We start from the raw sequence: 60,948 nt of genomic DNA, 5'->3' as shown, positions 1-60,948 counted from the left end.
TTTTCCTGACAAAAAACAATATGGACTCATATAAACTTATTCCTTTCAATCATCACATGAAATGTGTGGTGACACCTCTGCCTGTATTTCCTTATTTTCTCATTATTTTGACACTTTACTGACCCGAAATGCCAGTGGGAATGAAACTCAATTATCAACCATCTTTCAGGTGCGTTTACAAACTGTTTGGACAAATCCTACTGATTCCATATTTAAAACCCACAATGCAAACAGTTTGTGTGGAAAACACAATTTATTTATACAATGAAGCAGATATATTGAATGGAAGAGCATTTTATGGTACAAGATGACAAATAAGCGACCAGGGTAATTTTCTGAGCCTCATAAATATAATACCGTGAGTCAGAGTCCGTGTGTCTAGGTTTCACAGTCCGAGGATGAAGCGCTCGACCTTCATCATGTACGCTGGTTTAAGGTAGCGCTGCAGTTCGCTTTTCTTCAACCACATAAAAGGGGCATTTGTGGCTGTGGGGGGGCCGCTGTCTGACAGAATGGCTTTGAAGAAGAACACCTTTGTTCCAACCAAGCTGTCCGTCCGGGCAGCTCTGGGCAGTTTGTACTTGTACACTCCGCAGGGGGCGTTGCCGAGGAAAGTTGCCTTGAAACCAGGTGCCGCTGCTGCGGGAAGAGAACAGCTTGTTAGTTAATGCAGCTGGAGACAAAAAGGTGAGCTAAAGTGCGGATGTTCCTAAATTTAATGGAGTCGTACGATCGCATAATTAAGTGCGGCATTAGCTTAATGCTCTGTTTCTCATTCACTGCTGTGACAACAACACACTTTTCTCAATTAAGTTTTAATCCAATCTCATGTCATCTAAATCACATGCTCCCAGTTGGCTCAACATGCAGAGTGAAGCAGCGACACGGCCATGTTAGAGATTCAATTCCCACTGAGTCCAGCTATATTAAAAATGGATCGACTCCTGCTACTGTAAGACACTTTAAATAAAACCCTCCACCGACTGACACACGTTAATGTCAAGTGGAAAGCTGTAATGGGGAGTGATTGATGGAGTTGGCACATTAATAGTTCATGAGCAGTGTTGTGAAACAGTTTAACATAGTCAGTCACTGGAGTTTTATTTAAAGAGTTTAAAGGCTGGATTTCCATCGGATGCAGAGAGAAAAAAAATGAGGGGAAAAGTCAGTTCTACAGCTGATGTTAAATATCTCATGTGAGGGATCATTACAGAGTCAACGGAACATTGGTTCCAAGTTTTGCCAGCTGTGACCCCAAACTTCCTTCCCTTCCTGTCATTAGCTCACTGGTGCTGATCCACGAGCTGAAACCTAATCTGACATCAGTGGATATGAGAGGTACTGCTGGAATACGGCTGCTAAAACGCTGTGTACATATACATGAATCGTTTCTTGGAGGTTTAAGGATGGTTTGACCCTCTTGTTGTAGTTAATATGGATGATTATACTGGAAGCTATTTTAGATAAAAATCACATTAAACTTAAATGATCCTGAGGATAAAACTGGGTCACTGCAGCAGAAGAGATTAAGATGTAGATACAGTAATGATACAGCGACTGGAGCGTGTTGACAATAATACAACCTAGAACAGCACCTTATATCCTGCCATAAGCTGTGGCTTTTAGATGAATTAAAACACATTATAACCACGTTTCTTTCTAACCATTCCCTGAAGATAAGGCAGTAAAGAACAGTTGTTCTTGTAGTAAAGACAGAAATAAAACGTTATCCGTCAAAAAGCTGATATAACTAAATGCGATTTTAATCAGCACTGATAGATAACAGAGATATGTAGCTCTTTTTGCAGCAAGTTAACCAATTTTATCATAATGTACTCACATAAATACAGGAATACAGAAAACGGCAATATCTGTTGTTTGTTTGTTTGTTTGAAGAAGGCTTGACTTTAACGTGTCCTCCCTTCTTGTGAAACCAAACCTACAGCCTTTGACTTATGAGATGTCTTTTTTTTTTTTTTTTACTGTATTTTACAGTTTACATGGAAATCTGTGGACTTCAGAGTGAATTTTGTATGGAGGTACTTCACCAGACTTTGACAGACATTTACAAGCACTTGAATTTCTAGCACTGAATTCTTTTGCAATTAAATTATGTATTTGAATTTTTTGCCTCTAAATTGACCACTGTACTTCATGGTGATAGTCATGGTAGATCTGCTTGCTGATATATACATGCAAAATTGAGCTTTTATTAAAGCCCCTGTGTGTAGAAAACTTCTACATCGGTGACCCCTAGTGGTGGTGTAAAAAATGACACTGTCACAGGAAGCAGCAGAACGCTTAGAGAGATGATGGTATAATCACATTCTGTAAAAACTCTGCAGATGAGAACTTTATATTCCTGATATCAGCCAGTGTTGTCTGCTTGTCTAACATTTTATACAGTAAATTAATGTAAAATCTCACATTTCATCGTTAGTTAATGGTAGGTTTCCATGATTCTACATAATTCAGGGGAAACACTAATTTTGATGACTTTGAAGATTGAATATCAGCAGCTTCATTTAAACAGCCTTGAGAGACTCATGTTCCTGTTACCTGGCAGGGAAGCGAGGGCTCTCTCAGCCGTCTGCCGCAGCGTCTCTCCTTCCTGCCACTGAGCCTGAGGCAGCAGCCACAGCTTCTCGCCGGCGACCTGCTGCTCGGCCAGGAGAATCAGCGGGTCAGCCAGGCAGCGGTCCGCTGAGGTCAGGTCCTTATCTACATCAGCTAAACAAGAGACAGGATCGTCAGCCGCTTCACAACAGCCATTTCTCTCTGCGGCTGTCGAGCAAAATCTACACTAACTTCTGAAAATGTCACGGGGAATAAAATGCAAATTGGGAGAGCTGGAGTGAATAGATTTTCTGAATGTCAGAAAAACATTAGAATTCTGCACTGAAAGTAATTCAAGTCTCTTTCCTCGCTGGTAATTTACTTTAAACCCAGTACTAGACACCCTTAGATTATCTCATTTTCTTTTCCATTCTGTTTTACTTGATTGATGATTAAAGCGACACAAAGGGCGGAATTCTATAATGGATTTCATCAGGAACATTTCTAAAATGAACATATATTTTCACACAATTTTCTGCTTTACTTGTTTTACTTGTTTACCCCAATGGTCAAACATTTTGTCCTTTTTCTATACTGACCTGTGACCCTCTGCCCTGGCTGGAAGGTCTTCAGCTTCTGCTCCCAAGAGTCCTCCAGGTCCTGAGCCAACACAATATCCTGATCCCTGTGGTCGTATTCTTCGTCCGAGTCATAGTCGTGCGCCCGCTTACGGTCCATCCTCTCGGCGTCCTCCAGCAGCCGCAGCTCATGGTCCGACAGCACGCTCTTCTCCAGCTCCATCTGAAACGAAGTGAGAGCAGGTGTCTTTGCAGACTTCTATCTACCGACTTGATCTGGAAATTGCTGTAGGATGCTGTTTGATGATTGTGGTGGAACAATGTACCTGTCATCTACCTCATACCCTTTTGTATCTCAACAAAGCAATATGGACAAAATGTGTATCATGAAAATCCTACATTACTTACATAAGATGAGATAAGATAAGATCAGAGAAAATCACTTGTAGAGCAGCTCAAGGATCAAAAGTTCAGGTAGAAAAAGAGCAATTGATAAACTTAAATACAAATAAAATAAGAATAAATTATCAAAAAATACTAAATAAAAATAAAACATGCATATCATATCTTATACGGATATAAGAATATTAATTAAGATTGTACATCAAACAATTTACATGGCCTGGAAATGGCAGCATTTCTCAGCCACTTATGAAGAATGATTTTCATACTGATTGTTGCACAAATTATCACAAAATATGAATTCATCTTATAAACTGAACACACTGCTTGGTCGTCTTAGGTGATTACTTACAGTATGCTGACTTATAGAGCCTCTCCAAAAAAATACAAAGGGACAATAATGACTATAAAATAACATGGCATAAAAGTTGTTTTAACAGCTACATGACAGTAAAGTAGACACATTTACACACAATTATACCCACATTACTGTTTATGTATCAAAAAATATCTAGAGCTGCAACAATTAAATGATTATTAAATTCATCAGCAACTGGGCAATTTTTAAAGGTTAAAAATTCTCTTACTTAGCTCCTTAACTACGATTATTTTTGGTTTCTTTACTATTCTATGACAGCTTCTTTGATGTAAACCCACCTGGTGCATCATCTCCTTGAACTGCTGCTCTATCGGGGTGCAGTCTGCTGAAATGACCGGGAGCCTTTGGAGACACACCGCTGCCATCAGAGTCCAGGGAGAACTCGCTCTTTCTGTCACAATTTTGGTCTGCAAAGCCGCCCGACAAAGAGAGCCACTGCAAAACGGACGAACCCCCGTGTTCCCGACCGCTGTCCTACTAAAGTAAGACACAAACTGTAAGAGAGACCGACTCGCCATCCTTCTACAGGGGGCAGCCATCTTCTTCTGCTACATTTGATGTATATGCAGAAAAATCGAGGCACTGGGAACTACTCATAAAAACATCATATAACTGCGATTTTAAACCACGTTATTCCCTGTTTGATACCATAATGGACGACAAAAACCTTAACATTAGTACCAAGTTTGAAGTATTTTGTTTTTGTTCCTCTAGACAATAATGAAGATTGATTGATATTTGAGGGCTTTAAGCGAGTGCTCAGCACGAAACTCTGATATTTACGACAATCTGTGCAGTCCACGAAGGCAGCAAGTTTCGACCTCTACCCACAATTCTGTGCAGAAAAAGGAACGGTCTATTCAGACAACAACTGGGGAGGATGATATTAGTATACTTAAAAATAATTAGATATATCCCTTTTACACACTACAAAAATATATTTTATGTCAATTTAAGTTATATTCTTACAATGCATTTAAGTTTAGAAGTCACAATTGCATTTGCGATCGTAATAATTATATTGTTAAGGCCCTGCCACCCCTGAAAAACACAGACAAGATATTACTGGTCCGGTCTGGAGTTGGAGCATCTTCAATGTCACGTTTGTTGTGTGTGAAATAGCGAAGTGTGTGACAGCGAATGTGTTTTTAAATATATTAAACATGTATAAGTTAAATTGTATATTAGTCAGTTCTTTGAGCAACGTATGTCGACAGCTGACTGCCTCACTAAATGCAAATGGAAGCTCTCTGTAAGTGATTTATGGGCCTGGTTTACTAGCGTTAGCATGTTGTTAGCCAACGACTTGTTCTGATACAGTCAGTCAGCGTTACGTATGTCCAAATGACACTGTTGTTGAACGTAACAGAATATATATTGGTTTAAGATGACTGTGCTAATTAAATTTTGTGTGCATAGATGTGGAAGCAGTGTGTTGCAGCGAACATTATGTACCAGTGCTGTCAGACTTCAAGAGACCGCAGCATCGACCACAGAATCTGGGGAAAACTCCAAAGACTTCAGGTCAGTCAACGTCACACATACACCTGCACCTGTCTGGCTACTAACAGAGGAATTATGCAGTATTTAGGGGGCCAAGCCCGCGGGGGCTGGGAAACGCGTGTATGCAAGCATACGCGTTTCCCAGTACCAGCGGTGCTGGGAACCCTATTGTTTTTGTTCAGATTTTTATTATTTTCTATTTTTATTCTTCCGTTGATAAAACTCATGCTGCAGCCTAAACCGTGCAAGTTTGGACGATGAAAATTTGAGGGCTGGCCCAGACCCCCGCAGGGACCTCAGACGCAAAAAACTGCACACATCCACCTGCAGGGGGCGCTATAAGCAAGGACAACGCGTTTTGGCCTATAACTCCCACACCGTATGTCGTACATTCAAAAACCTTATATCCCCACATTCCTTGAATAGAGCTGAGTCACTTTGCAATTGGCCACGCCCACTTCCGCCTGGACGTCTTTTCCCGAAAAATCGCGAAAACTGGAAAACCTGCTTTTTCGAACTCCTCCTAGGGATTTTGTTCAATCTGCACGAAAATTGGCCCAGACACTCTTCTGGTCCTCATGACCTAAAGTTATCAAAAGATTTTTTTTGGGTTGAAAATTCCGCGAATTATTAACGAACAAATTTCCGTAGCTAGCCATAAAAATGGAAAATGTTGCATATCTCGGTCAAAGTAAATGCTATCGACACCAAATCAGAGATCCTTGGTTGGCATGAGACTGGGAGCCTATGAGCTGAATTTGGCGAATGTTGGCCCATAGGGGGCGCTAGAGATATGGGAAGTTTATATCTCTAGAACGACTGCACCGATTTCTACGAAATTTGGTCCGTACGATGTAGGCCCAGTCCTGAGGCCATATCTTCAAGGGGGTCATGACAGGTCAATGTGGGCGGGGCTTATTACAAGATAAACAAAAAAACTTAATTTCTGCCAAAGTATAATACTTAGGGTTTTGAAATTTTATGGCTACATGTAGAATAGGACTCAGATCCCGCCTACCGAAAATCGCGTTCGTGCTCCACTAGGGGGCGCTATAACGCATTTTTGCCTATAACTTCCACATTTTAAATGACACGTTGAAAATTTTTATATTGCCGTATTCCCTGAATAGCGCTGGATTTTCTGACGTAGGCCCCGCCCACTTTCGCCGAAAATTCCCGTCGCTAAGTCGCCACATGTCCGAAACCTACTTTTTCGAACTCCTCCTACAGTTTAAGCGCCATCTGCGCCAAACTTTGCACATACGATGTCTAGATGAGTCTGATCTAAAGTTATCAAAGGAATCGTTGAACGACAAAAAAATCGCTAATTATAACCGAACGATTTTTTGGCTAGCTCAAAAAACACATGTTGTGTCATATTTCGGTCAAACTACAGTCTTTTGACTTCAAACTTAACACGCTCATTCCAGAGGTCATCCACAGACTCGGTGCCAAATTTGGTGCGGATCGGCCAATAGGGGGCGCTACAAACCCAACTAGGTGGCGCTATAACGCATCTTTGCCTATAACTTCCACATTTTAAATGAGACATTGAAAAATCTCATATTGCCATGTTCCCTGAAAAGCGCTGGATTTTCTGACGTAGGCCACGCCCACTTTTGCCGTAAATTGCCGTCGCTAAGTCGCCGCATGTCCGAAACCTACTTTTTCGAACTCCTCCTACAGTTTAAGAGCCATCTGCGCCAAACTTTGCACAGACGATGTCTAGACGTGTCTGACGAAAAGTTATCAAAAGAATTCTTGCACACCAAAAAATGTGCTAATTATAACCGAACGATTTTTTGGCTAGCTCAAAAAACGCATGTTGTGTCATATTTAGGTCAAACTAAAGTCTTTTGACTTCAAACTTTACACGCTCGTTCCAGAGGTCATCCACAGCTGCTGTGCCAAATTTGGTGCAGATCGGTCAATAGGGGGCGCTACAAACCCAAAAACATCAGGTTTCCCAAAAGTTGCTCAGAGTCGTCCTAAATTCGCTGTGCATGATGTGGGTTCCCTCCTGGGGCCGACCGCAAAGTTACCTAATGATTGGTCATGAATACCGCAGCTCGGACGACGGCGCGCGTCCCCGCGATCGCCCCGAGCCCCGCGTCCCTCGGGGCCCGCGGCGGCGGGTTCCGAGGGCCGCGGGGACCGGCTCGCGCGGGTAGGCTTGGCCCCCGTTCATAACTGCTTGCAGTTCTAGTTTTGTTTGTTTTTTCCTCATTAATTTATATTTATTTAAAAAAAACAATACTCACTGCAGTATAATAATGTTGATGGTCTATTAACCGTAGTTTTAATCCCTCAGTCATTTTCCTCCACTGCCTGGTCAGGACAGCTCACTGAGATGGGCTGGAAAGAAGTTTGAGGAGTTACCAATCGTTCACATTAAAGCCACATACAACAAGTAAGTAGTAACTGCTAGTCAGTGTTGCCAGTTTGGTTTTATGTTTTCCATCCCAATAACTGCTCAAAATCCACCCAAATATTATTTCTATCTTTGCCCTCTTCCTTAAAAAGATAAATAAACAAACAGATAGCTCAGTCTACAAAAATAATTAAGTAAAATAAAATAAATAAAATTAATTAAGTTTTATCTGTCTTTGTCAACTGCAACAATCCTTGTCAGCATGCCAAATTAAAGTGTACACCCCCAAACACATGCATAAAGAGGAAGCGAGAGTAGCACATACAATCCCAAAATGTTGCAAGAGGTTTCTGTTAAAATTAAAATACAGACTTGACGGCTGCAGATCCCCTCTCAGCAGAATGAATGTAAACTTTGTCATATCACAGTTGTGCTAAGTGACTGGATGACAAAAGTAGGAAATGCTGCTTGTAAAGCTACATAGTAATACTTATAATAAGTAAGTGCAATTTGTTCCTCACTCAGAATGATCCCTCAATCCTCACTCTATTATAATATTGATAATATTGAAACCCGTTTCCATGAGGTTTACGTTTGTGGGACTGGTGGGAAAATGTGGAGACTATTTTTACAACAGACAGATTGGCCTGTCAGACACAATTGCAACTAATAACATAACTGACTGCTGTATTTAAATAATTTGCTGTAACAACAATCATTGATGTTATTAGACCCATTGATATTTTTGTTCATTCATTTGTTCTGTAAAGAAAACATGCCAAAATTTTTGCAGCTTGCAACATGCAATGCAACAGACTTTTTTTTTTTTTTTGCCACCTTCAAATTTCCGCAAACCAGAAGTTCAGCTTTTCTGAGTGCTTCCTGTACTTTAACACCTTAGTAGAAGTCTTTAGTCCTCATCAGACAATGCATGGAAAAGTGTTTTACATGTTAATTAAGATCTAGGGATTTGTCTGAGAAAGATGTTCCATATGTAGAATTATTCTGACACTTCTAACTCAGTGCTTTTAAAAGAAACACATGAATCCTGCTTGTGGAGAGCTGAAACTTCCATCTGTCACATCAAGTAGAGACAGATGCTAGAGAGCTGCAACAAGTAGTCACATAGTGGATAGAAAGAAAATTACTCTGTAAAAAAAACTCTTTTGATTATCGATCAATCATGTCAGTCATTTTCCAAGCAAAAATGTCCAACAGTTGTTGCTTCCAGCTTCTTAAATATAAGGATTTGCTGCTTTTCTTTGTATTTTTTGACAGCAAATAAAGAGTCTTTTGCTTCTGGACCTTTGGTTGGACAAAAGAAGCAATTACAAGACTAAGACTAAATGATTTATCATGAAAATAATTGGCAGATTAATCGACAAGGAAAATAATCATCAGTCCTAAAAATGGCTGATAATCCAGTGGAGTCTAGTCTGTCTTGAGTAGAAAGTGACTTGTAGGCCAGAAGAAGCAGACAGCTACACAACATTTTCCAGAGGTTTCTGTGCTACATTTGAACTATTATACGATGCAGTCAACCAGTTGTAGGGAACATATAACTTGTCATCAGCGAAATAATGTGTGAAATGCATGTTTCTGACCATTTAAAAATTGAACGTGCCCATCAGTTGTTAGTCAGTGACCCAGTAAACTGTCCCATCCTGTCTCAGCACACACATCCAGCTGACCGACGGCGAAGGGCAGTCGATAGTCAGAACGTCCTGCGGAACAGAAGGCTTCAAGAACATCAAGAAGTCGACGCCCGTCGCCGCTCAGACTGCAGGCATCTCTGCTGCTGCCGTAAGTTCCCACATGTTACTCAGGCACACGTGGCTCACTTTGAGAGATTCAGTGTGTTGCTCAAGGCCACCTTGTTATCCAAGCAAAACAGGCATTTGTTTAAAGTAAATGAATATTAGCGAAGGCCACAGCCTGCTTTTTCACTGTGTGTAACAACATGCAATTTGTGAATGTTAAGTCTTTGCTGTAAATAAACTGCCCCCTCTAAGGACTGTGACACTTGGTGTTAAGTGCTCATTTAGACTTCATATTAGCTTGATTTATGAAGACTGCTGGCTAACAGGGTTAAGGTCATACTGATTTGCAGTAAACACACTGGAGAAATTAAGTGGTTTATTATAGTGTTACCATGGTCCTTTAAAGCATGGGAAGAAATGTGAGATTATTCAGACCTCTGCTGTTTCTAAACCCCCCTAAAGCTGAAAATGAAAACATGCTAACTATGTTTAATAGCTTTATCTCTTGTTTTGTTTGTGAGTGAAAGCCCAGATAGAAACCAATTAATAGCTTCGCCTTGAAAATGTCAGAAAGTGTTGCTAAATGCCAATCACAAATCCCAAGGTGATTTATGTGACTGGGAGTTCAAGATTTTTTTTTTTCACAGCAGCCATTTTGACATGAAATAGTCGAGTGAACACAGATGTGACCAGTGAGACGAGTTAAAGTGCCGTTCCATTCAGGTGAAACAGAATGAGGGTGCTGCTATTGTGCATGTTGGCTCTGCTACAACAAATGGAATGAAACTCTTCATTGGTATCATTGGTAACACCTGTATTTACCCTATTTCATAAGGTTTATTACAAAGCTGTAAGTAGGGCATGTTTGGAATTAATAGACTCATTGTTTTAGCTCTCGAATCAACAGTGGCTGGAGTCCCACTCTATTCTAAACATGTGGGTGGCTGGTAAATTATGGAAATTTCAGAATATGTCAGCTTGTGTAGCCAACAGACACAGACACTTGCCTTGTGTATGAGTTTTGTAACAATATCTTATATAACTTTGATGGCCATGTTGCCATTTTTGGCATTTGTTTGCTGTTTTTGGCTCGTGTAACAGGGCGACAACATGTATCAGCAAGTTGAATGCAGCCTATGGCATTTTAATGCCACTATTTAATTAAATTTATGGCCAATTTTGCAGTAAAACTGTGAATAAAGGAGTCAGTTGCTCTTGTAGACATCAACCTTCTGTGTGTCCTTTCTTCTGCACAGAAAGCCACAGCAAAGGGAGTGACGTTTGTCCGTGTGGTGGTCAGAGGTCTTGGTCCTGGACGTCTGGTGAGTAGAGAAAGATAATGTGACTCCTCCTTCTGAGGACCCCCTAAAAAACGTTTTCACCTGGGGGCAGTGCCTTACGTCCTGTATGACACACAGCGCTGTCTTAGGGTTTTCTTTTCACTTTTTGAATAAACTGGCAAAACCTTAAACATAAAAAGTTGCTTATGAGCTTCATCTTTGCTTTAATTCCAACATTAAACTCACAGGAGACCTCACACCTGATGGTAACTTCAGACAGAGATGATTTTTTTTTTTAGTTTTCATGATCGTCAGTTTTCTAAGATACACTTAGATTTTGGCTCCTTGTACTGCTGGCAGGGCCACAACCGCCACTAACATTAGACTTCCCTGCAGATTTTCAAATGACTTTTACCTGACTGTAGATGAATTCTCAAACTGACCATAGTGTTATACTGTAAAATATACATAAATCTGGGGTGTGGTGGGAAACTGTAGTGCACCCACCTTGTTTCCACAAAGATAAGTGATAAATGAGTTTACCTGAACCAAACAGTGTTGATAAGATGGGCTAAATGATGTCCAACAACTAAAATATAATAAGGTGTGGGGGTCTATACTCTGGTATCAATGTATTATTTTGTCCAAATGGGCTGCCAAGGTTTATAAAGATCAAAAATACTGACCTCATATAGTATGCATACAGTATTCTGTCTAATTTTCCAAGCTTTAGAAATAAAATTAGCCTATACTTTGCCTCTAAGTACTATATTTTTTCCTGTGTGCTCAGAGTACACAGGCTGAGACGGTTACAGAGCCTGCCGAAAAGTCCACTCATACGTTCTGCAAAACCACACCCATCTGAGTGAAATCCCAAGTTTTTGGGGAGTCTCACTCTTACTGTAAATTGTATTCGATTTTTTTTTTTTTTTTTCAATCTTATTAGTCAACCACTGTAAAGCCTGTGTGTTGTTGGTAGACTATTTTCATATCTGATCTGAAGTTTTTTGTTTAATTGATTAAAACAATATCTAAAGCTAGAATAGCTTGTTTTGTCTGACTGATTTTGAGTTAATAATGACATAAAACAGATAAAAGAAGCAAATCCTTACAACCAACCATTTTTGCCAGATGGAAAATCACTATAATGATTATGCAGTTGTCAATATTCAACCAATTTATTAATCAGTTTAGTTAAGTGACTAATTGTTTCAGCTCTACTTTATAGATGTCCATGTATTGTTTACTGTTGGTATCTACTTTTTTAATGGTTATGTTATTAGCAAATCAAAAAACAAGCGAGCATGTGATTGCTCAGAAAGTATAAAGGTGTCCAATAGGATCACAGAATGAAAGTGAGACATGTTTGGCATCTTGTACCACTGACCCTGTTCTGTATTGATGGAACAGTGGGACTAAATAAACCTGTCACTGCATGAAAAAAAAATAAGACCTCTAATTTTTTTTCAGTCTTTTTCTAATGAGGATAAATTTCAGGGCGTTTAAGGAGCCTCACTCATCTTGATCTGTTCCATTAGCTTTGTTAATGAATGAATGCATTTTTCTCTGTTGTGCAGTCTGCCATACAAGGTCTGACCATGGGAGGCCTAGAGGTCGTATCGATCACTGACAACACCCCTGTGCCACACAATGGATGCCGCCCACGCAAAGCCAGAAGGGTGTGACCCGCGCGTATCAGAATGCACTGCAACAGGAGGAAGCTGCTGGGATGTAAAATGCTAATAAAGTGTTATGTTGTAGAACTTTGCTGGCTCTGAGCTGACCTTTCATAATTCATGTGCGGAAATAATTGCAAACGGCGTTATTAACGAGCAGAGAACAGGTGTCTCAGTCCTCTGCTGCGACTGTTGACACATGAATAAATCTTCAGACTCACTGCAGGCTGATGTTCATTAGGAGACTGATGTTTGCAGAAACAGGCTGATGGCTCTGTGTGGGAAGAGGAACAGCACAAGGTTTCATAAATTTAATTATCTACACATCTCTTATTTGGATACACCTGGTAGACACGAGGACCGAACCCTTAAACCTGTCTGTGTTCAAGCCTCACCACACAGACCTGAAGTAAACACATGAAACAAATCAAACACTCCTGTATGAACAAAGTTCTCTTTATATTTTACTTTAAGTACATTAGACAGCCAAATATCTGTTTAACATGATATAAATACATTGTTGTAAAGCTCTGGAGAAAAAGCTGGCATTTCCTCATCAGTCAAGTGCATGTGGTGTTAGAATGGAAATGAGACAAACATGCACCTCAACTGTTAGCCAGTATTGTGGAGTGTCACGGTGTATGAAATAGACATTAACACTTCACTGATAAGTCATCACTACAATAAATATACAGAAGAGTATTAGGCCAGGCATAAGAGAGGGAAAAATTCAAGAATAATTATTATTTCTGAGAATAAAGTTTAACTATTCAGTATTAGTGCCAGAAAGAGTTTTTATTTTGAGAATTAAGTCAAATTGCTGAGAATAAAATTAAAATACCATTTCAGTTTGACATTATTCTCAAAATGCCAAAAACAAAAATTTCTCCTATTATTTTTTTTCCTTATGCCTGGCCTTAATACTCTTCTGTATTTCCAGAACTCCACTGACATTCAATTTTTAGCGCTCTGCACCATGTGTAATAGTGTTTTCAGAGGCCATTTCAAAATTATACACCACCTCAGATTGAAGATTTTTTTTTTTAACTTGTACAAGAAAACAGTTGAATTCCAAATATGTGGAGGGCAAGGTGACCACGTACAGTAAGAAAAAAAAAAAACAGCAGGCTTCTCTTATGTAGTGCAAATGCTCGGGGCAGTTTCCCTTCAACCCTTCACTCACACACTCAACAATGTAGCCGGACAGTTGAAAAGAGGTGTCTTCACAACTGCCAGACTCTTGGATATGAAGTGCATTCGCTTATTCAAGAGACACCATTCATTTAATTACACAGTGCTGATGAGAGAAAGCTGAACAGAATATTTTAGAAATGACAAATCTGAAAAGTTTGTGTTAGATTCTTGCATAAATGAGGTCCCAGAAATTGACAAAAAGCAAAAGCAGAGTGCTTCCGGTCAGGCCACAGCACTGAAGCTGAATGATACACAGACTGATAATGATTCACTGCACTCTCACATGCAAATGCTTCATTTAACATTTAAGCATTTTTACAAACACAAAACACCTAAAGAGAACTTAGCCCTTTATAACCCCGACTGACTCTCTGTTGCAGCTGGTTTCTTTTTTCTTTAAGTTTTATTGTCCTACTTTCGTCCTACTGTTCAAAGTATAGCGTACATCATTTTTGGTAGAAAAAGATGTTGATGTTAGCAAACTAATCAAAAGCAAGTCAAATTAATACAAGTATGAAGACTATAATGCGGCTTGCCCTATTCCTGTTTTTTTGTGCAATTGTAAAAGTGCTTCAGATGGCCCCCACACAAACAAACCTGGTGCTGCTCTCAAGATCAGGATTTTAAGAAAATAGGATGTTAAAATATCGTATTTTTAACCTGAGCAAACACTCAAAGGACTAATCGCACTTCCATACAGGTTTAGACAAAGAGTTGGAGATGCATCATAAATAAGCATTTTGTTACTCAACAGATCATTTTTAAAAAATTGCCGTAGTCAAGATGTTAATCTGTCTATTCAAATCCTGCTAATAACTGGGAGTTTTTGCAGTGGTTCCCTGCTGTGTCCTTTTGTTTCCTCTCCTCAAGCACACTTAATCACACTTTCTAAATGCTGGAAATAAGATTGAGAAAACAATGTGCATTCATGTACTGCAACACTGACTGCAATCAATAATATTATATATAACAAACTCATTTGAATATGACAATATGAGGAAACCCTACTAGATGATGCACCTTCACTCAGTAGTAATATATAGCGATCTTAACGGATGGAGGTAACGTCACATAGACATCTATCTATATTCTTCATCTATTATCTTCATATACATTTTTGTGCACCTCAAAATCTGTAAGGCATTTGTTTAATGTGTGTGACTGCTGCGGCTGCTCCATCATGAAGCCAGTCAAGGTAACTTTAACGTTACGAGCAGGTGAATATGCCTTTTGAAACAAGAAACACACAGTAATACTAAATGACTAACACACTCAAGTGTCAACTGCTTGATCAGTACAATGTGACTGGATCCCATTCTTATCTGAACATCGCTGTTCACAACATCCCAACAGCTGCATGTCTGCTGCTCTGCAGCTTTCCCTGCCTTTTGACCTCTGGCCGGGGCGAGGGACTAAAGAACCAATTACTTGGAAGATGTATACAAAAAAAAAACCAAATCCAAAAAAGCTGGGAAGCTGTAGGCCAACATAAATAAAACAGAATATGATTATCTGCGAATCCTTTTTGACATATACTTAATTGAAAACAGCAGAAAGACAATATATGTAATGTTTTACTTCATCCCTTTCATTGATTTTATAAACATGCTCATTCTGTTTAGTTTGCAAATGACTGCATGCTGTTTTTATGTTTATGTATTTTCCAGTGTCCCAGCTTTTTTAGAATCAAGGTTGTTATGTGTAAGACAACATAAAGCTGCTGCTGACAAATGCCATTTACATGTACCGAAAGTATATGAAATAATGGACAACTGCAAGAATGAAAAAAATGACCAAAGTATGGATAATTCATACAACGGACCGAACTTCAAACTGACTTGAAAAAATGTGCAGTACTGAAAATAGATTTTATACACACTAGCTATACAAATATACACGGCTTTATCAAATCACAGAGAAGTCCTTTCTTTACACAAACACCAGAACTCAAAAATGTAATCACCAATGTAAGATATTGTGGACTGTGGGATTATAGTTTTCCCATCCTACCTTCCCTCATGTATGAGACATTCACTACACATTCAGCAACACATTAACAAAATGTCAGCATCAAAAGACGTGACGCTGCTTCAAAACGACCACAAAACATAAATAACAGGTCGGATTATTTTACCATAAACACATTATAAGCTCAACACACAGCAGGATAACATCAGGACAGCTGTAAATTGATGATGAAGACATTATCAGGGGACAAAAAGGGAATTCTGCTTCACCTTGAGGCTTTTAGAAGAGCCTGGGAAGCCTTTTCAACACGACTGGAAGAGGAATATTGGGCGGCACACAAAACAATAGTTCACTAACGCTTTTTTCCCCTGACTGAGAAAGATATTTAATGAAGGGACATCCCTTCTTTGTTTAAGATAATGTAGTGACCAGCATAAAGTATCTGAATTCGGCCACATCACTCAGATTCTTTACAGCAGCAAATTTATAATTTGTAAAATCACTATAAAGTAACTACAATGACAGTGTAGGCATTTGCACATTAGCACTGAATGATATTTCAGACTCTTCCAGACTGTGTAGTGCCAATATGTTAGAGTGAGTGGAGCACTACAGAGAGAAGATTGTCAGTCAGAATCCCTTCTGGATGGGTTAAAGTGAACAAAGTGAAAGAGTCCTCAACACATGTTGTTGATGTTGCCTTGACAAAGGCACTTGACCGCAGGCTGTCCCAGTAAACCAGCCGTAGAGAGCGTGTGGATGTGTTTGGAGTGTGAGGGCTGAAGGAGACGACGTAGGAGCTCTGTATTTGATACAGCTCAAGCATTTGGTGCTTCTTAAATATTGCACTTTGAAAGAGGGAGGTGCATCTTGGGAGTTAAATATTACAGGGACAAGGAGTGATTGTGCATACACCCCTCGGGTTAGGAGCTAGAAAAGGGACAATGGGTTGGCACTTGCGAGGTAAGTGCAGGAGTGGATTTGGTGAACTGAAGGAGTGTCACAGAAGCCACATCACTTCCCCTGGAGGTTGCTGAGCTCCATGTCCTCCTTGCGGCGTTTCTGTTGAGTGAACAGGGAACTGAAGGGGTAGAGTTTAGCTTTGGCTGGGTAGCGCTGGCCGGCGATGTCCACCTCGTAGTCCCCACGGTTGATGAAGTCTGGGGTGATGGGTGTGGGGAGCCCATCTGGGCCAGGCGGCGGAGATACGAAGCCGAGGCAGACGTGGCGCTCCAGAGTGTAGCTGTAGGCGCTGCTGGTGGTCGTCCCGGCCAGCTGACCGTTACAGTAGATGGGCTCACCCCACCATGGCCACAGGTCCAGCTCAGTGTCATGGTCCTCAAGAACGAGCATGACGAACCGCCGGGATACACCATCCTGACGCTGCTGTAGCAAGGCCTCACGACCAAGGAAATCTGTGTCCTGGTGGAGGAAGACGAGGGATGGGGAGATGGGTGAGGAAAAGCAGAATGTGAGGAAATGAAAAAGATTAAAAAGACGGAAAAGAGAAAAAAAGAGCAGAGGACAAGTAAAAGATGAGAAAAGGAGAAATTAAGCATGAAGGATCATTAGAAGTTATGAGGCTTTGTTGGGAGCAACAGGAAAGAAATCTTCATTTCAAACATTTAATCCATTATTATCGATTACCTTGTCCTATCCACTGTTTTTAAAATGAGGCTGATGGTAAACTTTACTACTGCTGGTGTAAAGTGCCACCTGTTGTGCCTGCAGGTGCTGCTTGGTGATCACTTTTCCCAGAAAAGACTATAACACAGATGTTTAAGGCTTTAGCAAAGAAGATGACACAGTGCCTTTTTATGTTCTGCAATTATTCTCTCATCTTCAAACCATTTCAAAGTAAAAAAAAAAAAAAAAAAAGTACAGTGCAAGATGTAGGCGAGTGCTTCAAAAAGCTTTATGTAAATCTCTTCTTCACTAAAATTAGCTTAGTGACAGCAAGAATTTGCTGTTTTGTAACCCGAAACAATAAAGTGGCAGCTTTAAAGAATCTGCAATGTATCAGACAGTTTGATGCGATTTTACAGCTGAACAGACCTTGTCAAACTTCACCCTGAACTCTCGTCCACACTCCAGCGGCGTGGTGAAGGTGTCGAGGTCTTGACCCCAGAAGGCAAAGAATTTCTCGATGCGTAGGCTGCGCAGCGCGTAGTACCCTGCATTACGAATGCCGTACTTCTGACCCACTGACATCACCTCATTGTACACATGCAGAGCGTACTGTGGAGAGCAGAGGAGCATTCAGATTTGATGTACTGGACAGTATGTAGCACTTTATAAAAGCTGACTTTACCAATTGTCCTGTGGAATGGTGACTTGAATCATATTTGCTGGTGTGTGCAGATGTGAACCCACCTCTATGGGTATGTAGAGCATGAAACCTGGTTCCCCAGTGTGAGTCATACTCATCACCCTGATCCCATTGGCGTAGCCGACACTCATCTCCTGTAGACACGCACATAAACACACAATCAGTGTGGGGATAATGACTGCATAGAAACAGTTACTTGTGCAACTGTGCACCACTCCCACTACTACATCCACAGGTGCAGTTGCTACTGCTTCAACAAAAAATATTACCATATCACCTATGTTACAACTAGTTTTTTAGTTTAGCTCTTAGGTACTTTGGTTAGTTTTAAGTTATTTGTAGGATGATGATATTACAGTTTAAAGGTTTAAAAGTCAAGTTTAAAAATCTAGTTTAGTTACATTTAGTTATGTAGATTATCTATCCTCTCTCTGCTGCAATCACACTACTGAGACAGTTCAATAAACGGCGCTCTTTTAGCAAGTTCATGCACAACACTGCATGTCTTCAATATGTCTAAAGATTGTACTTGTATTTTAAACTGATTTGTGGGTAAACTTAAACTAAACTGAACTAAAGGAAAACATGAGAAGGTTGTAATAAGTTTCTGGGAGAACACAAGATTTTGCAGGAGATTTAACATTACTGCTAATTTTTAATGCATTTTTTTATGACTGGAAAATTGGTTAACTATTTTACAAAATTTCTGGGACGTGTGGGAATCCTGATATTAATGTTACTGCAATTCGCCTTTGTTTATTACCTTACAGAACATGGAGGGGAAGTGGTCAGGAGTCATGGAAACATATGACAGCTCAGCCAGAACGTCCATTGCTCGAGGTCCAATCAGGTTCAAAGCTGTGGGTAAAGGACCAGTTTTTAGAAACACTGACAGGTCAGGTACTTTCATCCTAGAGGTTTTCCAACTTAATAATAGAATACCTCATAACAACAATATTGGTTTTGTTGAGTTGTTCAAAATGGCAAAGCAGTTGTTAAGGAGTCAAGTCTGAAAACACAGAGCTAATTATACTTATAAATTTGTTGGAATTTCATATTAATTGAAATAGGAAAAGAATATTTGGATCATCGGGGTAGGGACATATTTGGACGGGAAGTTTTGGGATGGAGATCCTCAGTTGGTGTTATATCTTGTATACAAGAAACAGAATGAAGGCCAAGTGTTGCTCACATTTCAGACAGTTAAGGTAATTACATTACAAGTATAAATTATATTTTGGGTTGTAATTAACCATCCTCTTAGTCCCCGTAGAGTTTCTGAACACCAAACCCTGAATGAGGTCACTTAAATAACTGGGTTAAGAGGGAAAGTAGCTGTGGATACTGATGCTTTGCTTCCAGCCTTTAATTTATGTGTGACCACTAGAGGGTGACGTCACCACAGGAGCTCATCAGTGGTTCTGTGTGCTCACCAGTGTACTTCCAGCTGACGTCCTCTAGGTGGAGGTGTGGGTCATTGGGCATGTGTTTCTTCATCCAGGACCAACAGTGGACCTGCTGGTCTGTCGGAGACACAATGAAGAAGCTGGAGAGGGGACAAACATGTCAGACCCTTGACTGTCAAAATTTGTCTTTGGTATAAACACCAAGGTGGCACAAACCTGTTCTTGCTAAGTCGGACCACGCTGCAGTCGTTCTCGTAGCCTCCCCTCTCATTCAACATGCCGGTGTGGACAATGTGTCCAACGGGGACATCCAGGTCGTTGGCACACAGGTTTTGCAACAGGTCCAGGGCCTGATCCTTCGTTGACTGGGACATCAAGACAGACCAGAGGGGTTGAATTAACTGCTGCTTCAGTGGATTGCATAATGTGCCATTTTAAAAATATTTTGCTGTGTTCTGGCACAGATAAACGTGACACTGACAAAAACCACATGCTGACTCATGGGGTGTGACCAGGAGAACAATATCTTTTTAGAAGTCCAGACAAAGAGCTGCTGTTTTCTGTCCTAGTCTTATAAATTGTCCACAGTGCATTAATACTTACAGTCAGTTCAAATTTGGTGAAGGAGGACATGTCGATGACACATACAGCCTCTTTGCAACATTTCACTTCTGCTCCAACAATGTCAAACCAGTCCGGCTTGTAGAAAGTCTTACTCGAATCCAGAGACAGCAGATCTACATGTACACACAATCAGGTAGAGGAAATAAAGTGTATTGCCATTTAGAATATACAACCAAACTGCGGCAGGTGATTTCACTCATTCAGCTGCGTTAGATTATAGGTTGATAGTCACAATATCCCACTTTTTGCTAAAAAATAAAAAACTGCCCTATCAATCCCTTTAGGCTTGTGCAGTGTGTTGCTATTATCTGCATACTCTTAGTTAATCACAGGCAACAGCATTATTAAAGCATAAGGAATCGGTGAGTGATTCTCAGTCAGGTGACATCAGCACTGTCAAGTCTACAGTGTTGCCCTGACACTTACTTAAAAATCATTCTTAATGAAGGTCTCATGATAAATAGATTATAGTGTGTTACTGGTGTGTAATCTGTACCTTTCCCTGGAGGAACAAAGTATTTGGGCCTTTCAAAGCCATGTTTCTCCATCCAGCGAGCTCCCTGCGTGTCCAGACGATCATACAGAGGGCTAGTCCGCAGCTGACGTCCAGTCTGAAAGTCCCAGCGAGGAACCTTTAGTTCGTACAGCAGAGCTGGACACAAACAAAGACAGACACATTGGAGACACAGACCTAATCATATCAAAGCAAAACTGATTAAAAAAACTCATCATGATACTTAACTATATTTAAGGAGTTAGAAACTCTACATTATAAATGTGTAACTTATAACGTGTTAAATTTGCTGGTGGTGCTGCTCGTGCTGCAAGAACAACTCAATCATACGGTGTGTAACCTTTTTATTGCCTTCATCATTGTATGCTGGTGTTAACCAAACTGTCACAATAGGAGTGCAGGCTACAGTTTTGTCCATGTCAATCGTTAAAGGATAGGTTATTTTTTTCTAGTCCCATATGTAAGAAAGAAGCATTAGTTGCTGTAATCAGTCCTCCTTTCAATATTGGCTGTAAAGAGATGAAAATTACATGTCTGTAATGACAGAGATGCTGAAACATATAACATATAAGCTGTAAAAGAGTTCAGTACTCACGCATGACTTCCATTACTCTGTGTCGCAGGAAGGTTCGGCTACTCTGCAGGTTGCCAAAGCGTTTGATGTCCAGTGGCCAGACACTGGCAGTGGGGTAACCATAGGTCATCCACTCAGCCAAGTACCTACATACCAAACACCACAACATGCCATTTGCACTTCATTGTTGTACTATCAAAACATATTCTGTTCACACTTCTGAGGGTGAATTACTTTCTGAGTAAATTATATTTCAGTTGCTGCTCTAAACTGTTTATTCAGATGTAGAAAGCAGAGCACTTTAGTCTATGAAATCACAGAGTTATGTTTATCCTCACAAATACAGCAGACTATCCTCAAGCAAATACACTTATACCCATGCTTACTTGCCAGCTCCTCCAGCAAAGGCCAGGCCAGAGGAGTTCATCCCTGCCAGCACGTAGTAGCCAGACACACCCGGTGTCTCCCCCATCAGGCAGCGCATATCAGGGGTGAAGGACTCCGGACAGTTGACCAGCTGATGGATCTCAGCTGACTCAAGGCTCGGCATTCTCCTAAGCAAGGAACTGAGCATCGGCTCTGTAGGCAGAAGATGATGAGGTTCATATACACATACTCATATACACTTGATTAACAATCCTTTAAAAGAGGCGCCATATCTACATTTTCAAATCAGTAATGCTTTCATATTTTTAACATAAACAAACTACAACATGATTGAAACTAATGTTGGTCTAAAGCAATTCCAGCTGTGTGGTCACTGTCAGCACTTATCAACATTTAAAGCCTTGTCTCCAATAAACCACGCTGCGTGCTCCCACAGAAATGAGTCTACAATTTATCCTCATCCCCCTCCTATTTATTGTCTTTCACATTGCTGGAAAACAAATATGAACATAACACTCAAGCTGGCTTTAATTGCCCAACCACTACCCGACCCTGCTAAGACTGTAGAAGCTAAACCTCTTGCCACACAGCAGAAACTGTATTCATTTCCCATGTTGTGCCATAAACAGCCTGACAGGTTTTCCAACATGAAAGCTGACCTAGTGGCAACAACTGTGGCAGTGCAATGTAAAAATCCACTGCCAGTAGAAAGTGTAAGATTTAATTGACTCTTTTTTTGGTAGCCAGTTATTTATACCAAAATGCAACATATAAACATGACAAATTCTGGAGACATCATTGATGTCTACTCATGAGGCACATTCTTTTTCAAGAATTACTTTTAAATTATTATATGCAGATGTTACATCATGTGAAAACTAACTATACAGTTGTTAGCTTCTATAAGTACAACCATAAAATGACCAGTGGAATATCAGCTTGACTTTGTGCGTTGCTGCAGTTCAGGGTTGGCTGGTGATATACTGCTGTCTTAACGACAACCTGTCACGCTGCATGAGGAATCTCAGATTACTAACATAGGGCCAAGGCCAAGAGACAGCTGTTTGTGTGTGTATCTATGTGCATGTGTGTGTTCACATGCGTGTAGAGAGGTGTACTTTGAACTGAAGTCTAATTAACAACATGAAATAAACATTTGAAAAGCCTTCCTGCACTACAATAACCTGAACTGACACAGCTACTTTATTTTCCTTCATTCATCAAAGGACACTTTGAATAAAAATAAACAATAATGAACTGAAGAGCATTACTTCAACCTCACCAAAAACTCTGACACACAATGGAAAGAAATCTGGGCTCATGAGTGCAGAATTATATTGAGCTGAGTAAACGAGCAGGCTGGACTGGAGGCCTAAACTTAAGTAAAAAAATCTCAAAATATTATCATACATCATCAACTGTGGTGCAACTCTGCCCCTAACAGGGTCAAAAACGTGTTATTTTGTGATTTAGTTACATCAAATCGAGCAACTGACCTACTGCATAATTTGAGGCTACAAAAGTAAAAAGGGAAAAACTTTAAGGCAAATTGACATGTTTTTTTTTTTTTAGCCCACAGGAATATTTTTGCACCCTGCATAGTGTAAGTGCAGGTATTACTATATGTACTGTGACTCCTTTTGACCATGTCTTTTGTGCTTGTATTATGTCTCTTTTAAAAAAAAAACAACAGAAAAATAAAATATTTAAACAAAGCAGAAAATATACATCAATATCCCTAAAACAGAGATGCTAAGTCATATTAGAAAACCGGTACCTGAAAGTACTCTGCAATTGCTTTTGTCCAGGCCCATTTAATGTTACACCTCTATTACATTCAATTCATCCAATGTGCTGCAACAGTACAATCATCTCAAACAACAAAAACACTTCTAACTAATAATTACAATGCTCTTTGGATTCCTTGGGATGAAATTGCAAATGTTTCAGTAAATTACTTGAATTACATTCCAAAGGACAATTCAGACACCCTACCATTATGCAAAACAAAACACACCTTGTGTCTGTGCTACATTATTGACAACTGAGTGGATCAACTGATGGATCCGCCTTTTCTACAAGTAATATATTTCTGTGCATTTCCCATTATTTAATCACAAATACTCATCTGCGTCCCTTACCAAAATGGTCCCAGTCCTCCTGCATGTTCTGGATCTCCAGCTGATTGCGTCCCTCAGTGAAGATGGGTTTGGGGTTCTTCTCAAAACCTCCTGACAGAAGGCCTCCCTGCCATGGCCGTGCATATATCCTGCCATCCATATCAATTACCACTGGAGACAAGACACAGGCTCAGTTAGATCACATCACATCCACTGGGGTTTTTTTGTAGCCAACCTGTAACCTCATGTACCAGGCATTAACATACAGAAACAATGGTTAACTGTGATTTTCATTTTCATGTCCATGGGCCAGAGACTCAATGGTTTCACAGTAAGACATTCATTTCAATAAATCATGCACGCCTTCCATCCTCCTTGTCTCTCTCTCATACCCACTAATTTGCCCTGAAGAGTCACAAGAATCAAGGGAAGTTATGTTTTCCTTCTCCAGTCTCTAAATGCATTCAGTATTATTAGTACTGACAGATGCGCCACTGAAATGATGGTGAAACTACTCATTAGGAGACGTTCGCTAAAAATATTAGTTTCAATGTGCAAATGTAACTATACCAGCATACAATCGCAGAGCAAACTTGACTTTATATCACCATGTCAACTTCATCACCAATTTGCCAAAAATCTGGAGGCTCCTCTCTATTACAGAAACAGCAACAGTAAAGTGACTGGAATTTAAAATCCATTAGCAACCATGCCTGCAGCAAGAAAAAGTTAATTTTGATGTGTCATACCTGGAGTGCTGGATGGAAGTGGCTCCTGGAGCGGTTTGGTGAGGAGGTAGAAGTGTTCACAGCCATGAAGAGGAACAGACACCTTCATCTCACTGGCCTGGCCGAGCTCATAAGCCCACTAGAGTAGAGACAGACAGAACAAATATGCAATCTGCTGCTCTGAACACTGGTATACTGACTGTGCCAAGATACCAAATAAGATTAGTTATTTACAGTAGGAACCCAAACTCAAAATTAGGGACTAATAGTCACCTCAGCCACCCACATTAAACTGGCAATCCGCTCCACTAATGTAATACACAACTAATCCCCTGTTCTAAACACTGCAATATGTCCTGTAAGCCCTCCAAATTTGCTTAGTCATACTGCATTTATCTGTTAATATAATGTAGGTGAGAATTAAACCAAGATTTATGTTGAACTTACACAGAATTAAAGAATAAATTCAATTAATTCCCCAGTTGAAGCTGGCACTAGGACTTGTTGCTGCCCCATTTGCATCCCACAATCCCACTCTGAGGTTTACCTGTCCAGCACAGTTCACAAAATACTCGCACTCAATGGAGCCACGGTCAGTCTCCACCCCTACTACTTGACCCTTCTCCACCAGAACCTGCTGAACACTGGTCCGCTCAAGGATCTGAACCCCTGGATAGGTCAGAGATACAAAGAGATGTAGGAGGCAAAACAAAGATGTCGGAGAAGGATGAAATGAAGCGATGCCAATTAGATGGAGAAACAAGACTATCTTTAGAATGAAAGCACTGCTTATAAAACATTTTGTTCCATTAATGCTCTATCAAAAGCAAGTTGTGAGTTTGAGTCTCTTACCTTGTCCTGCAGCAGCCACAGCCAGAGCGTGGTTAACATCCGGCGGGGACACAACAGCATCTGCAGGCAGGTGGAGTGCCCCCACCAGGTCGTGAATGTTAACAAGAGGGTGGAGCTTGGCCACCTCTTTAGGCTTAATAACGTTGCAGCTGATCCCCATTACCCTAAGAATTGAGTGAAAAAGAAAAATAATGCCTAATAATAATAATAATGATTTTATTCTTAAAAGGCAATGCATTTATAACCTGGTTCCAGACCAATCATTTAAATATCTGAATAAATCAGGGATGTGTAAAATCATCATGTAGCGTACAACATCATGAAAAAATACTGACAGCTGTCACTATTTCATTCTCCACTGAGAGGACAGGAACATTCAGCTCCAGTAGTTATGGGAGCTTAGTGCAGATGTGATTTTCTTCCAGTAATACTGTCCAGTCATATAATAAAAGTAATCTGTTTTGTTGATATATTTGTGCAAGGAACTGTGTCCTGGTGGGAAAGTCCAAGTCAAGACCTCAATTATATCAAGAATTTGTAGCTGGACTTCAAAATTGGAGTTTACTCAGAGCCCTTGTGTAACTTGGCAAAAAAATGAGCAGTTTTGCAAAGAAGTGCAAGAAAAGTTTCTGTGTCCCTATGTGCAAAGCTGCCTCATCCACATAAACCAGGTGTAATGACATGGAGTCTTACTTTAGTCTGGATGCCAGGCGCTTCAGAGAGATAAAGCGATCCTGATTTTGGGCCAGACACAGAGACCCTGTCTTCACATACCCTGAAACACATAAACAAGCACACCGAATCACATGTTATGTGACTCAGCAGTTCTCAAACTACTCATGACTCTTAAGTCAAAATAACAAAAGTGAAAACTTGCAGAGGAATTATAATTCTGGATCTGGAAAAGACCTAAACATACATTAAGTGTTATAGCAAGAACTATCAAGTGATATCTTGACAAATCGTGGATGCTACATGCAAATGTTTCAGCTGCATTACTGTAAAATTCACTGCACTGAAATACAACGAGTATGAGTATGCAGTAATTGTTAGCTTCATTGCCTGAGTGCACTGCATGCCTCTATATTTCCTAGGAAGATAAAAAAAAGTACAAATGGTAGTACATCTGGGAACTGTCATGGTAATTTATTAGGAATAGGATGATAATATTTTTTATATACTGTAGTAAACCATTGCCTTATCTTATAGTTAACATTTACATTGGGATAAGATTAAATATGAGATAAGTAAAATGTGTCAAAATGGCTGACCTGTTTTGACACCAGTCTCCTCCTCCAGCTGCTGATAAAGACTATTGGAGTAATTTGCCATTTGACACTCGATGGAAATAGGCTTGGCCACGCTGACAATGCCAGCACACAGTCTGGTTGTTCCAGCACCAAGTCTGTCAAAAGGATAAAAGACCAGACAATACAGCATTAGCAGAGCAATATCCAATCTAAATCTCTTTTTACTGATATTCTGCTGGCTCCTAATGTAGAAACACTTGAATGTGAGAGAGCAGGGTTGGTGACTGAGCAGAAACTGCTGAGCTAGATGAGATTCAGTGTCTCTATCAAGGCCAGTTTAGCCAGTCAACAACACAGTCACACCCCCAACCACCTCTAAATCTTCAAACAGACCAGCAAATGATGTACTTATCTCACCTGCCCTGCTCAAGCAGGACTATGTCAGTCCATCCCAGTTTGGCCAGGTGGTAGGCTACTGATGTACCCACAATGCCTCCTCCACAGATGACAACACGGGCCTGACTGGGCAGTGGGAGCAGCTGGGAGTCTCCACTGACAGCCATGCAGCGGGGGGAGGTCCAGAGGCCCCTGCCGGCCACTCTGTACCCCGTCTGGGGAAGCAGCAGCCTGGGGAGCAGGACAGGGGACAGAGCCCTGGAGCTCCGCACACAGCTACACATAGCTGTGCTTTCTGCAACCACAAGCACACAAACAAACAGCCTTACTGGTCATGTATTCAAGGTAATTGAAAGGTAGGTTAAAATGTCAACACTGCATATGACACCATCTTATTTCTATAAGATTACATGAAGATGCAGTGCTGTTCTTGATTCAGGCTACAATCGCAATTTATCGGGGGTGGAAGTAACTAATTACAAAAAAAACTTGCAGGCACAGGTGTGAAGAGGTGACCATGACCACTAACCAGAGCAGTGCAGGAGTTGGGAGTAGGACTTTTAATGATTAATCATTGTTGTATTAATCAGCATTAAGAAATTCAACCCATTACAAATGTAATAATTGTAATAATCAGTAGTCTAGAAATGGCAGTAATTATGCCTAATTTGACACTGTTTTGTCTAGCCAAGCCACTTGTTGAATAAGAAAAGTTAAAAGTTAAAGTAAGAATAATGAGGAAAGATATGAGATAAAAAAAAACAAGAGTTCTGTATCTTGTAAGTAAGTAATTATTCATGATAAAGAGATTAACTTTTCATTTTCCTAAAAAAAAAAAAAAAAAGGAATGTAGCAACTCATATAACATAATTCCTTTCAATCATCAGTTATGACCGGCTAAAAGTGTGTGGTAGTGGCTGTATCTGCAGAGACCCTGACCTCTACCTGCATTTCCATATTTATCTTCAATGCTTTCCTGTGCTGTGCTCCAGACGTTTCACCAACTCAAAGCGTTAGTGTTTGATGTCCTGTTGCATTTACGACCAGCTAGGACAAATATTACTGACACAACCTTTAAGAAAAACGCACAAAATGTGCAACTATAGTCGGGAGTCATTTAGACTGACGATTTGAAGAAACAGTAACCACTTAGACTGAATGTCTGCCATCGATAATGCATTAGACATACACGGTTAATAAGTAACTAATACCTTGAGTGGTTTATAAAAAACTCGCTTGTACTTTTACATAAGAATTTCTAACAACAGCACTTTCACTTGTACGTGAGTAATATTTTAGTGATGTAACAGTACTTGTACTTAAGTACTTATTTTCAGGACTCTGGTCACCACAGTTATTTATCAAGTTGTTGTATTTAGCTCTGCAAACACAGGTAAACATTAAATACAGCATTCAACACTCTGGAACGAAGACGGGGCCCAGGAAGCCAGCAAGGTTAACTTACAGTAACGTCAGTCCTTCAGCTGTCAGTTATATTAACTGTATCTGGTGTTAGCTCTGAAGCATCGCTGCAGTTACCCCTTTAGCAGCATAGCTAGCTTCTGCTTACAATTCCTAGTACCTTTGTAAACTATCCTGGAACTTCCATCTTTGAGATAAACAGCCGAAAGTGACTCCTGCATTGGTAAAGTTTCGTCAAAGTTTCTTGACACTTTGTATTTTTGACCTCCGCGGGTGAAAGTTAGCGTCGGTGGTACTGGTAGCTAGCGCGAGCAGCTACCGTAAAGCTAGCTAATGTTGATTATTTACCTCCCTCAGCTAAACGCGAACCGTGTTGAGAAACTTTTTTGTCTTCATTGTATATAAAGACATGGAACTCACCGAGTCAGCCGAGTCCAGACGTTGTGATGTTTCCAGGACAGAGGTGAATACCAGTGACTGAGATATATGACAGAAAGTCTTGTTTGGGTACGGCCAGTACAAATGTCAAGTTAGCTTTAATCACAGCTGATACTTCCGGTCTAAACCTTCACAATAAAAATCCCTCTGCCCGCGTTAGCGTTTGGTTGTAATGTAGTGATTAGTCAACCAATAGCCATTTAAGGTGTAATTAATTTACTGACATACTTCAAGTTAGAGCGTCCTTGAAGCTGACTAGCCTAATGTAAGTTTAAAGTTGTCTTGAAATTGTAATAAAATAACGGACTTGTTTCACAGCACCAGACACAGTGCTGCAAATTCAGGTGTTTCCAATAATTAACGTCCTGTTGCATTTAGTATAACAGAGCCTCTCCAATGGACAGGACGTTAATAATCTTTAATAATCGTCTTTTGTAAACACCTGTGTTTACCCCAGTATTTTATATCAAATTAACTGCCCTGAAAAAGATCTATTGTATTCGTTTTTTAAAATATAGTTTTCTTTATCTGCTTGCACTTTTATCAAATTTACCTTTATACCATTCTAGACGTCTTATTCATGGTGCATAGCCAGTTCCAAAAGTCGACATATCTTTGGGAAATTAATTTTTAATTAGAATGAAAAATTATGACTGAGCTATCTGAGGGCCAGTATAGAATTGCAGAGGTTCTTGGAGTTAGAATTGTTTTCTAAATGCTGATGTTCTCTTTGCTAAATTATAGCTGATATTTTCCAGTTATGGCATTTTATTGGAAGAAATTTATACAGATTAATGGTTTTGCAGCAAAATTCTAGAAAACTTCCTCTGAGCCCCAGTTAATCTGGGTAGTGTCCAGATGATGACATTATGTCTCCTACTTTCAAACACATGTGGACAACTACCTAAACTAAACGACCTAAACTACAAGTCAAGGTAAGAGATATGAAAAGACCGAAAAAAGGAATCCCACACACGTTTGGATTTGCAGAAGCACACAACATAGATACAACTAACACATTTCTTTTCATTGGCTTCTATGTTTTATGTGTTGAGGTAATAACACTCCTAATTCCCTTGCCAAAGTGAATGAGTGGTATGCATGGATTTCTGTACAGGTTTTGCTCTAGTCTTGATCCTTATCAAGAGACAACACAACAGTGAAGTGTTTAAGGTTTCACACACCTTAAACTGAATTTTAAACAGGTCTTCAGTGCTTCTCCTGCAGTTAGCCTGAGAGGTATTTCCATCAGGTTAACTAGTCAAACTGAGCTTCATCAATACATCATGAAATAATGCTACCAAAGGAGAATTTACATTCTTCAAAACAACAGTGTCAGTAGGTTGGACTGAACATGCATATTTGTAGAATGTGCAGCCTTGTGTAATAGCACTGACCACTAAGGGGCGCCAGATGCTCGCTGGCTGCTGTTTGTGGTCTGCACGGTTGTCGCAGTGTTTCAATGAAACTTGTAGTTAGGGGTCTCATTCATCATCAGTGACATGCTGTAGGTGTGTAAATACATCAACAAATTGGTTTCTCGCTTCTGTCCTGAACTGATGGATTTGACCTGACACTGTTAATATTTTACAATGATTTTCTTATTCTAAAATGAGGGTTTTCACTAGGGCTGCAAAATATGGCACAAAAAAGCCATATTGGGATTATTTTTTGGCAAAAATTGCAATGCAATATTTGATGCGATTAGTGAGAATGATCATTTCTACCTTACAATTTTCATTTTTACTGAAAAAAACAAAATACATCGAGATGATGTGATATTTGTTAGGGTCTGTTCCAAACAAACATGTTTTCTTACATCAAAGAACAAGATTTTCAGGCTAGGCCATCTCTGCAGCACTACAGTACTTCATTATAATTCTGTTTTCTATAACACATTTTTCCTTTTTCAAATAAATGCAATTTGGTTCTCTGATTTGGACATTGCACTTCATATTGTGATAATTGTGCAGCACTAATCTCCACTTATCGAGAGGCAGAGCATTCTCTGCCAATTTCTAATTTAACATTAGGTTTAACTTGCAACAAATATTGACACAGATTTGAATTTAGTACATCATGGCATATTTCTCTGGACATTATATTTGTATTCTGAATGGTTATTAATATAAGTGTTTTTAAAAAAGGTTCAATTTTCTTTATAAATGGTCTTTATAAATGGTTTAAAAGTTGTAACGAATTTCTATAATTAATAATTTACTTGGTCTTTTGTGCAGTTATACATTGTTAATAAGATAAAACTTTTGGTGTCATCAGGTGGACTCCAATGGGCTGTTAGACCTCTGAGCTACTGGTGCAGACTGAATGGATTGATAAGAACCTATTATCAAATATTTATTATCATCCACCACTTCTGATTTATGACTTACTTGCTCATTAGAAAGTGAAAAATCCCTAAGGATTTATTAATGGATTACCAACATCTACTAGCAACTTATTTAATATAAAACACCTGCCAAAGTATTAGCTGCAAAAATCTAAAAGTAGCTTTGCCCCATCACCACATACTGTGAAAACAAAACACCTCGAGACACAGAATCAGTTGCTGACAAGCCACAGAGGAAATAGTAAACTATTTTTATTGACATGTTTAAATTCAGCTATTTACAAGTTTCATAGTGGGCAACAAAAACATTTCACACCAATACAGTCTGAAGAAAAGAAAAACAAATATTGTTTTTACATACAGGAATCTGGCATCTGAACACAAGAGCCATGTCAGAGATGATGCTCACTTGTACGTCACATCAGTTTGGCAGACAGATCAGTAGCAGATATGTTTGAATATTGAGTGCTGTGTAGTCTTTCACACCAGATTGCAGAGATCTTTTCATTAAACCTGCCGTAGGTGTGTTTTGGCACAGTGATAAACCAATGACTTATGTGTTTTTGCATGTTTTCATTTATTTACCACAACTCACATATACTTTACGTTACTGCTGACATTATTCTAACCAGTGCCAAAATGTGAAAAAACACTGGTTTTGTCCTTTAAAAGAGACTAAAAGAGAGTTATGCATTTTGCCACAAGATGGTAGTGTAATAAAGAGAGGGGTCCTGTTGGACTTGATAACAGAGGTTCCTAGATTTTCAACAGTAAGGACGCCCAAAGACAGAGGCCTCCGTGTGAGTAGATTCAGCACTTTAATACAGATGACCAGCACAGAAATCAATAGGTAAAACATACCTAAATAATACAGGGGATCTGAAAAGCAACAGTTATGCCATCGTTAAAGGGTAACTTTGGTATTCAAAATCTAGATGCCATTTCTCACCATTTCTCTGATGTCCGACCTTCCGATATTTCCACGTCTAACGCCATGATTTGAGAGTTTATTTTGACCAAACCAGACCTGGGGATTGCTGGAACGGTGGAAAGATGAGTCAAGACATTTTTTTGTGAGTTTTATTTTGTTATTTACGTATGCTGAGTTTGAATGAAGTGTGTTTTATGGTGAGAAAATGAGTCTGGTGGCTTTGGCAAAAGCAATAGATTGTTTCTAGTTAAACGAAAACCATCTCGCTCTCTAACAAATGCTCTGTCTTTGCAGGGATTCTCTCCATAATTTTGTCAGACACTTGCTGTAGAATAACAATCTGAGCCTGTCAGTGGCAAAAAAAAAAAAATTAACTTTTAGTGGACATACTTTGTCAGGGCGAAATTGCCCAAAGGATTACATTGCAGCCCTTTTTGTGGCTGATGTGGTCTCACACAACACTGGACCAGTTTCAAAAAATTCTTGTGCACTTGGAAACAAAAGCATGAGGAGATAGCGTTCTGGTTGAAAAATACTTAAATTACTCTTTAATCTAGCAGATTACATTTAACAGTAAATTGTAAAGAAAATGTTTTTTTTAACAAGAATCCCCAAAGTGAGAGCTTGTGAGAATAAGAGCTTGGTCTGACTGAACTCAAGGTGCCCTGAACTGGACATGGGGCCTGGAAGATGCCAGGGATTATATAGTCTCAAAGCTCAAAGTGAGCTGGTTTTAAGGGGCCGAACTTTCTTCTAACTCCACTAGAGGGTTAAGCTGGTCTGATAATTAAAGGCAAATTGTTTGCATCATAATTAAAAGAGACAGAAACTGAAATTCACGTCTTGAGACTAAGAGGACTCCAATGGGAGACTTAGATTGTGGGATTAGCTTTTATTTTTGAATCTATGTTGACCTGTTGAATCTTTACTTTGACTCAACAGGTCAACTGTGGTGATGCAAGTTAAAGTCGGACATGTTGGTGATTGAAATACAAAACAAGATCAGTGAAAATACATCAGGAAATTGTTTTATGTCAGTAGCTTAAAGGTGCATTCTGCTAAACTTCGTTCTGTTGGGTGAGGTCCTCTGACACGCTGTTGAACTCAGTGGCCCGAGTGCTCATCCCCAGATACTGCTTCAGGAACTCGCTGAAACGTTTTTGGTTGTTCCACTTGCGGGCTGACTTCCGGATGCCGATGAAACCGCCGTACCTCTTCTGGTAAGACCTCCCCGGAGACATCAGCTTCTTGTAGCCGTGCCTCCCTTTGATGAAGCCGCCAAACCTCTTGGAGACGCTCAGCCCAGCATCGCCCTGTCCTCTTGCTGCTACGTCGGAAGCGCCATCTTCTTGCCCTGCCTCCTCCTCGTAATCATCCTCGAGAGACAGGCCATTCTTGGAATTGTAGGCAGTGTTCAGCTGGCCGCCCTTGCCACCCAGATTGCTCTCGTCCACCCCGAGTGCCCGGGTCACATGATCGAACCTCTGCAAAGCAATGGGCAGCAGCAGACCTTCCTCCACCGGCTCCTCCTCCTCCTCAGGAAACAGGGCCTCCACCTCCTCCTGAGATCTTTTCCGAATGGTACCGCTAAGGGAGGAAATTGGAAACGACAGCACCTTACGACAGAAGTCCCGGTAGAAGGCTGGGGAGACGTTGCCTTCACACTCAGTGAGACACACCTGACAGAGACAAAGACAACTTCATTCTCATCATACGAAAGACAGACCTCGTCAAAAGTATTAACCTAGCTCTAGGGATGGCAGTGGAGGTCTGTTTGGCATTTAGTTTCTCATTCCTCTGCTGTGATCAGAATGTATGCAAGCAGCTGTTAACATTCAGTTTTGTACAGTCATTCATAGTCCCCTCAGGTTGATTTGTAATAATTTGTCCCCCACTTTAGATAATGACCAAATGCCTGCAAAACTGACATTTCCATCAGCCACAGCTGTATTCTATGCTTAATACAAATTAGCAATTGTTAGCATGCTAACCCTAAAGTAAGATGGTGAACATTGCTTGCTAGCGTGGCTGTTGACTTTTAGATATAGAAGGGTATTAGTGTCAGGCGTAAGGGGAAAAAAATTGTGGATTTTTAAATATTTATTTCTCTTTATTTTTTTTGGTCAAATAGTTGAGAATAAAGTTGAAGTGTAGAGTATAAAGTTGACCTTCAAGTATTAGTGCCAGGCATAAGAAAAAAATAAATCGGAGGAAGTTTTTTGTTTCTTTTGAGAAGTAAGTCCAAATGTGGAGAATAATGAATCTTTATTCTTGAAGTGGTATGTCAACTTTACTTCTGACATTTTGACTTTATTCTCAAAATGAAAAAATTTTTTTGAATTTGTACTCAACATTTTGACTTTATTTTTAAAATGTAAAACAATCTTCTCATTTCTTCCTCTTATGCCTGGCTCTAATACTCTTCCACATGCTTAGACTTAGATTTACCTTCAAAGACAAGTTGGTGTGTGAACACTTGGCATAACCCGGACATTGTTTTTTGACTGACAAATTAAATTATAGTGGTATAAAGTCTGATGCAGATATTTCAGAACCTCAGCCAATAAAATTGAAGCCACCTGCATACTGCAAGAGGATATGCATGAACTGACCCTTTAAAAACGAACACCTTAAGCTCATCATTCAGCCAATATAAATAACAATACATCACTCTTAACCAAGTACATAGTGGCTTTTCCACATCAAATTTTCTAGAGTTTTGCACACACATTTGAATTGCTTAATGTACAGTAGCCAGGTCCTGGTCCTGGAACATCCTAATACTAGAATGTTGAGATTTATTGCGGCCATTGTGTATAAAACAGTGTGTCTCTTAAAAACATAGCATGCTACAGAATTATTGAACATATCTGATTTGCTGAGGTTGTTTGAATGAAAAGAAAATACAAAAAATCAATGACCAAAGGAGAGTGATTGGATTACTGTCCCGTTTATCACCTATTAACTCCCACTGTATTGATTCAGTGTGAGAATGTGTGTGTGTGTGCGTCTGATATTATGTGGAAGAATGTATCTGTCAGAATAAGACGGCAGATTGGAAATATGCATGAAATACGACATTGCTATGTGTGTAAAATCTCCTGTTCTTGTCTATGTGACAGACTGATCATGGACTCTCTGATCTCTTATTGATTTACAAGTAAAATGGGAGGAAGGGGAGATAGTGTTAAAGGAACAAAAGTAGGCACAGATTCTGAAAAACAGACAATAATTCAGTAGATAGCATGCATCAACATGTCTTTAAACAGTCCTGTCTAACAAGGCCACAAATGCCCAAGTCAATCGGCCCTTTTAAAAAACAGCTGTGACCTAAATGCCTAATGCTAACAACATTAACAATTTAACACTTTTAGTTTATTTTCTTAATTTAATTTAACGTTCAAGCCACGTTTAAATGTCTTTTACTGTGTCCCCGTGCCAAAAGGTCTAGAAGCAGACATGTCATTAAGAGAAACAACCACCAGGCGTAACCACTGAGGGGAGAAACACACATCTATCCCCAGGAATCAATTAGCCACAACAAATTAAACCTCAAATGCCAAAAGGGTAATTTGTTGAGTCAGAGACAGTGAAGGAGAGGCAGTAAGGTGGGGTGAGGGGTTTAAGAGAGCCCCGTGGAGAAAGCCTTGTTTTGTCTGAATGAGGATTTGCTAACTAATATATCAGAGGATGATTTGGTTTTCACTTATTTCTTTTGCAAGTATCAATTAGTTAAATTTCCCAGTTGTGAGATAAACACACCTGAGACACTTGGAAAACGGCTTGTTTGACATTTCGACTTAGTCATAACAGGAAAAGCACAGGTGTTAATAACGTTAATAATGGTTTTGGTCTTTTCAAGTGAGCCAGCATACTTTATTACTTACACCTGTGATTTTTCTACCTTGAAATGCCAAAAAGATTTCTGTAGAAAAGCATTTAATAAGGTACAGCATCTAAATTTCAATTTGATGTCCTCTTTGAAGTCCATGTGACTCAGATAGATGGGACAAATTTTGTTTTACCACCAGCAGACAAACTAAAGCCTTTCCCTGCTGTTTCGCTTGGGAGCTCCAGCTTTGCAATCTGCAGTGTGTGCGTGTGTGTGTGTGTGTGTGTGTGTGTGCATGTGGACTCCTCACCACAGTGTTGAAACTGAGCTGCTTGGGCAGGATGTTGCTGCAGGACAGGCAGTCCGCCTGGCAGTCACTCTGTCCAGGATCACACAGACAGAGCAGTAGCAGAGCCACCACAGTCTTCATGGTCCCACCGTCTGCTGCACAACACACGAACACAGGAATGAATGCACATGTTCAGTCCAACGATTTGATGCATCATTGTACAATGTCTCTTTCCTCTCTGTAGTGCAGTGGTGTCTGACTGAGCTTATAGGACACATTTGGAAAGGAAATGAAAAGGAAACAAGATTTAATGTACAGAACAGAAGGGCTTTTTTTTTTTTTATTCTCCGACGGTTGTATTTGTTCTGAAAAATAGTAAAAGCTGTCAAAATTAGTTAAAGGGATAGTTCACCCAGAAAATGAAAATTCAGTCATTATCTACTCCAACATGGCTGGAGTTTCAGAGGAAAACTGTGGTCCAAAATCTCCCAAACAATGTAAGTGAATGGTGACCAGTTTTCAAATGGAAAAAACAACCAAGGAAAAACTCATAAAATGCCTACATAGTGTTTGTCTGAGATGCCATTCACTTGCGCATGGACTCCCATCACACACACCTAGATAAGATGGTGTGTGCACACATGTGAACGTTGCTCCAAGCTAAGGATCTACAGTGAATATTTAGGCTAAAAACATGGAGCAAATGACATCTTTCAAGTCAACTTGGCATTTCAGTGACTTGTATTACACCAGATCAGCAGTATGGAGGCATTTTATGTTTGTTTTTTGTTTTTTTCCTTTTGAAAACCAGTCACCATTCACTTAAGGATGGCTAGTTTAGCGCCAAGACTGGAAGCAAGACAAAGCAGGCAGCTTTCACTAAAAGAAGAATAATACACCTTCGAACAGCTCGAAAACAGTTTTATTTACATGTTGTATGCTCTTAGCTAACAAACTAGCCACCAATACACCCAACAATCACCTTAGTTTCATACTAAGATGCTGCATGCATACCTGTTTTTGATCCAAGGTCATTTCCTATTTCTATATGATCTTAAAGTATACATACAAAATCTGTAAATTAGACAGTTCTGAAGATGAATAAGCAAGGTTAGCTGTTTTGTAAGTCTGAGATGTTTCTGAGGTCCTGGCGTTGTGCACACTAGGCTACTGTTATGACTTACTGGGACACTTAATTGAGCTGAGCCATCATTAAAGAATTCTGTTTCATCAAATAAAAATGTCTGCTCTCTTTTCATGTTACTCTAGGTAAGAAGGAAGCAATCATATTTCCCAAAATGACCAAGCAATGATTAAGTCTGTTGCATGTTTCAGTGGTAACATTGACTCACACACAAACACTTGTCAACTAAAGAGGTATTTGCCATTTAATAAGCAGAAGCATAATGCGCAGCTCATCATGCTTTATATTATTGGTAATAACAGGCATCACCTACTGGGAGACATAGGATTTTGTGTCCACCCCCAAAGTTAAAGATGGGTGTGCAACCCTGATGCAAAGCAGGGAAAAAACACTAATAAACTAATAAATTCCATTAGTGTTTGAAAGGACCACAAATAAAGTCGTAGTTTTTGCTATGTTATTCTTAATATTGAATTTACATTATGAGGCATAGTAGGTGTTTTGCTGCTCTTATGTGTTACTGGCTGAGCCCCCACTTTTAAGGAAAGTGTGGGTATCCTGTATATGTGATGCTGTCTAGCAGGTTTGTTGTGGGAAGTGTCAGTGAGAGAAGTATCACCACCCAGCCACAGAAAAGTGCTTTATGCTATTAGACGTAATTAAATTACTTAAGTCAACTGTACAGTGTGTAGATAAGCTCAGGTTGCAGCATAATAGTAACTGAAAGACTCTGTGTTGTGTTTGCTTCCACGGAAAAGAAAAAAAAAGTTACTACAGCATCTTCAAACATTCTTCACAGCAGAGTTGGTCTGGACTGTGAAAAGCAGCAAGGCTAAATTAATTCAAATCAATTAAAATCATAGTAATAATAATAATAACTTGTTTTGCTTTACATACATTAAAATCCCCACCCTGACAAAATACAGCAATAATAAGAAAAAATAATAATACAAGATAAACAGTAATATATAAAGTAAAAGATGCAAACTAAAAACACACCAACAAACAGGCGTCAATTTTTTACAAACAAGTGTGAGCCAAAAACTTAAAAAATAAGAGTGAAGGGTGAAACAAATAAGATGCAATAAAAGCAAAGACCTTTCCATGATTCCAGACTCTTGAGTGGCAAATCACTGGTAGATTTATATTGAAGCCTGCCTATAAAAGTGTGTTTTTAAAAGGGATTTTCAAGATGAGACAAATTTTGCTAACCTAGTTTCCTCAGGCAGGCCATTCCAGGGTACAGGTGTCCTAACAGTGAACGTGCAGTCGCCTTCAGTTCTGAGCCGATTCATCACTGACTCAGGCTTCATTCATGCAGATGAATTTCCCAATAAAAACAACAACAGCCATGTAGCCTATTTAAGTAACTGATAGACACTGGAAGCCATGTCTGCACCAGCAGGCAGTTATAGTAATAACTACCCAAAGGTCTCCTCACCACATTACGTCATTTAACATTACATACATTTTTGCCCCTCCCATGTTTAATAAAATGTGCAAAAGAAAGTCTTGAAGAAGTATACTTTGACCTTATTCTGGTGGGAGCAGCCCAGTCTGGTGTGTCTGACGTCAGAGACACAACCAGAGTTTTCATCTCATTAAACAAACTCGTTAACTCCTTTAATTGATGCCTCAGTTAATGCCTCTGGCAACGAACTGAGTCAATGTTTGTTGCTGACGAACGCACACACTCAAACTCACATGCACAAAGCATGCAGACACACCAATGCACGCCAACACACATACATATAATTCTCACATGTGCCAAACTGTGCATGCCCATTATACAGTAGACTGGTAGACACAGTCAAATACAAATTTACACACACACACACACACACACACACACACACACACACACACACACACACACACACACCACTCTTTTAGCAGTACATTGTCATTATCTATTAAACTGACAAGACAGGGAGTAAAATTAATTTGCCTTCAATCAAACACTACCTCATAATGTCTCCGAAATTTTGAATTTATTCAGAGTAATTAAAAACTGATAAAAGTGTAATTCCACTACAGTTCGTTCCGTCTTTAACTATCCATGAAACAGCAGCTCTGAAAAATTAATCAAGATTAATCAGTTTTCTTGTGTGCAAACAATCAAAGTCGGTTTTTAGTCAAGGAAAAGAGGGTTTGTCAGTGAAGGACAAAAGAGCAGCACAGCCAGTGAAGGCAGGGGTGTTGTAGGACGGCTAAGGGCGGGACCAGGTTGGCAGATGGCGGTGGATTGAGACAAACAGCTTGGGTATGTTCATTTGGCCAAAATGCATCTCATTCTCCGTCCTCCTGTCACTGACTTCATGTTGACTTTGCTTCCAAAAATCCATCATTAAGGAGAATGCATACAGGAGACTTCACATCTTCTCATCTTTGCTTATGTATGAAAATGTGGCCAGAGGATCCATTCACACACACACACGTTGTATCCTTTGTTTAGAAATGAGTGAAGACAACAAAAGTGAAACACATGCTTACCTTCATACCATCATACCGTAGACCTTTTTCAAAGCAGCCATATTAATATGAAATAGTGGGGTAAACACAAGTGTGATAGTCTGCTAATTAAGGTCTCATTCCATTTAGTTCAGCAGAGCCTTCCCAGTGAGCCAACATACACAATAGCAGCACCCAGACTTTGTTTGACCTGAATGGAACCATTTAATGTCCAAATGTCTGCTATGAAAAAGGTCTATTATGACATAAAATATCTGACCAAAAGTCAACAGCCATGCTAGTGGCTCTGTGAGGCACTTATAGAAAGTTTATCAGGTTCACCTCTCATAGTTTAGCATGTTAGCATGCTAATACATGCTGAAACACAACGGCTATGTCCAAAATCACCCACTCATTCATTACTCCCTTCTTACTATTTAGGGATTTCCATGTAGAGGAGTAATATGAGCTCACTATATAGTGAAGAAAAAAAGTTGCAGCATGGTAAATAGTGCTTGGTTAGTGACCATCAGTTGTACACTACTTCACAAAATGGTAAACTCACTATAAAGCGGACTGCATAGTGAGTAGTGAGTGATTTTAGACACAGCCACAGTACAGCTGAGGCTGATGGGAATGATATTAGTTTGGTAAATATGAAGGATAAAAGAAAAATTCAGGAATCACCAACGTTATTACAGTTCATCCTGAGGGGGGCATGGATGTGTGTACCAAATTTCATGGCAATCCATCCAGTAGTTGTTCAGACATTTCACTCAAAACCACAAATGTAAGCCTCACAGTGGCGCTGAAGTAGGAATTTTAGGGGATCACCAAAGTCATTAATCTGGGGGTGAATGAATCAATTCAATAGCTGTTGAGATATTTCAGCCTGGACCATGGACTGATCAACCAACAGAGCAACATTGCGTTCCCAGAACCAGAACAACACCACTCGTGTTGCTAAAAAGCAACAGAACTCAAAGCTAAAAATGAGTTTTGCTGGGTGTCACATTAGATATTTTACTGTATTATTACTGGAAGGGTTCAGGCAGACGACTGCCCCTGTGAGAATGATTTTTTTTTCATAATAATTTTAACTTTGCGAAACATGAATAAACATGAATCACAGAATATGTTTTGACAGCTGTCGTCGGAGGTTTAAGGAGCAGTCTGGGTCCTGTACTTGAGGGGGAACGCAGGGAACAGTCAGCTAATGTGACCAAGTTGAGTACTTGCAGTTCCTGACTCAGTCTTTCTTATTCAGTTTTGATTTCTTATCAAGCACGTACTAACACAGCCTGGTTGCAGTCAGTCAAGCCTCACTCAGGATATTTCAGATATGTGTGCACATGCAGACATTTCAAGTGCAGCCTTTATCTGTTTTTCTCTTGTCTATAAAGTACGCCGTGTTGTTAAAAGCTGTGTGAAAATGATTTTCTCAATGAGGTCTTTTACTGACGTCTTCCAGGTTCTCCCGAGAGCCCTCAAAACCCAATTACTCTGCCTTTAATTAACTGATTAACCACTAAATAAACCAGTTAATTAAGTCATTACTGTCTGGAGCTGTGCTAAGGCGCTGCTCATCAAGGTCTTACAGTCCAGTAGATGATGAATAAAGACCATCTTCCAGATGAAAGGAACCCCTCTGAGTATCTATCAATAGTATCTGGCTCAGCCTGTTACCACATGATGATGATGTGCCGTTTGACCTGCTTGCTACAGGAAAAAACATCAAGTCTAAGTCACAATTCAAGATTTCAAATGAATCATAAGTAAACTGGCACTTCACTAAGGGGGAAACATCAGCTCAGTGTCTTTCTCTATGGAATGTCTACCTGAAAGTTCAGCAAACTCTGCCAGGTTTAATGGAAAAAGTACTAAACATAATGACAAACTTGTCTTTAAGTTTTTGATTCTCAAGTGTGCTTAGTCAACTATGAATAAGTACTGTTGACAAAGACCAGTATAAGTACTGGCATGATTCAAAGTCACACAACTCACGACTCACTCTAAGTACGTAATTCTCAACATGTGTCACACTCTGATATCAACTGTTTCCCCCATTATTTTCCACCGTTATTGCTATTTTCTCATCAAGAGCAGGAAGTACAAAATAAATTACTCCCTGCCCGAAGAGCGACTTAAAGCCGGATTATTCACGCGTGGTTGAACGGAGGAGCAGTGGGCATCTGTCTCGCAGTTCTTTTTTTTATTTTTTAATACCGAACTGCAGATTATTACGTAATAACCTCAATATTGTCAAATTCACATCAGTACAGCATGTACATGGGCTGTAACGTTTCTCACTGGTTGGTTCCTATATAACACCAGTCTGGCTGTTTGGACACATTTTGGTTCTGCCTGAACAGAAAAAGAAAATAGAAGCTGCCTTTTATAGAAATTAAAATGGCTGCTTCATTTGAAAGACAAGTGCCTAATTTGTATTCTCTGTTATTGTGTTTATCAATCAATTAAAAATAAAGTAGGGGAGAACAGGGACGGCTGTAACACTTTTTTGTCTCAGCACCTATAATTGACTGAATTTTTGTGTTTGAGCCTTTAAATTTTAAAATGAAGTAGCCTTACTTATTTTAAATAGAAATGATTCCAGCTTTTTGGTTTTATTTTAATACTAATTTCCAACGTTTTCCCATTGGCTGTGATTATTTTTGCGATGGTTTTAGGTGGAACTTTGTTATTATTAATGTTAAAATGTTTATAATCCTATAAAATACATTTAATTATTTAAATGAAGAGAAATTCAATAATTAAATTTTGGATTACTCTAAAATATGAATCGGATCACTGATGATTATTATCCTACAGACAAATTCTGCTGTGAATATGTTATAATATATGTCATTGCAGTTTACTACATGCAATGGCAAAGGTATTGTTAAATACATAATTAAATTTTACAAAACTTAGAGCAACAATAGAGTTTATAAGTCAAAGGTCAGAATGACTTCTTATGGTCATTCTAATAGTTATGGAATTCTGGCACTTCTAGTATTAAATTAAACTGAAGAACAATAACGTCCATCGCTTAAAGGAAAGAGGAGCATTTTAAAGAAAACAAATACTGAATAATTAGAGTGTATTCATGATGTTGGCTTTGTTAGTTGATGAGTCAGTTTGACAGGTAATTAAATGTTACTTAGTCTTCTGCCTGGAGCCACATGGCAGACTACGTCATCTGTCAGAAAAGTCACTTTGATTGACAGCTTGTCCCAGGCCCACTCAAAATACATTGTGCTCTTTGTTTTAATATTGATAGCTAACCAGCAAAATGGCAGTGGTCACTGATGTGACATGTTTCACGACAGTAGATCTATATTAGCAATCAGGTTGATAAAAAAAGTCCAGTCTATATGTTAATCGTCTTTGTCACTACCTTCATACTCCATCTACCTATTGATTTATCTGTCATTACCTCTCTCTAACGTTTGCTTTTTGCTTCTTAAAGTCTCATTCTCACCCACTCATACTCTTTCTTTCTCTCTTCCTGTCATACACTTTCTCACTCTCACACTGTCTTTCACACATATATAAAACGTGACAAAACTATTGGTATAAAATGTCCACAAGAGGCTTAATTGAACTATGAAATAAAAATTTATTTTAATGTTAAAAAGTTTGTGCCCAAGCTGCCTTAAAATTTTAAACTGGCTGAATTTGAAAAGACAAGTTGAGATAATTTGTATGATTCAAAACAAATACATTTTTAGTCAACTAAACTGGACATTACTTCAGTTGTACTTGAGGTGACATGTTCAATAAGCTTAAGATATTAAGTTGAACTAACAACTCTTCAGCCACACTGACAAACATTACATACAAATTTGATTTAGAAATTTAATTGAATAAGTTGATTGAACTCTACACAGTACATTCATTCAATTTATCATTTCAAGTCAAAAGACTTAAAGTTAGAAGAACTCATGTTTATAAGTTCTGAGGCGTTCTGAAAATAAATACTAGAAGATTTAAGAGAAATGGACTGCCTTAATTTTTTAAGTTGACTGAATCTGAAAAGTAAAAAGATAGAATAGATACTCTTAAATTTAACTTTAATTAACCTGAATAAATAAAATGTGTATATTCAGGTTCAGTTAGTGAGAAAAGATTAGTTGCACCACTCAATTCCAGTGATTTTTTTTTTTTGCAGTGAAATCCCCACTATTGATGTCACAAAAAATAAATGCTGTACAAAATCAACTAAATAAATTTTCAAATTTGCCTTATTTTGTGTCAAAATGTTAATAATCACCCCACTGGTTAAACCACTCCTGGTTAAACGCAGCTAGTAACAGTACAACTGCACTACTGCTAGTATTAACAAAAGACATTATTTTTTCTGATCCTGGTCGGAGTTCATGCAGAGTGGGCGTTCTGACCTGTCTCGAGCTAGAAGAAACCTTTAGAAGAAACCTTTAGTGCTTTTACAAGATGTTCCCTGTCAGTCAAACTGTTTGTGACATAGCAGTCAATTACATGCTGAAGCCATTACAGCCAGACACGCTAAGCTAAATCAATTTCCCTTCTCAATGCATCTAATCACCAAAGGTCGATTAATGGTTTTGGAGGTGTGTCATATCAGACTCATTTCATATTGATTTTTGTTGTTGTTGTTGTTGTTGTTCGTCTTTTGAGATGAGGTGATGCCCTGTCATTTCTTGCTTTTCTATCCGGCCTGCACAAATTTTAAATATATTTATTTGTCCTCTGTTTTTACTCTCTGTATTTATTACTATGTAGCTAAATTAAATTAAACATATTGATTTTATAGAAAAAGCATTGAGGTAGGCATTATCAAACTCATAATATCCCTTTGCCGAACGCAGGCGTAACTAATAATAAATATGGCCTCATTCCATTCAGGTACATCTGATTTTTCTGTTTTCACAAGTCAAAACAAGATATAGGTATATTGAATTACTGGATTATTGTAATATTGACAAAGGATTTCAAAAGGTCTTGTTATCATGATTTTTTTAATGAGCTTTTCTCCAAGTTAGGTAACCTCAGGACTCAACAATGAAGAGTGCCCACTTGCATGGGGGAAGTAAAATGCCACATCAGGCTAGTACATCTAGCAACTCACTTGCCCAATCAGGCAAGTGGTAAAAAATAATTAAACTATTAAATTATTTTGATAATCGATCAATCGTTTGAGTAATTTTTGTACAAAATGGCAGACATTTCTGATTTCAGCTCATCAAATATAGAAGATTTTTCTCTTTTCCCTGTTTATGATCACATAAAAATTAATACTTTGGGGTCTTGAATTTACAAAACAAGACATCTGAAGATATCAACTTGGAGTTTGAAAAACTGAGGTGGGTATTTTTCATAGATGTTGGAGCTCTAGATTAAACATGACAATTAACTTTAGTCTTATTTGTTATACGATGGCCATTAATAAATAACTTTTTTTGCAGGGGCAAGTAAAAATTGACTTCAAGCAAGTTGATTTCTGACCCACTTGCCTGTTTACATTAACTTCAAAGCCCGCAGGTAACATTGTTTCTCAGCATTGCTGGGCATAAGAGAAGATATAAATCATGTCTTTTAACTTAAGGGATAAAGACAGCTTAGTCCACAGAGAGTAACATCTGCTAAAGCCTTGGTAATGGAGGACATCGTTTTTATAATCATTAGTTTTTGTGAAAAGAAAATAATAAATTACACACATTTGGACTCAAGTAAATTTTAGCATCTCATTATTTATAACCAAGATATAACAATGGTTGTTATGGTAGCATTGTTTTTCCAGCATTCCTATGAACCTTAATCATCCAAGTATTTTCAAAACCTCATTAGACCAGTAGACGATTTCAGGGTGGATGGCATCCACCTTGTTAGCAAAATGTATCCACTTTGTTAACCCACCACCCCTCTTCTCCACTCTCAGAGTGCAGGGGCAGAGGGGTTGTTTGGTTGAATGTGTTAATCTAGTCTGCCTGACTCACTGATCCTTTATCTGACTGAGGTTTGTGTAAGTTAGAATCTATGGCCCCGACCATGGCTCTGAAATATTACTGTGCTGTGTATTGATAAATCCATGGTGCTGTCCGTCGTGCTGAAGTAGCAGATGGATTTGTAACTGGGACTTTTTCTGAGTCCCACCCTTCTATCAGTTTTACTTTGGCTCTATGACAGTCGTTCATGGGTCGGTTTGCTGTTGAACTGTCTGTTGCATGATGCTGCTGAATGTTAACACAGATGTTGCATGTAGAAATCCCCAGTATCGGCCCACTGGTACTGCGTGACAACCGTATTACTGTTAATAATGGACTTTATTCAGATGTAACTGTCAGTGATGCTGTCTTTGCTACAATTTTGCAATAAGTTGATGGTTAGTCAACACTTCCTGTAGTATTTTCACCAGGCGGAAAATCAGAAATTCCCAGTATCTCTGACTTGGAATTACAACTAGCAGGCTAATTTTGAACTTGGTAGTGCATATTAGTTAATTAGGTTGATAGCAGTGTCTATTTTCATGAGCCCATTTGCTGGTCCCATATTGTTATGGGTAACTTTTACAAATATTTAATCTCTGAGATTTTAAAATTCATAATAAAATAGAAATAATTAATTGAGTCTCTTTTGTCTTGGCTACCTATGAGGACAATACTGTTACATTACAGTGGCAGGACAAATCAAACATATTTAATAAGTAATTTTGTGTAATTGCCACATTGATCAACTTCCAGTTTGGCCTCCAAAAATATATGCTTTGATTCCAAGATACAAGGGAACAAATCACAGAGCCACAGGAAATGTCTGGACCTCTCTGCTCTGATATGGTTCCTGTGCCACAGAACAATCATAATCAGCAACAGCAAACAAAAATTAATATTTCTGCCCCTAGAATAAAAATGAGTCCAACTGCATATGACAGGAGTCACTTCTCCTTTGATATGGAAGCAGGGAGGGGAAAAGAGGAGCACACTGGGGGCAGGAAGGAGACATGAAGAAGATTCTCAGAAATCCTCTCAGCACAAAAGGATGGACAGGGACCCTGCTGTGTTAGGAACATTATATCCTTTGGATTAATTCACAAACAATTCAGTGCAGCCACACCAGCATTATGCCATATGACCTGTGATCCAGCACTCCTTACTCCTTACTCCCCATCCAGCCTTTGAATGAGAATGGTTTCCATGGTGGTTCAGGAAGTTTATCCATAAGCTAACCAGGTGTGCTGTGTTGGCAAAGAAACCAGTAAACTCATTAATACTGAGGAGATGGATTCAAAGGGAGTTTTAGGCCATAACATACAGAACACGACTGTGCAAATGTGACTGCAACTCATTTAAGTGCTCTGAATGTTTTGTGCCTTGAGTCTTGTATATGATGTCTTTGTCTGTTAATGCTTGAATTGTTTAAAAGAGCAATTGCAATTTTTTTTTCCCACCCTCTCCTCCCCATGCTCAGGGAACCTCAAGCTAACTACAGGAGCTCTGCAGGAGCGCAGGGTGCATGCAGCATCATAAACTGACGATAAGAAACAATGACAAGTCCTGCGCTGTCCGTTGATCAGCTGTTTTTAATTGTCAATTGTCTGTTAATACATTATCCTGAAAACAAAAGCCCACTGCTCTGAAAATACACACTGGAGTTGGAGTTAAGTGTCTCACTGCCTGCCAGACTCCATTAACATGTTGCTCAATTTAACTGTTATAAACATATACTCCCTCTACAAAATTATTAATTACTTCTCATAAACAGATGCTTACTCATTCAGCGAACATTCAGCATTCATTGCAACTCTAATTAACATGAAATGGGTAAAAAAAAATCAGCTATTCTGACCTGGAATAGAAATTTCAAAGGGGGACACCATGACTGCAGCAGTGATGTCAAAAAAAGCAAATGTTTCAACTTAAAATGTTTCCTTGATCTCTTATGGCATCATGCTCATTTTCTTATTTATTGCAGTGATTACAGAGTTCTCCTTTAAATGGATTTTTTTTCTCTCTGCTCATATGTCTCACTAACTAATTGACTCCAAATTAGGTGTCATCACTGTTGAATGACATTTAAAAAGTACATTTTCTGTGCTTGAACTTTATGCACTCAGCTGTTTCGTGTGTAGGTGGACTGAATTGGTGGAAGTCGGAGGATTTGAAGTCCAGAGATAACAAGAAATGTCACTCTTTCCGCAAAACACAACCTTTTGTTGCTTTTAGAGAGGCTTCTGATAGTCTTCTTTAAGTCTGATGGTGAAATAAAAAGAAGATCTTACACTTAATCTCTGAGGGACCTGCACCAAAGGGTTCACAAGAGTCGTGTTTGATATTTCAAACATTTTCTGTTTCGGATTCTGTTATAGTAGGTGTTGAAATGTTATCCCTCTCTCGGTCCCATATGTCATCGTCACCTCATCTATGTTTGGCCGTCTATCCACAGGAACACAATGAAATTGTCCACGAAACAACAGCACAATGTTGGTCACCAACAGCTGATGTGTAGGATGGTTATATAGTTTGCCTTGCTTCAGCCAGCTAATGTAGAAACGCTTGAACATAATACAAAGCTGATCAGAGGTAATTTTCACAGCTAATCTGTTGTAGCCACAGGAATGCTTTGGGTATTTGCCCAAAGGTATGAAAAATCAGCATCTATCTTTCTCTGAAGCAGTTCAAAATTACACTGAGCGCTATCAGTGTATACATCGGCCTCTTTCTGGAGAGATGCAAGAAGCTTTTGTTTTGTAGATCATTACCACATACACGTACTTTCAAATCAGTTATCATCAGTTGTTGAAAGAGCCTTTTTGTAATAGCTTATTTCGTATAATCCATTTTGAGCAGTGCCTTTGTTTATGGAGTTTCTTTGAAGGTCAAACAGAAAGGGAGCCCCAAGCTAAACTAAAACACTATGTTAATTATTCAGTGTTAGATAAAAGGTCACACCTAATTCTTAAGTTTATTAACTACATAAATGTTTCCTGACAGCTTAAAAACACATAATAATGAGTTTAACACCTAAAAGCCTGAAGGCATAAGGGAAATCATATTAGTAGGTTCAACTACTACAGAGGGACAAATGATGCAACTGTTGCTAAATTAGAAGGCAATCTGAGGGGGATGAAGGATGCTAGGATGCCGAACCATGTTCAGAAAATAAGCAAAATGCATCTCCCTTGTTAAGCTGTATCCCCACTCTCCATCCTCAAGTAGCAGAGAGAGTGCAGGGGGCGGAGGGGTTATTTAGTTGAGTATGTCAGTCATTGATCCTTTATCTGACTGAGGTTTGAACCAGTTAGAATCTATGGCCCCGACCAGGGCTCTGAAATATCAGCAGCCTAAGTGTGCCGCTGTGTATTGATAAATCCATGGTTCTGTCCATGGTGCTGATGTAGCAGACAGATTTATAATTGCGCCTTTTTCTCTCAGTTCTGCCCTTCTGGCAGTTTCATCTTGGATCTATGATATTCTCTACAGGATATACTAAAATACTAAAGTGTTTATTATATTGTAGCCTACTGTATATACTCTATAGAGTAGCCACACTGTTGCCTATAGTATTCCAATGACATTCCTTAATATTTCTATGATCATGCTCCCCTTGGACCATCCCACCCTGTTAAAAATGAATAAATCTCTGACTGTTACTTCTTCTACTAAAAATAAAAAATCACTGAACAGAAGTAGGTTATAAAAATTTGATTTAAATGACCAGTGTGTAAGATTTAGTGGCATCTAGTGGTGAACTTGCAGACAGACGTCTGTTGCTTCTATTCCAAGCGTGTAAGAGAACCTATGGTGCTCTCAAAAGTTGTGCAAAATGTTAATAGCCATATCTAGAGACAGTGTTTGGTTTGTCCATTCTGGGTTACTGTAGAAACATAGCAGCGCAACGTGGCATCCTCCATGGAAGAGAACCAGCGCCCTCTGTAGATATAAAGGCTTCACTCTAAGGTAATGAAAACAACAATCTTTAAGGTGATTATACGCTAATGAAAACATATTGAATTTTTTATTCCATTCCTGCTAATAAACTCCAGTAAATCTTACACACTGGAACTTTAATATACTATATTTCATGTGCAATGATGATCTGAATCAGTCACATTTAGCCTGATATTAGGCCATTAATCCAACTTTGGAAGAATAAGAGGGCTTCAGCTCAAAGAGGAAGGGGGTTTGCAATATCACTATGAGCCAAATGTGGCCAGATGCCTTATATGTGATCAATAAAATCCACTTTCATTACTGCCTTTAACCATTTTCTCTGGGAATCCTTACATTTCAGCACCACTACACCACCAAAAGTAGCTTTGATTTCACATTCCACCATCAGTAATTAAAATCAAACTGAAACCAGTCTACAGGTACTGATTGCTCTCTGTATGAAAACTCACATCACCTGTTTTTTATGCACTCTTTCATATTTTTTTCTCATAGAGTGAACCTTTAGAAATCAGCTATCTTTCACACTGGTTAAACAAAATATTTAAGGCTTTTTAAACCTAAAAACGTGATCTAATTAAGTGAGGAAAGAAAATCTCATTGATCATGGTGCACTCACCCAAATTACCTTTGATCAGTGTCTTAAGCTACAGTGTAAACTCAAACGTGCTGCAGCTTTCTGCAAAGACTCCCTCTCCTTTCATTCATGGAACCCACTGGAGCGCAGCGGTAAGTCAGGCCTTAACGATTAATGACTAATCAGGACGAACGATTTATGACCTTTCCCTCAGTGCACTGAAAAACCAAACTGCATGTGAAGCAGTCAGATGGACCTTGTGCTCTTTGTAGTGTTTCGGTCCCTGCTGCTTTATGCCTTTAACCCACTGAAACACTCAGTACTTAACCTTCGATGTAATAGTCTGTAATTGCTCCTTTAGAGGTGATGCATTAACCCTGAAACAGAATCAGTGGTTTGAGATATTATCTTAATACACTCAACAAATCTTACATTCTTTGATTGGCATCATTGCAAGCATTCAGCCGTGAGGAACTCAGAGGTCAGAGGGTCAGAGCACGGTGATAATAGCTGCAACACTTAACCTGGCACCCTACAGCAGGCATACAGTAAATGATAGACAAGTGATGGAGACAAATACCTCTTAGCAAGCTTTCAAACATGTCAGTAGTTTCCTTTTTCCTCCCTTAAGTCCATTTCTGTTAAATTTTGATTTAATTACAGTTAAAGGGAATTCCCATTTGAACCTGACTGACACTACTACATGACCAATATTGGAAGCAACTATTGATGAGATAAAGTCATGTAAAATCATCTTCTCACTTTCTAAAAAGGGCTTTTTGTACAATATATGATGGTCTTCTTTCCTCCCTGTCAATAAAATGTAACAAAATGTCAGTAATTACACGACAAATATGCTAAATGTTAAAGATTCTGTATCAAAGGTCAGAGGTCAAGCCACTTCTTTTCCTCCTCCATCTCCCTCCCTCTTCCCTCAGAGTCTTCTTACCTGTGTTGGGGTGAGATTGTGGGTGCCTATGGGGGTCCCTCAGGTGCAGGTTTGAGGTTCTTCAGCGTACGTTTCCTTCCCTCAGTCTCAGCGTGGTTTTTCTGGCTACGTGGAGGCTGCAGGCTGCCGCTCTTATAGAGACCCACCCCTCCCCTTCAACCTCCCCCTCTCATTCTCTGTCTCTCTCCCTCTCTCTCTCTCTCTTTCAAAACTCTGTCTTTCATCAGGGTGGGGGGGGGTGGGGGGGGCAGTGGAGGACGGAGGAGAAAAAAGATGGGCGAAGAAGGGGCAGGGTGTGAGTTACGATAGGTAGCAAAGAAAAGGAGAGAAAGAAAGAAGTGAGGATAGAAAGGAAGAAAGATGGAAAAGGATGACTGAAAGAGAGGGGGAGATGGGATGATGGAGAAAATAAGATGGGTGAGAGATGGAAAAGACGAAAAATGAAAGATGAAGAGGGAAGAGAAGAAAGAGGAGTGGCATCTGTCAATTTACCTATTTATCTCTTTTTAATATTTAAATTTTTCACTTTTTCTGATTGAGTGACATCATGAAAACAACATTAATAAACTAAATACAGAAGAAAACATAAAATACAAATCGACTAGGTAACTTGCAGATATTTTAGAGACTTAAGTAATTGCAAAACTTAATTTGGTGTATAATTTTTGTGTAGGTCCCCTTACACATCACATTTTACATTGCATTTTAGCATTAACCAGATGTGAGACCCAGTCATTCGTTTGCAAGTGACAAGTCCAGTAGGTCTCAAGTCAAAGCCAAGTCCCAAGCACTAAACTCTGAGTTTCAAGTCATGAACAAGTCATAACGTAACAGTGAGTTTCAGCCCCATTGATTTACAAAGTTACTTAGCTCTTAAGTTAACATTAGCTGGCTAAGTATGTTAATATTGGTTTCGACTTACCATTCTTTTTGCAACTTCAAATGTCAAAAAAGTAATCTTTTTACCTTCATGTTTTGCATACTGCAATTAACTTTTTCTTGACTAAGTTGTAGGTTTTGTACATAAACAAAATTATCTTTGGTATATTTTTTTCCAATGGGAGCTCAGGAAGGTACCGTTATTTCTCACTTTAAATTATTTTTCAGTTTTGGGCGTAGGGGAAAGTATCAAATATTTTTAAGATCCAAGTTGAGTTGCAAGTCTTTTTTTTTTTTTTTTGGTTTTGTCAAGACGAATCTAAACTCATCAAAATTTGTGACTCAAGTCCGACTCAAGTCCAAAGTGTTGTGACTCAAGCCCTCTAGTATGTACTCCGCCCACTGTGATAATCTTTCATTTTCACTCCATCAATATGTTTAAACCTTCATATTTTCCACAGTCAAGTTCTTACTTTTTTACATTCTGAGGCCAGAAACTTAAAGCTTAACTCAGATTGCCTAAAAGACCACTAAGTCTCATTTTTCATTTAGCTGTGCCTTTAAACTGATTATTTCTGCTAATTATTCATACTGCATATCTCTCTCTCTCTATACATACATATATATATATATATATATATATATATATATATATATATATATATATATATATATATATACACATATAATGTTACCTCAATTTAAAAAAAAGAGAAGAAAAAGACAGAAAATGTCATATTTATGTGCAGCGTTCTTTTGAGTAGGGGTTGGAGGACATCTGGCTGTCACTCCTCCCCCATGTTGTGGGAGTGACAGTCAGATGTCCTCCAACCTCTCTTCAGGCAGTGGCAGGACTGTATTACTGTCATTCTTCTCACAAACAAAAATCAGCGCTGAAACAAAAGAATCACGATGAGCGTGAGTTCCAGAGTTTTTTTTTATTGTGCTTCTGTCCGGTCTCCATTGTCAGGAGGATGTGTTGTGTTTCTCTCTGATTAGGGTTACTTTACTTTAGCCATGCATTTGATGAAGGATGATGCTCAAAATGAAACATACAAATTACTGTAACAACACAAAAATTCTGAGGAACTAGGACACACAACATGTCCTGAAAGCAGGGACATTTGTACATGTGTTGTTGTAATATGATGAATCAATTCGTTGTCTGTAGATTTCAATTTCATTTCATTCTTATCTTATATGCGCTGCATACGTTATACTGATCATGAAAATAAAGCTTACGTATCTATAGATGTTCAAAAACACTGACATTAAAGATAAATGATACAGCCAATAAACACAGACAAATGTTCACTTACCAGCAAACTACACATTTTGAACAGAGCAGGACTCCAAACAGCCACACACACTTTCACTGATCAGCATTTGGAGGATAAATTCAAACCTGCTATTAAAAGAATGTACCACACAACGAATAACAGCCAGATAATCAAGAAATTCCTTTAACTTTTTCAATAAAGCATTTAAATCCAATGAGACATGCAGAAATATTGGTTGTGAATTTGGTATTGTGATGACAATTTAACAGTCAAGTGTAAATAGAAATCTTAATTGAAATCTTAATCTCATTGAACTCATGATTAATTCTTATTACCTGGTGAATGTGCAAGTTGCATGTGTGTACTCAGCAAATATGTTCCTTTTTTTGTGAATTTTTCTTATAATTGTGCACGATTTGCTTTCACTGCTGTTTTTTTTTTTTTTACTAATGTGAAAATCACTTAAGTACTTAAAGTTACTATGTGGAATTTTTGTGGAAAGATCTTGTTTTTAAGGACACCAGTGACCATTAAGTGAATCACAGTCAACATCTTGTTGCTTGCACTTGCATGAGTGCTCTCTCTCCATCGGCACAAGAGAGCATACGAGGCATCCGCTAAGACAGTGACGTGAAATAAACAAGACTGAATTGACCGACATTGTGGTGACAGATGAGGCACGTAGAGTCGGGCTTCTGCTGTGGTGGGTGGGTGACATTAGCAAACTCCATTTCTAAAGCTTCCTCCACACTACCAGAGTTTTAAAATCTGGTTACACCACACACATGAGGAGAAACTTTACAGATTCTTTTTTCTCTGATGTCAAACACCAGCACACTACAAGATTTTGGATGGATACTGGAACAACTTGCTGCAGTAATGTTAATGCTTTCCAGTGTGAAATAACCGAAGCAGATGTTAAACGAGTGTGGATGAGAAAATATTTGGGTTGATGGTTGGTTTTGTTGGATGGATGATTTAGTTGTCTGGTCTTGTGGAGGAAACTGGAAGTGAATTTTTAATTGACAGTTTTAGCAACAATTGTATGCAAGCTAACGTAAGCCACAACAGAAATGTTTACCATTGCTTGGCAACACCTCTCTTTCATGTCGTAATCACTCAGATTTTAAGTCATAAATATTTCATGATTCAAAATCAGGGAGGATCCAATTCAGCCGGTGACATGAAGATTAAATAAAGTTCACCCAAAATTGAAATTTCACTCAATATCTACTCACCCCTGTGTTGATGTGAGGATGGGTGAAGATCTCCAGTTCACAAAACACTCCCAGAGCTTTAGTGGAAAACAGCGCTGCAGCCAAATCCAGTACAATTGAAGTGAATGGTCACCAGTTTTAAAATGTAAAAAAAGAACACAAAAAAACACAAAATGTCTCCATACCACTTCTGTGGTGTAATCCAAGTGTCCCAAGTTGACCCAAAAAGACGCCATTTACATTTATTACATACATTTTGCCTGTCTTTACATGCTACCTGGAAGCGACTCAGACAACAGAGAGAGATCTGCTCAGAAATAATGACTTGTTATGCGTACAGTTGACTTTGCAAACTTTCAACAAAGAAGAAAATCTCAGAGGACTTCGATATAGAAGAGGAACATAATTTCTTTGCTGCAGTGTCGAGACATTATACTGTAGTACTATAGTACTATAGGAATCTATGAGCTGATCATAGGAAAGTGTGACTGCCATCTGCCACAGTTTTATAATCAGCAGTATACAGTACATCAGGCTGTTCAACTTGACATGTATGTTTCTGTTCTGTCCTGGGCAACAAGGTCAAGTTTTTTTTTTAGGAAAAATAATAAAAAAAGTGACTTTGTAGGTGTTGGGTCAACATGAGTCTCCAGGACTGTCTCTCCAAAGGCTTTAGAACTACTGGAGGTATAAAAACCATTCCTCCACAAATGATTTCCTCATTTACCATTCTTTTGATGTTGGAGTACAACATCTAACATGTTGCTCACAATTTGACCACCAATCTTTTCCTATGTCTTCTGATTCTATAGCATATATATTGTATTTTTGAACAATGTCTGTGACAAGGGCAGAATGAATTATTCAGGGTTGGGGACAGTCAATTTTAGAGAGGTTGAGGCACCCTCAAATAGGTTTTGTCAAGTGGTCATTCCGCATGAGGATTCATGTCAACCTGGTGGGTTAGTTTACTATTTCTGGAGTATTTCCTGTCTCAGGTTGTGTGCATCATGTTTGGTTTCCTCAAGTCAATAGAGGTTTTACGAGATGGGATCTGAAAACTGCAGGAGGATCTGCCTCTTCCATCTATGTACACACACACACACACACTCTCTCTCTCTCACCAACAAACAGGGTCTCCTTTTCTGATGGACAGGCTAAGAGACATTTCTTGTTGTGACCTTTTGACTAATATGCATATTCAATTAGATGAGAAGATTATTACCACTCTGATGCCTGTCCATTTAATATGACCCTGGAGCCAGAAGATAGGGCCAGAAGTTAGCTTAGCTTAGCACAAAGACCGGAAACAAGGGAAAACAGTTAGCCTGGCTCTGTCTAGACATACCAAATCCCCATAAGCGCCTCTCAATCTTACTAATTAAAATGATATTTTCTTTGTTAATCCTTACAAAAAACAAAGTCTAAAAAACATAAAATGAAATCTTTGTCACGCAACCAGCAATTCGTAAAGTGGAATAAAAAATGCCTTTTAAATGAACAATATATCAGCTCTGCCACTGGGAGTCTCTCTCACATTAAAATAATAATAATTAAAAAAAAGACGTATTTTAATGATGTCATGAGGAGACGAGGGAGTTCATCTCCACTGTTAAACAACCACCATAGCTGATGAAAACCTCTGCATATAAATCAAAAATCTAACATGACTTGGGCAGAAATAATGTCCATGGAAAGGGTACCATTCAAGTTTGATACTCGCAGTGGTAGAAAAAGTACTGAAAATCTGTACGAGTACAAGTACTGTTACATTGCTAAAATATTACTCAATTACAAGTAAAAATACTGGTGCTAGAAATGTACTTAAGTAAAAGCACAAAGCATTAATTGTAAAAACTACTCATTTTGTTTGAATATTTGCATGAATTGCATGGCAGATGGGCCCTGGCTTTAAAATGTTTATATTCCTGCAAAAGAAAAGATGATAGCTGTTTACTTATATTTGTGCCATTAGCGACCCAGGCGTTTTTTGCCATTTTCAGCATGTAGGTTGCTAGTTCAGAGGTTGTTAGATAACAGATCCAGGAAACCAATGGCAGGCTCAGGTGAGTTAGACTGGGTTAAAGTTAGCTGTTGCCCCTGCCACCAGTCTATGTATATGTCTATCTATATTTAGCAAACAGATATGAGAGTAGTATCAATATTGTCACCTCCCTCTTGGCAAGAAAGCGAACATATGTTTCCAAAATGTTGAATGGTTACTTCGTATTATTTGCTTTTATTATAGAGGGTCACTACTGAAGTCACAGATCTGTGAATTGTTGTCAAAATGTTCCCTTGCTGCCTCCAGACCAACAAACTGTTCAGATGGACCGCTTGTTGCTGCAGCAGCAAAGACAGCCGGCTGGAGGTCAATAGACCATTACTGTGTTTGTCTCTTCTAGTCAGTGGTTCATTAGTAGATACCCATCAGAGATGAGACAGCAGTGCGGTCAAGTAATCCAAAAGACTGTCCCGTAATCAAGACGTCACAGGTTCAGTGCCCACATATCTAACATTGCGTGTCATATCACGATACACCTCAGAGCACTAAACAAACATTAGTAGGATGTCAGAAGCATTAAAACTTAAAATTTTCTTACCATTCACAGGTGACAGGAAATGAAGTTGTCCATGCAGGGCAGCTATATGAAGTGTGATCACCTAAAGTTCATTGTGGTTTAAGGGCATGACAGTTTTTGGAGTAATCACAGTGACGTGAATGATAATCATAATGTGGTACTGTTATTTTACAATCCAACAATATATTACTGTAAATTGGATTAGAGTTGATGATCGGACAACTGTGGGTTTTATGGTATTTTACGCTACATGCCAACATGTTACTGTTTATTTACAAAAGGTGTAAAGTCTTCTACTTTTGCATTTATTTCTGAAAATCCACACAAATAAAAAAAAGTGGAAAAAAGTAGAGATTTTGAATTTCAACAAAATACAGTTATAATGTATCAAAAGTCCTCAATCATTTGTACAGCTGTCTTTGTAAGACTAATATTTGGAACATTTGACACTCACACTGTAGCACTGGCAATTTGCTGGCTTAAGAGTCTAAGAATAAAGTACCTTCTTCATAGAAATGTTTAAAGACTGGACAGTTGATCATGTTAAATCAAATTTATAATGCTCTATAATAACACCTTAATTTTGCTGTTAGCTAGCTAATATTACTAGAGCTAATTGAGTTCAAGTTACAGAGATTGTTTCACCAAAGTATGAGAAGTGTGATCAATAAAACCTGGCATAACAGAAACATTACCCTACAATCATCAGTACAATGCTGATGGATAGTGACTTGTAAAGGCATGATAGCATGTTCAGACTGCATGACAGAAAATACTGCATTATGCTGATAAATTACAGTTATCTACCAATATGGTTAACCAACTGTGTTCACTGTTAATTCACATATAAAGGATGAATGTTTTACAGTTATTATGAAATACTGTAAGATACTGTTGGAAATCCAGCGTAGATTTACAGCAATTTGTTACAGTGCACATTTTCTCTAGCTGTTGGGCTGTGGTGGTGGTTTGGTTGACAAAAAAGGACCAAAAAGAGAGAAAGAAATAATTCAATAAATCAACTTGACTCAAGTCAGCTCAGATTAAATAATATGGAAACAACTCACATGTAAATCATATTAACAGGGAGCAGATAGGGCATAATAATGAGAGCAGAGACAGAGTCATCAGATGCATATCTCCCTCACTTCAAAGTTAAACTCTCCTCCATCTTCAGAGACCAAACTAAATGGAGGAAACAACAGTAATGACGGTCTGCAGCACTGATTTATTTGTCTCGCCTCATCGAGTGCCCACCCCTGATTACACATTCTGGTGTTTTGGCAATCTGAAAAGAGACGCAAAATGCTAAATGAGCAATTAGGTTATATTGTGGAGTTGAGTGAATCTAGCAAATCGCTAATTGAGTCAAACAACAAAACACGGAAATGCTGAGCTTCTACAAATAGGACCATCTGAAAGCAGCGCGACACGATGAAGAGATTTAAAGAGATGGAGAGTGTGTGTGCGTAACATACCATGAGTAACTGAGACAAGGACAGGGAGACAATGAGAGACATCGCTTTGTCTGATCGCAGTGTCTGGTCCATGAAGCAGATTTTCCTCCACCAAATGAATCAATGTCATTAATTAAATACTCATTAAGACTTTTCCGCTGGGAAATGGCTGATAGCTAAACAGTAAATTAGACAGAACCACAACAGGTGCTAAATTTAGCCTGCTTCAGAACAACCACAAGAAAGATAATATTATTTAAAACACCAATTTGATTTACATTTGAGCTCAGATATTATGTCCTGTTGTTCTTTGTTGCTGCCTAAATTAGCTACAAAATTACGTTCTTTGTTCTTTGTTCTCCTTTACGATAACTGACATCTATGTAAACTTACCAAAATCTATCAGAATGTTCACTTTCCCAGCTTAGTACGTCTCATGTATGACCGAGCAGTTAGCACATCCACCAGCTGCTGTTTTTGGATTTATTTTTATTGCCATGAAATCATCATGATCCATCAAGCCAGTGGGGGGTCTTCAGGGCCTTGCTCTGAAGACCACCCCCCCCCCCCCAACTGGCCCAGTAGTGGCAGCCCAGTAGCAGTAACTAACCACTGGGCAGCCCAGTAGTGGTAACTAACCTTTTGGTCACCACGGCCTCCCTGGCCACATTCATGTTCAGTTATGCTGTTTGCTTTTTACTTCAGTCAACAGAATATTTCTGTAGACTTTTAGTCAGGATTATAATTTATTATACGTGTTTACTGCACATACATTACTTTTGTAAACGTATTTAGTTACTTTTGAAGTTGTAATTACAATTACAAGTAGAGTAGATGAGTAGTGGAGTAGACTGAGCTATGGGTGCAAATCCAGCAACTGCTGACTACACAGTACAGCCAAACCCTACACTAAAACACTCAGCAACCTTCTTTGTGGGCTACTATTTTCTTAAAATTCACTGACGGGTGAATTTTGTGTGTGCAAATATATGAGACTGAGAGAAAAAGAGAACTAGAGAGACAGAGTGCATGTCTTTCATAAAGGGTTACTTGTTTTGCTGCTATTCGAGCTGAATCTGGTTTACTGACAAGTTTTACTCTTTGTATGACTTTGGATTTTAATTCTGGCAGTATCCCATCACTTATCAGGCACATATGAACATGCGCATCCTGGTATCCTGCTTATTAATATTCGTACAAACAAAATCTCTTGTACGCATGACATTTCCTCCAGATGTGTATTTTTTGGGGTTTTTTTTTTTGTGAATCCACAACCGTAAAGTTCAAAATGTGCCTATGGCTATGGCTCCAAAAAGATTTCCCGTAGCACCACCAAGAAATTATCAGATGTTTGACATAAAAAATCCTGTCCTATTTCCATTATTTGGCTGCTGTTTCTCCCTTTCCCATTGTTCCCCTCAGACAAGACATATTCCCTTAAAGCTACTATAATATATATTGTCATATCATTTGTGGATTACATGACAACCGTTACCTGACCAACGCTCCCGTTTTTCCCAGGTTTCCCCCAGCCATCTCCCAGTGCCCTCCCATCTTGTTGTTTCTCCTGGGAATCTCTTGCATGGCCCTCAAACATTTTTTGTGAGTCTTTTGTCGGATGTCACCCAAGGTGCCAGATTGTCTATGAGAGACACACAATCCACACACTGCCTACAATTTCAACCCATGTGTCACACAACCTGGCTGCCCACAAGGGTGCATGTATACCTGCTCTCTGTGCAGACAGACAGGTCATCTGACCTCTAGTGCTAGTTATCCATCACATCTCAGGGGTCAGCAGCCTGTGGTTCTGGAGCTGCATGGGGCTCTTTTTCTCTCTCCAGTGGCTCCCTGTGGCTTCAACAAAAAACATATATTATAAATATATAGAAAGGAACAGCAGATATATTTTTAACATTTTAATTTTCATTTATCATTGTTGTAGGACTTAAGTTATTCTTACATTCTTGAACTGTTAAAATGTGTAGACTAATTAAAGCTGGGAGGCATTGGTCATGGAGATTTCTCCCTTCTCTCCAATATAATGGAACTAAAGGACCAAAAGATAAATGTCAACTACTTTAGAAACTTTTTTCACTGGATAGTAGTAAATAAGTTCCCAACAAAGCTGCACTCTGCAAAAGGACAACATAAATCATATGCTGAAGAAATAGTACAAATATATACTTAGCAGTGGTGGGCCGTCACGGCCTGCAAGGCCTTCTCTGCTGGCCTAAAAAATATCTATAATATAATATATATCTAAATCACAGACTGATGTTAATCATATTTTGTCCATGAATACTTATTAAATAATTCCAAACGGTCTGTCCCCTTCCTTTCATAACTTTTACCCTGGTTACGCTGCTTCCAGATGTGTATT

General features: G+C 39.0%; 4 protein-coding genes across 6 annotated transcripts; 1 reads left to right on the top strand and 3 right to left on the bottom strand.

Moving 5' to 3' along the window:
* Nucleotides 1–234: 234 nt before the first annotated feature.
* Nucleotides 235–4,482, bottom strand: mrpl46 (mitochondrial ribosomal protein L46). The gene is made up of 4 exons (XM_084721763.1): nt 4,194–4,482; nt 3,156–3,357; nt 2,560–2,730; nt 235–639 (listed from the first exon to the last, which is right to left on the bottom strand). The coding sequence occupies exons 1-4, from the start codon at nt 4,452–4,454 to the stop codon at nt 386–388; spliced, it is 888 nt and encodes a 295-aa protein (XP_084577889.1). The 5' UTR covers nt 4,455–4,482; the 3' UTR covers nt 235–385.
* A 495-nt stretch (nt 4,483–4,977) lies between these two features.
* On the top strand, nt 4,978–12,592 carry mrps11 (mitochondrial ribosomal protein S11). The gene is made up of 6 exons (XM_084721773.1): nt 4,978–5,167; nt 5,335–5,439; nt 7,730–7,828; nt 9,463–9,592; nt 10,806–10,871; nt 12,407–12,592. The coding sequence occupies exons 1-6, from the start codon at nt 5,079–5,081 to the stop codon at nt 12,512–12,514; spliced, it is 597 nt and encodes a 198-aa protein (XP_084577899.1). The 5' UTR covers nt 4,978–5,078; the 3' UTR covers nt 12,515–12,592.
* A 967-nt stretch (nt 12,593–13,559) lies between these two features.
* Nucleotides 13,560–28,833, bottom strand: pdpr (pyruvate dehydrogenase phosphatase regulatory subunit). 2 transcript variants are annotated; one of them, XM_084721745.1, is made up of 18 exons: nt 28,690–28,833; nt 26,869–27,142; nt 26,473–26,606; nt 25,895–25,976; nt 25,202–25,365; nt 24,897–25,018; nt 24,371–24,488; nt 23,643–23,792; nt 21,501–21,693; nt 21,136–21,260; nt 20,523–20,678; nt 20,006–20,139; nt 19,619–19,767; nt 19,430–19,542; nt 18,760–18,854; nt 18,041–18,130; nt 17,723–17,905; nt 13,560–17,089 (listed from the first exon to the last, which is right to left on the bottom strand). In XM_084721745.1, the coding sequence occupies exons 2-18, from the start codon at nt 27,129–27,131 to the stop codon at nt 16,682–16,684; spliced, it is 2,679 nt and encodes an 892-aa protein (XP_084577871.1). In that variant the 5' UTR covers nt 27,132–27,142; nt 28,690–28,833; the 3' UTR covers nt 13,560–16,681. The 2 variants fall into 2 exon arrangements, with proteins under 2 accessions (XP_084577871.1, XP_084577879.1); XM_084721753.1 differs by lacking the exons at nt 26,473–26,606; nt 26,869–27,142; nt 28,690–28,833 and having other exon boundaries at nt 25,202–25,396; nt 25,895–25,919.
* A 4,029-nt stretch (nt 28,834–32,862) lies between these two features.
* On the bottom strand, nt 32,863–51,273 carry pnoca (prepronociceptin a). 2 transcript variants are annotated; one of them, XM_084725055.1, is made up of 3 exons: nt 51,151–51,273; nt 36,128–36,261; nt 32,863–33,664 (listed from the first exon to the last, which is right to left on the bottom strand). In XM_084725055.1, the coding sequence occupies exons 2-3, from the start codon at nt 36,245–36,247 to the stop codon at nt 33,044–33,046; spliced, it is 741 nt and encodes a 246-aa protein (XP_084581181.1). In that variant the 5' UTR covers nt 36,248–36,261; nt 51,151–51,273; the 3' UTR covers nt 32,863–33,043. The 2 variants fall into 2 exon arrangements, with proteins under 2 accessions (XP_084581181.1, XP_084581191.1); XM_084725065.1 differs by having other exon boundaries at nt 36,128–36,258; nt 51,151–51,247.
* Nucleotides 51,274–60,948: the final 9,675 nt, after the last annotated feature.

The sequence above is a fragment of the Lutjanus erythropterus genome, chromosome 1, assembly GCF_056507025.1.
Source record: "Lutjanus erythropterus isolate fLutEry1 chromosome 1, fLutEry1.hap2, whole genome shotgun sequence".
Taxonomy (NCBI): domain Eukaryota; kingdom Metazoa; phylum Chordata; class Actinopteri; order Lutjaniformes; family Lutjanidae; genus Lutjanus; species Lutjanus erythropterus.
This window is presented reverse-complemented; position numbering and strand designations above follow the sequence as displayed.

Excerpts from the sequence above, each read along its gene's own strand:
- mrpl46 (XM_084721763.1), bottom strand. The coding sequence starts at position 4,454 with ATGGCTGCCCCCTGTAGAAGGATGGCGAGTCGGTCTCTCTTACAGTTT. Across the intron at positions 3,358-4,193 it reads TCAAGGAGATGATGCACCAG|ATGGAGCTGGAGAAGAGCGT; the intron begins GTGGGTTTACAT and ends ACTTCGTTTCAG. Across the intron at positions 2,731-3,155 it reads GCCAGGGCAGAGGGTCACAG|CTGATGTAGATAAGGACCTG; the intron begins GTCAGTATAGAA and ends TCTCTTGTTTAG.
- mrps11 (XM_084721773.1), top strand. The coding sequence starts at position 5,079 with ATGTATAAGTTAAATTGTATATTAGTCAGTTCTTTGAGCAACGTATGT. Across the intron at positions 5,168-5,334 it reads AATGCAAATGGAAGCTCTCT|ATGTGGAAGCAGTGTGTTGC; the intron begins GTAAGTGATTTA and ends TTGTGTGCATAG. Across the intron at positions 5,440-7,729 it reads GAAAACTCCAAAGACTTCAG|TCATTTTCCTCCACTGCCTG; the intron begins GTCAGTCAACGT and ends TTAATCCCTCAG.
- pdpr (XM_084721745.1), bottom strand. The coding sequence starts at position 27,131 with ATGTGTAGCTGTGTGCGGAGCTCCAGGGCTCTGTCCCCTGTCCTGCTC. Across the intron at positions 18,855-19,429 it reads CGTCAGCTGGAAGTACACTG|CTTTGAACCTGATTGGACCT; the intron begins GTGAGCACACAG and ends CTTTACCCACAG. Across the intron at positions 18,131-18,759 it reads TCCCCTCCATGTTCTGTAAG|GAGATGAGTGTCGGCTACGC; the intron begins GTAATAAACAAA and ends GCGTGTCTACAG.
- pnoca (XM_084725055.1), bottom strand. The coding sequence starts at position 36,247 with ATGAAGACTGTGGTGGCTCTGCTACTGCTCTGTCTGTGTGATCCTGGA. Across the intron at positions 33,665-36,127 it reads AGCTCAGTTTCAACACTGTG|GTGTGTCTCACTGAGTGTGA; the intron begins GTGAGGAGTCCA and ends TGTCTCTGTCAG.